At 37.6% G+C, this 72089-nt stretch overlaps 4 protein-coding genes across 5 annotated transcripts in view; 1 reads left to right on the forward strand and 3 right to left on the reverse strand.

The window, feature by feature from the left end:
- Positions 1-1426, forward strand: part of cxcr3.3 (chemokine (C-X-C motif) receptor 3, tandem duplicate 3) — a 6037-nt gene extending 4611 nt beyond the window's left edge. Inside the window, exon 3 of the mRNA XM_051132254.1 lies at positions 1-1426. This exon is cut by the window's left edge and continues 393 nt beyond it. Within this exon, the coding sequence (XP_050988211.1) occupies positions 1-375 (375 nt within the window). The 3' untranslated portion in view covers positions 376-1426.
- An 11001-nt stretch (positions 1427-12427) lies between these two features.
- On the reverse strand, positions 12428-17385 carry LOC127178902 (C-X-C chemokine receptor type 3-like). The gene is made up of 3 exons (XM_051132077.1): positions 17162-17385; positions 13909-14295; positions 12428-13610 (listed from the first exon to the last, which is right to left on the reverse strand). The coding sequence occupies exons 2-3, from the start codon at positions 14290-14292 to the stop codon at positions 12993-12995; spliced, it is 1002 nt and encodes a 333-aa protein (XP_050988034.1). The 5' UTR covers positions 14293-14295; positions 17162-17385; the 3' UTR covers positions 12428-12992.
- Positions 17386-25452: 8067 nt separating this feature from the next.
- LOC127178903 (C-X-C chemokine receptor type 3-like) lies at positions 25453-29711 on the reverse strand. The gene is made up of 3 exons (XM_051132078.1): positions 29402-29711; positions 26955-27314; positions 25453-26659 (listed from the first exon to the last, which is right to left on the reverse strand). Exons 2-3 carry the CDS (start codon positions 27312-27314, stop codon positions 26060-26062), a joined length of 960 nt encoding a protein of 319 aa, XP_050988035.1. The 5' UTR covers positions 29402-29711; the 3' UTR covers positions 25453-26059.
- A 9083-nt stretch (positions 29712-38794) lies between these two features.
- On the reverse strand, positions 38795-49915 carry LOC127178900 (C-X-C chemokine receptor type 3). 2 transcript variants are annotated; one of them, XM_051132076.1, is made up of 3 exons: positions 49874-49915; positions 41847-42236; positions 38795-40631 (listed from the first exon to the last, which is right to left on the reverse strand). In XM_051132076.1, the coding sequence occupies exons 2-3, from the start codon at positions 42222-42224 to the stop codon at positions 39906-39908; spliced, it is 1104 nt and encodes a 367-aa protein (XP_050988033.1). In that variant the 5' UTR covers positions 42225-42236; positions 49874-49915; the 3' UTR covers positions 38795-39905. The 2 variants fall into 2 exon arrangements, with proteins under 2 accessions (XP_050988033.1, XP_050988032.1); XM_051132075.1 differs by lacking the exon at positions 49874-49915 and adding an exon at positions 44488-44581.
- Between the last annotated feature and the right edge of the window lie 22174 nt (positions 49916-72089).

A 72089-nucleotide genomic window follows, 5' to 3' on the forward strand; every position in this document is an offset into this window, starting at 1 on the left:
CTGGTTTTCCTCATCTGTTGGACACCCTACAACATTACGTTCATGGTGAACACATTTCAGCCAACGGATAGCATGTCTTTAGCAGCGGCAGAAGACTGTGAAGGGAGGCAGTGGACAGCTATCAAAATAACGTCAGTTTTTGGGCTTCTCCATTGCGTTGTTAATCCTATTATTTACCTCTGTCTCTCCAAAGAGTTCAGGCGACGCGTACTGACTATGATAAAGTTTAGTGCTTGTAAAAGGGAGAGCAGTAAAGTTTCGCTTTGGGACTCCAGTGGAGTAAATGGTAATGGTTCAGTCCAAGAGGAACAAGGTTCACGTCAACCTATGAATGACATTAAACTAACAATACAAGTTCAGGATCATGATACGTGAAAGGTTGGATCATTAAACATTGACTGCTGGACGCCCTGTATTTTGTGTCTACTTTATTAAATGTGAGCATTGAGTAGATATCACTAGGTATAGAATAACACAGTAATGGGTGATGGAGAGTCCACCAAAGTTTTCTCTACATGTATTCTGGAAAAATTCTCTCATTATGGATGATAAAGGATGAAATGGAAAAAGACGGACATGAAACGAAAGAAGGACATGAATTGCTGGTCAACTCATTTGCACTTTAATTCTGTTTAATTGTATGTCAGATGATTAGTCTGGTGAATATTTACTTTTATCTGGCCAAAGGTTATATTTATTTATGCTGTGCTGTGTTTTGAAGTAATGTTCTGAAGCAATGTTTTTAGTAATGGACTGATATTATTTGCCAATATTTGGCCAGTTCTGTGCCCATTTGCTTGAGTAACACATGTCTTCATTACAACTCAATTACAAAATAACTGGCAATGGATAATAAACAACATTTTCTTCTAAATGTTTTTGTTTGTTTTTTGTCAGATTTAAGTTACTATTGTGTGAAATCTTTATTTCAGCATTTGAAATATTTGTATGTACTATGCACACTATTAGTCATGTTATTATTTTTTTAAATATTATTTTTAAAGAAGTATCTTCTGCTCACTTAGCCTGCATTTTTTTTATTCAAAGAACAGTAAAACCAGTACAAATTTCCAGTTATTTTTACTATTTAAAATCATGATTTTCTATTTGAGTATATTTAAAATGTAATGTATACCTGTGATTTCAAAGCTGAATTTTTAGCATAATTCGTCCAGTCACATGATCCTTCAGAAATCATTGTAATATTTTGATTTGCTGCTCAAAAACATTTATTGTGATGTTGAAAAACAGCTGAGTGTTTTTCTTTTCCCTCCAGGTTTCTTTGAATAGAAAATTTATCTGAAATGGAAATCTTTTGTTACGTTATAAATGTGTTTATCATCCCTTTGAATAATTTAAAGCATCTTTGCTAAAGAAAAGTATAAATTTCTATCATTTCTTTCGCAAAAAAAAAAAAAAAATTATACTGACTCCAAGCTTTTGAATAGTATAGTGTATAATGTTGCAAAAGCTTTTAGTTTCAGAAAAATGCTTGTTATAAAATAGACAGAGAAAAACTTTTACAATTTCTTTCAAAAGTCAGTGTAAAGAATCTTTTATAGAATTTTATGTACACTTTGTTTTATAAATTGTTTTAATTTTTTGTATTGTGTACTACTGTATCGCTTTTTTTTTTAAATGTATAATCTTTGTTTGCCATAAATTAGCCAATAAACCGAAAATCAAAATTCAGATAAATGGAAATGGATCTTGCTATTCATCAAAGGATCATGAAAAAAAATTACTCGATGATGATGATAATGATGATGATGATAATGTTTCTTGAACAACAAATCAGCATTGATTTCTGAAGGATCGTGTGACTGGAGTAATAATACTAAAAATTCAGCTTTGAAATCACAGGAATAAATAACTTTTTAAAATATATTTAAATAGAAAACAGTTCTTTTAAATAGTAAAAGAAAAAAAAGAAAAGTAAAAATGTACTGTTTTTGCTGTATGTTGGATATATACAGCAAAGTATATGTAATTACAATATATACCAAATTATGTGACAATTTGTCACTTTAAATACAATTACCCATTTTACAACCTTTTAAACCTCATCTGTGCTGCATTCATGTGGTAGAAATAGTTTTAATAAGCGTGTCAAAATGGTATCAGCAGAACTGCTGATTAATAAGATAGAATTCCCCATGACAGGAAGTCATGTTAGTTTCTTAACGGTTTCTTACATAGATTATGTTTAGATGTCTTTAGCTTAGTGGTTTCTGATAGGGTGTTTGTTACTTACGTAAGTGTTAAGAACCATCTAAAGGACCACAGTGCTATTTCATGTCCCACCCAAATTCTTTTTTTCACTTTGAAGCAGTTTTAGTAGAGTTTGTGTTCTACTAATTTTGAATATTAATGTTTATGAAGGAGACAATATATTGAAAATTACCTCATTTTTTTTTTTTTTCCATCAAATAATGATGAGAACATAACGATTTGACATTTGCGTAGTTTTCTGTGAGATGGGGTCATAAAGGATTCTTTTCCCATATTACGTAAACAATCATTCTTCTAAACCCTTTTGGGGGAAGTACTTTCTTCCTGTGCGATATTTATGCACTTTCTGCCAGGGTGAATTAGTAATTGGGAAAGACCGTTGTTGGGATTTTCAGACATACATTCTCTGGTGTTCTCATGAGTGGAATATCCCAGGAACAGAGAAGACCCCGTGAGAGAGAGGGAAAACAGGGCATTGTATATGCTCTAGTCTTTGTACTGTAATGCAGAGTAGCATCTTTTCGAAATACTTTGAGGATGTCATCATCCTGCACAACAGAAGGGCTTTTGTGCAGTACACAAAGTGAGAAAAAAAATGACCGTTAAGTTTTTTTTTTTTTTACATATGTAAATGGCCAGAGCTCATTTTAATACTTGTGATCCATTCCAGTGACTTAGCAAATAGACAGTCTATTTTGAATAGATTGCTTTCGTAGAAAGTTCTTTGTATTGTAATGTGCTCTGAGGTCATGAACACAAAAAACCACATGCCTGTGACACGCCTCAGTTCCTCTTGTGAAACACAACATGTGGTGAGCATTAATGTAAAGACAGCATGATTGCATTGTCATGCGCCAATAATCATCAGTATTCGTCTGGTATTTTCCATGAGTCACTATTACATAAATGAAAATAAACTAAATGAAAGTAGATGTAGATGTTTTTTTAGAATTTCAGCTGTATATTCACACCACTTTCAGTCTGAGGAAGCTGCATTTTTGTGTTCATTTCCTGTCATGTTGTGTGTTTGTGTTACTTATGACAGCTTTTTTTTTTTTTTGGTTTAAGTATGATAGTCAAGTAGATTTTTTCTAGCCAGTACTCTTTGTCCATGATCCACATCCAGTGTTATGAAATGTAGTGGTGTTCTTCTTTTTTTGGCTGGGCCAGTATCAAAAATGTAGTGTATGCTGAGAGAAACAGAATGGCTTATTTTATTCTTAGAGTATGTGTCAGCACAAACTTGTTTTGGCATGCCTCAGACTGGTTTGTCCACTTTTGAGAACTGGGTCGTGTAGGTTTGGGAGGAGCCTAATCATTTTTTCCTGCCAGGCATCATATATAAGCAGCGGGAGGGAGCAAGACAAGTTTGTTTACCATTATCAAGACGGAACGGGCAGGTGAACTCATGAAATGTGCGAAATATTTGTGCATTTTCTAATTCCAAAGATAACTAACACTCTTATTAACACTATGGGTATGTGTTCACATTCATTTACACTTGTCAGCTTCTCACTAGGTTTTAGTGAAAATTTAAAGTAAGCTGACAAACACAAATAATTTATAGGTGCATCTCAAAAAATTAGAATATCATGAAAAAGTTCATTTTTTGTTTGTTTGTTAATTCAAAAACTAAATTTTTCATATATTCTAGATTCATTACATGTGAAGTAAAACATTTCTAAAGTTTTTTTTGTTTTAATTTTGATGATTAGAGCTTACAGCTTATGAAAGTCAAAAATCCAGTATCTCTATTAAATGTCCATCCCTACAGTATAAATTCTGGGTATCTCTTGTTCCTTGAAACCACAATAATGGGGAAGACTGCTGACTTCGCAATGGTCCAGAAGACAGTCATTAACACCCTCCACGGAGAGGGTAAGTCACATAAGGTCATTGTTGAAAGAGGTGGCTGTTTACAGAGTGCTGTATCAAAGCATATTAAATGCTAATTTGACTGGAAGGAAGAAATTGGGTAGAAAAAGGTGCACAAGCAACAGGGATGACCACAAGCTTGAGAATACTGTCAAGCAAAGCCGATTCAAACACTTGGGAGAGATTCACAAGGAGTAGAATGAAGCTGGAGTTAGCGCATCAAGAATCACCACGCTCAGACGTCTTCAAAAAAAGGGCTACCAAGCCACTTCTGAAACAGAAACAACATCAGAAGCATCTCACCTGGGCTAAGGAGAAAATGAACTGGACTGTTGCTCAGTGGTCTAAAGTCCTCTTTTCAGATAAAAGTAAATTTTGCATTTCATGTTGAAATCATGGTCCCAGAGTCTGGAGGAAGACTGGAAAGGCACAGAAGCTGCTTGAAGTCCAGTGTGAAGTTTCTGAAGTCAGTGATGATTTGGGGTGCTGTGACATCTGCTGGTGTTGGTCCATTTTGTTATATCAAGTCCAAAGTCAATACAGCGGTCTACCAGGAGATTTTGGAGCACTTTATGCTTCCATCTGCTGAAAAGCTTTATGGAGATGCTGATTTGCTTTTCCAGCAGGACTTAAGCACATGCCCACAGTGCAAAAACCACTTCCAAGTGGTTTGCTGACCATGATATTACTAATTACTAATTTTTTGAGATGCGCCTGTATATGCATATAGTGAAGGCTCTATACTGTGTAATTAAATCTGTGAAAAATGGGCTTTGTGACATTGTGGCTCCTTTTTTTAATATCAAGGAATCTGAATCCTTGAAATGTCACTTTTATCTTTTTAATAAATGTTTAAAATAAAGTTATCACAAATCTCTTGCATTGTCACTGGGTAGCCTATGATGTGTGGATTTATATGAAAATGTATTTTAAAATGTTTAAGTAACATAAAATGTGAATGCACTGTAAAATACTTGACCTAAGTGACATCTTGTGGTTACTTGGGGTTTATTTTTCATGTGCAGCAGAACAGGCCTAAATGTGCACTTCACATTTTTTGGGAGTAGCCTATACACCTTATTTTTCCCGTGAGAGTGGGTGCAGCCATTTGTAATATTTTTTTTTTTTTTTGTGTGTCTGGCTTCTGGTCTCATTCCAAGCTTGTTTTGCTGCTTGGTATTGCAAATTGGTGTGTCTTATCATATTATTTTAATGTATTATCTTAATTATGAACACATTGATTTGTAGGGCAAACTGTTTTACCGTTTACTGCACTTCGATATTCTTCTCGTTATTTCCCTATGGTGGATTATGAACTGGATGTCTAACACATTACCAGAAAACAGCTTACTTCCGCATTGAAAAAATAAGGTGGATATATGCTTGACTGATATTGACTGATATATGCTTGAACCTCAATGGAGTCATGCATGACAGGCTGGCCACAATATCTTTTTCCCCCCTCATTTATTTCCTCGTTTTATTTAATCGTTCACATTTTAAATCAGCATTTCGTTTAACTGGTTCACTTGTTTTGGTAGTTAAACCGTGGGTACCTTGTAGCCTACTGATTTGTTTTCTCATTTTACTTTAGGTAAATCGAATCCAGGAAACAAGGTAACAAATTGTACAGGCGTTTTGAAAGGCAGGTGATCAAGTGAAAAATGAAACCCTCTCAAAATGATTTCTAAAAAATGTTTTATTAAATTAATTATAACAAAATGCTCGATTGCACCTGGAGGTCGACAGGATTACTAGAATTTTCTGTAATAGTAGAGTACTAGAGTGTTCAGAGTCAGGTCAATATACACAAGAAAACAAATAGCAACCAAAATCTTTTTCCAGAATATATTGAGTTTCTACACAAATACAAAGCACACAAATTCCCATTTCATAAAACATTCACAATGGTGGCTCGCAATGTCCAAAATAAAGGTGTGGCTATATGCAGTAGTCAACATCTGAAGTGGATCAAAAAAGTTAATCAAAGTTATCCTAAGACAAAAATTTTGTTTTGGTTTTAGGACAGCTTTGATGAAAGGTTTTGATCCACTTCAAATGTTGACTACTGTAGATGGGAAATGTCCAACAAATATGATGAAGGAAGTCACCTTAGAATTATATGATTCTATCTGATATGTTTGTAAAAAATTTAGTTATTCACATATTCTTATTCGGTAACAACTTATGTACATTATGTGATGTTTCTTTTGTAAGATGTGTACATTTTGGACCTTTTTTTTAGAAAACAAAAATGGTTCTATCTACAGAAATCTGGAATGCAAAAACTTTGAAGCTCAATATCTCAAAAGTGCTCAGAATGCAGATAGAACCTTATAATTCTAAGGTGACAATTTGGTAAATGAGAACAGCCAATAAGGTCTTATCTGTTGAAGGGTAGATTGATGAAATGATGAAATGAAATAGATGTCCCTGTAGGTGCAGGTCAGGAGTCTTTTGAAATAAGTCCTTGGGCAGTTGCAATACTGCACCCAAACTCCCAAGTTCTGCACTCCACATGATAGCATACGTTTGTAGGATAAACAAAATACTCTACAAAAGAAAACAACTCTTTAGCTTTCAAACAAACTCGCCAAACACACACAACCCACAAAACGTTCAAATAAGTGACTCTTCCCAAACATTAACCCTCACAAATTCTACAGAAAAACAAAAGATGAAAAGAAAAACAACAAACTCACGGTTGAACAGCAAAAGAAATGTTTCTCAAACCAGGACCCTATAGAGAACAGAAGCTGCCATGAGGACACTCAAAATGAAACTCCCTCTCTACTTCTCTTTTATTCAAAATGGTGATATGCTAATGGTGTCCCCTAGTGGTCAGGATGAACAAAGCACTAAAAGTTAAATACATTAAACCATGTAAGAAGCTATGACTGTTACAGTGGTGTGTTGAAAACAGCTGGAGCTAAACTCTGCAGGATGTTGTCCCTCCAGAACTAGGATGGGATGCAACTTAGAACTGGACACCCCTGCTACACTATTGTGTCCATATATTACTATTAAAATGAATAGCCTTGTGGGCAGTGTGCTGACATATGGTGCCGCCTCGAGTCGTGGCTGAAGTTGTAGGAGAAAATAAGATGGAGTTTTTCACCATACTCTACCTTTCTTAGCCGGAGTACACATATGATAAAACTTAGACGTGATTTGTAGTAGTGATGCAAAGTTCGGATCATTTTACTGACTCTGACCTTTGAGTCTCGTAAAGGTCCAATAAGATGAACAAACGACTCGAAAAACCTGAAGACTCGAAACAGGTGAACTAATTCCAGTGCAGAACTTAATAAGATGTTGCGCATGCGCGACTGAACAATTCACTGTGTCACTGTGAGTATAATTACTATTTTTCAAATGATTTTTCCAAGTTATTTTATGTTTATGCTGTTGGAAATAGATCTTTACTATCCCCAATCAGGCTTATTATTTTGCATTGTAGGTTCATTTTGATCACATAGCATGTGCTTTCTGCAAGTGTAATGTTTACTTTATTATTTTTTATATTATTCATGTCAGTGTGACGGCAGAAGTTTCTGAAATGTTTAATAGCTACTGTGTGCAAAACAATCCCGCAACCTTATCATGCCTTGTTATAAAGTGCAAACAAATAGTATTAGCTACTTTGATTAAAGGGGTCATATGATGCGATTTCAAGTTTTCCTTTGTCTTTGGAGTGTTACAAGCTGTTGATACATATATAAAGTCTGTAAAGTTGCAAAGATTAAAGTCTCAAACCCAAAGAGTTATTCTTTTTAAAAGTTGACTCAGCCACGCCTTCCTAAAACAGCTCATTCAAACCCACCCCTACACTCTAAAAAGTGCTGGGTTAAAAAATAACCCAACCTTAACCCAGCTATGGGACAGAACACGCGTTGGGTTGTTTTGACCCAAGTGCTGGGTTTAACCATTTGACCCAGAATGCTGGGTTGTTTATTTCACCCAACCAGTGGGTCAGGTTAACTGTGTTGCTGGGTTAAACATAACCTAAACATTGGGTTATTGCCTATTGCCTATTGGGTTATTATATTTACCAATAATAATAAATAATCACAAAAGAATGTAAAATTATTATAGCTTTTCTGTAATACAGTTAGAAAAACACAAAAAATGCAACTGTAAATATTAATTTAATGAGTTTTATTTTTTTTAAACAATTTTCAAATGGGTGCAGCTGTCACACATTTTATCCAACCATTACAGACACATAAAACAACAACTTCAGTAGATCAGTTAATTTAAAACACAAAACTGTGTAAACTAGGCACTGTAGATTCCCATTCTTTGTCAATATTGTAGCAGCAGAACACTCAAAAATTAATTATTGCCACATGAAAATCGTTCCAAAGATTGTGCTATTAAAACTAAGCCAAACAAAGTGTCCACCAGACAATACATACGACAATTTAAAACATGTTACAAGTGGCCAGAAAAAACTGTTGGCCTTAAAAAATTCACACATGAAGACTTGTCCATCAATATAATATACTGCAAGCCGGAGAAATTCCCTGGCAACGAGTCCGCTTCAGTGGCATGGCGCGAAATAACGGTGAAGGTCTGGGATGTCGTTGTCTCGTCCCCAAGACACAAATCCACCATGCTGGTCCCCACCTGTTAATTATACAACACTTAGTCTTGAAGACACTTAGGCCTGAAAAAAATGCTCATTTTAGAAGAAAATTTCAAACTGCACATTTTTAGTCTTTTACATCTGAACAGTTCATACAGTGGTGGCCTAAATGATTGGAGCACTAGTATTTTCACCAGCTAAAAATGGTTTTAAGTCAGTGATTTCTATTTTTTGCTGTAGTGTGTCAGTGTGAAAAAAATTTCAGTTTGCATTTCCAAAAATTCATTATATATATATATATATATATATAGAAAAAGTAAAACAAAAAATACAGGTTGTATGTCAGTGAATGGCTTCCAGAATTCTGTGGTTGTGGTTCTGTGGACCCTTCCTCCAGAATGGGCAGGACTTTGAAAGCACTCTCCCCGTTTAGCATCTAAACCATAAGAATAATACAGTGCAAACTGTGAAACTTATCTCATAATCAAAACAACACATTGAAATTTCTTCATTCCTTTAAATAATAAACAGAAAAATAAATAAAAATTATAATGGTATTAATGCAAATGAATCCCCACCCCCATTCAACTACTGCAGGTTAAGTTTAGGTATGGGGTGGGATTCAGGGATGTAGAATATGCACATGCAGAATAACGCATCAGTATGTGCTTTATAAGTACTAATTAACAGCCAATACACAAACTAATAAGCAACTAGTTAAGTCTTACTGTACCATTGCATTTACTAGTTGATGTGTCAAATCAGTAGCGTAGCCAGAAAAGAGACTCTGGGTGTGCATCAGAAAAACTGGGTGTGCCACATTTATCGTCAGATTGATGTGCAAAAACATCCGACTGGTATTACTAACATTACAGATTACATATTAAAATGACCAGAGATGCGGTTGTAGCCTATTTTTCTTGCGCGGCATGCGTCCCTACAACTCCCCCCTCACTGACAGAATTTCATGTGAAATGGTCAAATACAGCTGAATTTTGTTTCTATAGATTGACAAATTATAAGAAATACCTTACCTGAAGTCATGTCACCCAGCTCTTGATGCACCTTTCCATCTTGCTGAGCATAGGCAACAATTTGGTCTGCAATTGTAGCCCAGTCTTCAAAAAGTCTGCCTCTGGATGTAGCTTCCTGAAGTCTTGTGAAATCTGATAAAATTTGAAAAAAAAAAAAAAAAACAAATGTGGTTAAATAAGTTAAAGCTTTTAAATGTTAAATTGATTGTTTGATTTTATTGCCATACCAGTAACTATGGTTATTTTAATGAAAAGATCAAATTCTAAAACAAATCATGGGTATTGAATGTTATTGAATGATATAACTTACCTTCAAAGGTTTTAACCAAGGTATCAAGCTGCCTTTCCTTCAACTTCTCTATTTCAAAGCTGTCCATCTGCACCAGCAAGAATCTCACATATCTAGAATGAAATTTCAGATTTAGAAAATTAGAATTTCACAGAACTGTTTTTACAGTGACTTATTTTATATAGAAAGCAGGTTAATGCGTTTAGCTGCAGCGCAATCTTTTAAACACAGATCAGTTCTATTATGCTGATATCGCGAGAAAGATTCCCAAGCATTTTAATATCGCGAGATCTCGTAAACGTTTAAAAAAACGTTTTGTGCAGTAGTGCCAAATTAAAACAGTTTAATTGAATTGTTGTAAAACTTTGGCGATCTTCAGAGTTAGAACATAAATACTGTGTGCACTGGAGCGTTTGTTAAACACGTGATGACACGATTCTATATTATATGGTACTTGAAGGCAACCCAAGCTAGCATCTCACCACTGAACTGCATTTATCAGTCTCCAATCTGAAGGGCAGAACCTACACTGTTAAAAAAAAATCAGACGGCATACCCATTTAATTTTTATACTGGTCTCACTAAAATAGAGCATTCACTAAAATAGAGGAAGAGTAAAAGGACCTCATAAACAGTGGTGTCGTGGTGTCTGAAGAAGTGGGTATAGGTCCCAAATGCAAATACACGCTGAAAAGAATAACTTACTGACGTCTGGACGTGATTCTCCGCAGTCTCTGATTAAATCGGTCGGGTTTTCTCTGTATCAGCCTCCCCTGACATGCCCTCGCGTATGAACAGGGAGCATCTGGGTGGAGGAGTGGACGGAGGCGGGCGCGGGCGCGGGCGCATTTAGGCGCAATCATCAGATATATTTAAAAGAAGCCACGGTTCTAATGGCAGCACTGTCCTTACCGGGTGTTTTTAGGGAATATTTGCATTTACTCACGTGCGACTGAAATTGGCTATTCATGTGGTGGACTGTCACGATTTTGGCTAATAAAGGACACTGCTCGATGCGCAACAGAGGGGATTTAGAAGTGGGTACACGCAAAGCCAACTGATAAAGAAGTGGACATAAGCCGTGTACCTGCGTATACCCTGCACTACACCATAAACCACTAAAGTCATTAAAGTAAGGTGCATAGCGGAGCTAATGCAGCTACCTGAGGAAAAAAGAGCGCGAAAATGCACAACATAAAAATGACGGATCTACCGTTGGATTCGGCACGTCGCATACATCGACTTGAAAAAAAAATATGCCCTTAAAAGATCAATTTTAGTACGAAATGACATAATTCTGACAAAACATTACAAAGCCATACAGTATGCAGACAGTAACTGAACTTACCCCGTATTTCTAACATATGCCTGTTTTCATGAAGCGTTAAAAAGGACAGTACTGATAAAAAAAGGATGTGTACTGTATATAAATAAAACTTTGCACGTGCACACACACACAACTTTTTTATTTAACGATAAAGCGATTGTTGAGGCAAAAAAGTACCTCACTATAGGCTGCTACTTAACGTTTGTTAATCATTCACAGAATAAAATGCTAAATAACCCAATAAAATAACCCAAGCCGCGTGTTCAGTGGTGAAAGAACCACTAGAGTCCATTTGACCCAGCATGATCAACCCAACCGTGTGTTTACAGTACCTCAAACAACCCAGAATTTTGACCCATCACAATTAACCCAACAATGTGTTTACAAAAATAACCCAGCACTTTTTAGAGTGTACAAATCTCCATCACAGTGTGGGAAGATTTGCATAACACCGCCCAAATGGATACGCAAAGAAAGAAGGCATAACACTTATGCTGTAGTATTGCCGGCGCCATGTTGTAGAGATGCTGTGTGTTTCCTTGTGAAAGCAAAACTTTGTTACTTTGTTTGGCTGTCCAAATGAGTACACTAAACACAGAAAATACATCAAATAAGTCAAATGTGAAGACTGCAAGTGTGGGTATTTGGGTGGGTATTTACAGGCCGCCTGCAGGTCCAAATTCCATCACAGATACAAAATGATGTGAAAGGAAATAGAGACGTGTCACCCTTGTTTAATTATTTTACAGTCCATAACTGAGACGTGTAGATGCTGGCCAAGTCACTTGGTCTGGGAGCGCTAACTGACATAAGATGTTGAAGGAGGGGTTGTCAGACACATGCTTAATTGAGAATTGATGCAAGGACAAATTTTAATTAAAAACTAAAATATAAAATGTAAACATATCGTGCAATAAGGGCACTTATCTAGTCAGAGGCCTAAAGACAAAGGTCTTACTGTGCACTTATACTGTGTAACAAATTCATAAGTCATAGGCAGCATGTGTAAAATATGTGCAAGTGTAGCCTGTAGAAAATAAAGAACATTTCATATTACATTTGATTTTATTATCACACACATCACTCTGATCTTATACTGCAAAAAACTGACAATATGGTAATAATAATCATACACACAACTATCCTTTACAGCATTAATGAAGATACAGATTTGGCATTACAGCTACAGGTTTTATGCTAGTACTGAAAAAAGATACATGTAGGTTCAACAAAGTTATACATCAAAATATAAGACTACATAAGAACAATAACAAACACTTGGGTTCAGTATTAAATGACAATTCAAAATGTCTGAAAATGTTTTTACATCAAAATGAAATCTTTCAAAACACAACATCATCATAGAAAAAAATATTAATATTAAAAGACAATTAAAAACAGTAGGAAAATAAACATTTTACTAGACTACACAATAACTTCAAACTTCAATATGTAGCTGTTTTACAGATTATACGTTTGATTCACTGAACAAGTCACAGAAAGTCAATTTTGACAAAACAAAAATTTGACCAAAAAACCTGCTCTGACATAATGATGATGAAGATGTTAAAGTTTGCAAAAAAGATGACATCGGTATGATGGCATACGATATTTCAAAAAAGCAGATGTGTGTGAGGTGTCCACCAACTATAACCATACAGAGCTCTTCCGTAACACCAGGGCCACAAAAAGCATTGGGTTGACACAGCAGTGTAAGTAAGCCAATGTGGAAGTAACTGTGAGAGCTATATCTAATGTTGTGGTGCTTTTACAGGATGCTTGGTTACTGGGAATGAAGGCATTATTGGCTTTTTTGGTGTCAGCGATGAGGGTGATGTTATAGGGCGTCCAGTGGATGAAGAAGGCTACTACCAGTGCTACAATGACACGGATGGCCCTCTTTTTCTGCTTGCACTGAGAGCTGCGCCGCAGCTGCAGCAGGATGCAAGAGTAACATAACAGTATTATTAGTGCTGGAAGAATGAAACCTAAAATATGGTAGAGCCAACGAGAGACCAGACACCAAGAGTCAGACGGATAATATGGAACACATTCTATTTTATTTTGATGTCTGGAATTTTTATAGTCTGTAAGAAATATCCATTCAGGAATGGAGAGCAGAAGGCAGAGGAGCCAGACCATCAGGCACCAAAAGTGAGTCACCATGGGCTTTTTACGAGAATACATCTGCACTCCATGGACGATTGAAAGGTAGCGGTCAAGACTGATGCAGGACAGCATGAAAATGCCACAGTAGAAATTGATCTGATGGGAAAAGATGTGACAATGAGAGACTGCAAACCCAAAGTTGATTATTCACAGTGCAGGTACAAGTAACGGTCAGTCAAAGACAGCATTTATAGTATAATGTTTTTAACACAAAAATAATTTTCCATACATTAAAAAAAAATCTGTGTTTCAGTATATTCCTTCGATACCTTTAACTGAATATCTGTTCTGTATAATTTTGAAATTTATACAATGTAGTCACTGGAGATACACAAACAACTATAAAAAACCAACACAAGGCCTTAAAAAACTGACCCCATAGACTTTTTCCCACCTTGAACAGAGCTCCAATCAGTTTGCAGAGCACTGTGCTGAAGATCCACCCCTTCACTGCTTCTACAGCCCAGAAGGGCAGTGTTAGCAGCAGCAGAATGTCTGCTAAGCTCAGATGGAGGATGAGGATGTGGGTAGAATTCATTCTCTGCCTTTTCTTCCACAGTACCACTAGTACCAGCCCATTTCCCACCAACCCCACCACCAGCGCCAGCGAGTAAAGGACCGGAATAAAAATTGAATCAAAGTACATGCTAGACTCCTGATCACATACTATAAGTTCTCCACAACAGGATTCATCATAATTCTCACTGTAATTGTAACTGTAATCAGAAGAAAAGTTTAATTCTTCCATGGATATGGTGATCTTTGTCCTATTATTCATCTTCTGCAAAGAAACACACATTCAACATACATTCAGATTAGTATCTACTTCTATCATCCATCCATCATTCAATACACTATTTATTTATATATTTGTTTGTTTAGCTAGCTTCCTATACAAAACTTTCGTGAGCATTCATGAGTCTGAGTAATTTAGATGTTAGATGTTAAATGTTAAAGTGCTAATTTATGTGTGAGGCAGCATTTTCTGTGAATGTGGGGTTTAAAGTCCAAGTTATAATATCATATATATTATATATAATATAGCAATCAGCAGAAAAGTCAAATTCTTCCATACTGATGGTGATCTTTTTAATAACATTCATCTTCTGCAAAAAAAGGAACAAAATACATTGAATACTAGAAATCTAGTATCTGTTTATGTGTCATCCATTGTCAATACAGTGTTTTAATGCCATTAATCTGAGTGTTTTAAATGTGAGATCTTGCTAACTAGAGAAGTTTCTAACTTTCTGCAACTCCAACCCTAATCCCAACCAAGGCTGTCACTGAACTCTGCAGGATGGTAGATCTCCAGGGATAGGATTGGGCACCCCTTTAGTTTATCACTTTTTTTAGTTATTTGCTGTTTTGACCAGCAGGGGGCAATGGTGAAACATGGTGGCTATCATTAAAGGGTTATTTCTCCCAAAAAATGAAAATTAGCCCATTATTTGAGAGGGTGCTCACTGCAGAGCCAAATGGGAGGAGCTGGAGCTCTAGCTCCCCCTTGCTGGATGAAATGGGTGGAGGTAGACACCCCAGCCACACCGTAACTTTACCCCTTACCCTATCACTAAACATAACTCCACCTATTTAGTTCCACAAAGGTGGAGCTGGACATCCAGAAAGGGGGAGTTGGAGGTCATTTGGCTCTGCAGTGAGCACTTCTTGCATTATTTACTCACCATCCAGGCATCCTAGGTGTATATGACTTCCTTCTTTCAGATAAATGCAATCAGAGTTCTGTTAAAAATTATCTAGGCATTTCCAAGCTCTATTATGGCAATGGACAGGTGTTTCTCGTTATCAGTCCGAAACAAATCCAATAATCCATAAAAAAAGTGCCTCACAAATGTCCAGTTTAAACCAAACATGTCAAAACGATTGTTCATTCACTCCATCTGTCCTAAGTAAAGGCACATATATGTACTGTGTCCAGTGGAGACAAAATAGCGGCAGTGATTTTTATTCCTATTTGTTTTTGACGCAACACTCGCATTCAGCGTGATCAAAAGGCAGCTGTAGCCCTTAGTGGCTGAATGTCGGGGCCTATGATGATGTGTTGCTCAGGAGGCAGAGATTATACAATTGATTGGTGCTAGGTGATGTCACCTTGCTCCATTGGATCCAGAAGAAGCTGTTTTTGGAGTTTGATTAAATAAATGCTTTGTTTATAATGAGGAGGACATCTTAAGATATGAAACTTCCAGAATGTTCTAAAGGTACAAAAACCAGGCAAATTTGATTTCACGTCATCACCCTTTTAATTTAACTCCAACTGCATTTGCCTGAAAGAAGGAAGTCATATAAACCTAGGATGCCTGCACTGTAAAAAACGATTTGTTGAGTCAACTTAAAATAAGAAAATTTTAAGTTCAGTCAACTCAAAAAAAAAAGTTTATTCAACTTGAAATGTTAAATTATGCTAAGTGACAACTTAGATATTTGAGTTGAATCAACTTCAAATTTTAAGGTAGCTGGGTTACTTACCCATCTGTTAAGTTTAGCAAACACAAATATCTAAGTTGTTACTTAGTACAACTTAACATTTCAAGTTGACTAAACTTATTTTAGTTGACTGAACTTAAAATTTTAAGGCAGGGTAACAAATTATTTTAAGCTGACTCAACAAATTGTGTTTTTTATTTTTTACAGTGCGGATGGTAAGTAAATAATGGGCTAATTTTCATTTTTGGGTGAACTATTACTTTAAGCTCAAGTTAAAGGGATCATTCTGCCAAAAATTAAAATTCTGTCATCATTTACTCACCCTCATGTCTATTACTTTCTTACCTCTGTGGAACACAAAAGAAGACACTTCCCTTAAAATGAAAGTCAACATATCAATATGGTCAGTAGTTTGTTTTTGGTTTTGGTTTTTTGGGGTTTTTTGTTGTTGTTGTTGTTGTTGTTGTTGTTGTTGTTGTTGTTGTTGTACAGACAAAACAGTTTAAACATTCATCAAAATATCTTCTTTTGTGTTCTGATGCAGCCTTTCTGTTCTTAATAATTGTGTTTGATTAGGATTGGTAGATTTTCAGGAATAGGATTGGGCATCTCTAATTATGTACACGGCAGAATGTTGTATATTAATGCATGTATTAGCATTCATAGTTTTTTTTTTTTTTCAGGAAAATATTAATTTTTATTTGGGAGAAAATAACAGGATTTTACAAGTGCAGTTACAGGAACATTGGCACTAAATTAGGTTTTTTCATGTTCTGTGAATCACTCAAATGAAAAGATAAGAGATATAAGACACACACAAAGAGTCCACAAAGTACATTCATCACTGATATCTATCAGCCATAATGCAATTTTCTTTCATATCAGTGTTGAAGTTAAATCTCCTGTGACCTTCACATTTGTTGCTGAGGTATCAGTCTGTCGCCTTTCTATAAATAAAGTCAGTCTGTTTGTGCTGGAAACAGTACTTTTAAGTCTTAAAATCAGTCATCAATTGAAAATGAAGCTCCTTTGAAATTCTTTCAAATTTCATATCAGCCCAAGGGAAGCAAAATGCATATCATTTGTGTCTTGTCTAGCTGATGTGGATGTTAGTGTGAGGGTGCACCATTGAGGCACTGACCAAGTTAAGCAGAATGGAAGGTGGCTAAAGAGAGCAGTATTTGGCGGGTTGCACTTGCCTTTTAGACAGCTCAACAAAGCAGCCGGTCTTAAAAATGTGACATTCCAATTCCTGATCTCCAAGTTGCACCAGACAGCTTTCCCAGAAGCACCAAGTGAACTGGAAGACACAATTCCCACTTTGCACAGTAACCTTCTAACTCCTCAGAGTAGACTGTTTCCTGAGAACTGTGTTTACTGATGTGTGTTCTCCTCATATGCTTTGCCACTGTTAAATGGCTCACTGCTTCCATTTCTCAAATTGAAAGTAAAATAATATTGTCACATGAAATTTTCTGCACTGCTACACTTTCACTTCTTTTCTGAAAATGGAAGCTGTATTCTGGGAAATCCCATAATTTACAGGAAATAAGTTAACCCAACGGGAATAATAAATCAGCAGAAACAAGCAGGTGCACGTTCTGTTTGTGTGACATTGGACCCATGATGTCAACTCTCAGCACTTAATTTAGGTGGGTAGTAGTGATTTGCTGTGATTTTCCAGCAGATTTTTGATTATCACTCTCCGATCGACTCTGCAGCATTTTACACCTCTTCTTTTGCAATGTTTCTGAAGTAGCTTTTATGTTTTGCAGATACCTCAGTGGTCATTCATGGGATTGGAGTGGTAGTGCTGCAGAAGAGATGATCAGAGACTGATGAGAATGTACACTCAGTAATGCAATTGTTTATCTGTCGAGTTTTATGAAGTTTTACATTTCGTCCACTACAATTTTGACCCCAATGATCGCCCATGACCCATTGCAGTGCAGAATATTCAGTGACAGCTGTGAAGAACTGTGAAGAAGTATTTTCACTTTTGCAGGACCCATATGACTACAAGATGTTCTTTTTCTATTGCAGCGTAGTTATGTTTGGCCCATATTAAGGTTCCTTTTACACAGGCGATAACCTCTTTACATGCACACATTATTTAAACATGAAAATTAAAGGCACAATATGTGATTTGTTTTATTAAAATATCCAAAAAACACTAGAATAGTGTTATATATTTTGTTGACTTGTGTATTTACTCAGTGACTTTACTTACATTACTCAGAAATGTTTCCAAGAATGTTTAAATCCAGAGAAATAAGAATTTAAGTAGTGTAACTGTAACGGTGTGAGTGAGACGAGAGGCGAGCAGATCCATCTGCGAGCTTTTATTAATAGGACAAGACAAAAACATGGTCGAACAGGCAGGGTCAAACAGTAGCAAACAGGTATATTAAAGGCAAGATGTAGAGAATAATCCAAGAAACGAGCAAGAGTCCAGTAGGCAGGCGGCGAGACAGTCGAGACGAGATGGCCAGGTGAGGGAACTAAACACAGGGAACTAGGAACTCGGGAGCTAGGGAACTAGGGAACAAGGAAACTAGGAACGCTAACAATAATAATAACAACAACAACAATACTCCGTGAGATCCAGAGGGAAAGTCCGGGGCTTTTATAGCGCCGCTGATTGGTCACAGGTGCTGACCCAATTAGCGCGCTGGATGAAGGGGAATGAAGTCCAGGGTGTAGTGCAACAGTCTGAACGTAGTGACATGGTGAGAGCGACATCTGCTGGTGAGCGGACCGCAGGTCACTGACCAGATTCGTAACATAGCCCCCCCCCAAAGAGCGGCTTCCAGACGCTCCAACAGAACAACAGTCCAGGGGAGCGGTGGGGCGGGGGTGAGACAGGACGAGGGTTGGAGGACCAGGTCCATGTGGAGGACCCGGTGATTGAGGCAGGACCAGCAGAGCAGGAGCCCTCCAGGGCAGAGCAGGAACCTGCATCATGGACTGGGACCTGGGGAGAGCAGGGATAGAGGAGGCAGACAGAACGAGGAGAGAAGCAGAGAGTGCACAGGTTAATGCCGCCTCCCTAGGAGGTTCTGCAGCAGCCGCTGACACCTCAGGAGGCATTGGCGCAGCTTCTCTAACAGGAGCGGTCTCTGGAGCAGACTTGAGACCAGACGGGACCTCTGGAGCAGACTTGAGACCAGACGGGACCTCTGGAGCAGACTTGTGACCAGACGTGACCTCCGGGGCAGACTTGTGACCAGACGTGACCTCAGGAGCAGACTTGTGAACAGACGTGACCTCAGGAGCAGACTTGTGAACAGACGTGACCTCAGGAGCAGACTTGTGAACAGACGTGACCTCAGGAGCGGACTTGTGAACAGACGAGACCTTTGGAGTGTAGTGTGCGGCCCACATACTGAGAATGGTGACCGCCATCACACTGGCAGACATGACGTGACAAGGCTCTGGGAGGTCAGACGAGACGTGACTTGGCTCTGGGTGGTCGGACGAGACATGAGGAGGCTCTGGACAGACAGACGAGACATGACGGGGCTCTGGGAGGTCAGGCGGGATGTGACTTGGTTCTGAACAGACAGACGAGACATGACGAGGCACTGGGCGTTCTGACGAGACATGGCGAGGCTCTGGGCGGTCAGACGAGACATGGCGAGGCTCTGGGCGGTCAGATGGGACGTGACGTGACTCTGGTCCGTCCGGCGGGACGTGACGTGACTCTGGGCCGTCCGGCGGGACGTGACGTGACTCTGGGCCGTCAGGCGGGACGTGACGTGACTCTGGGCCGTCCGGCGGGACGTGACGTGACTCTGGGCCGTCCGGCGGGACGTGACGTGACTCTGGGCCGTCAGGCGGGACGTGACGTGACTCTGGGCCGTCAGGCGGGACGTGACGTGACTCTGGAACAGCAGCAATAACTTCACTTGGCTTATGAAGATCAGCTGTGGTTTGACTTGGTTCGTGGAGATTGGCTGTGACTTGACTTGGTTCGTGAAGACCGGCTGTGGCTTGGCCTGGCTTGTGAAGACCAGTAGTGAACTGACTTGACTCTTGGAGATCAGCAGTGACTTGACTTGGCTCGTGAAGATCAGTGGTGACTTGACCTGGCTCATGGAGGTCAGCGGTAACTTGACTTGACTCATGGAGATCAGCAGTGACTTGATCTGACACGTGAAGACCAGCGGTGACTTGACTTGGCTTGTGAAGATCAACAATGACTTTACTTGACTCAGGAACGACAGCTCTGACTTGGCTTGACTCAGGAACCACGGCTGTGACCTTGCTTGACTTAGGAACCACGGCTGTGACTTTGCTTGACTTAGGAAGAGCGGCCCTGACTTGACTTGACACAGGAAACACAGCTTTAACTTGACTTGCCTTAGGAAGAGCAGCTCTGACTTGACTTGACACAAGAAACACAGCTCTAACTTGACTTGACACAGGAACAACAGCCGTAGCTTGACTTGACTTGGAAACTTGACTTGACTCAGGAAACACAGCTGCAACTTGACTGGACTTGGAAACTTGACTCAGGAAACGCAGCTGTAACTTGACTGGACTCGGGAAACACAGCTGCAACTTGATTGGACTCAGGAAACACAGCTGCAACTTGACTCGGAAACTTGACTTGACTCAGGGAACGCAGCTGCAACTTGACTTGACTTGGAAACTTGACTTGACTCAGGGAACGCAGCTGCAACTTGACTTGACTTGGAAACTTGACTTGACTCAGGAAACGCAGCTGTAACTTGACTGGACTCGGGAAACACAGCTGCAACTTGACTGGTCTTGGAAACTTGACTTGACTCAGGAAATGCAGCTGTAACTTGACTGGACTCGGGAAACACTGCTGCAACTTGACTCGGAAACTTGACTTGACTCAGGGAACGCAGCTGCAACTTGACTTGACTTGGAAACTTGACTTGACTCATGAACGCACCTGCAACTTGACTTGACTTGGAAACTTGACTTGACTCAGGAAACGCAGCTGTAGCTTGACTAGACTCAGAAACTTGACTTGACTCGGGAAACACAGCTGCAACTTGACTGGACTTGGAAACTTGACTTGACTCAGGAAATCCAGCTGTAACTTGACTTGACTCTGGAAACGCTGCTTTAGCTTTGTTTGGCTCTGGGGTAGCAGCTGTGACGTGACGGAGCTCCGTTATCGCCGCCATTTTGTAAACGGGCTCCGCCGTCGCCGCCATCTTGTAAGCGCACCAGCGCGGCCGCCATCTTGCGAACGGGCACCGCTGTCGCCGCCATTGCATGAACACGCTCCGGCGCGGCCGCCATTTGACGAACGGGTTGCGCAGCCGGCATTACCGCGATGTCGCGCTCCTTATCCGCGACACCCACAGTAAACGATGAGCCCACAGTCATCAAAGCAAAGTCCATAAATTCCGCGAGTGATGAACGCGGACCCTCGCGTCTGAGTCTCGCCTTCAAAGGCTCATTTATGCCATCACAGAAAATCTCTATAACCATACAGTCCGGGAGGGTGGAATAATTAGCAATGGCCAAAAACTCACGGATGTATTGCTCAAGTGTGCGTGGTCCTTGTTTAATCCTGAATAGAATCCTGTCTGTGTCCATATCTGTTGACTGTCCGGGGGTGAAGCTGCTGGATCCTGTTGTGACGGAGTATTCTGTAACGGTGTGAGTGAGACAAGAGGCGAGCGGATCCATCTGCGAGCTTTTATTAATAGGACAAGACAAAACCATGGTCGAACAGGCAGGGTCAAACAGTAGCAAACAGGTATATCAAGGCAAGATGTAGAGAATAATCCAAGAAACGAGCAAGAGTCCAGTAGGCAGGCTGCGAGACAGTCGGACAAGATGGCCAGGCGAGGGAACTAAACACAGGGAACTAGGAACTCGGGAACTAGGGAACTAGGGAACAAGGAAACTAGGAACGCTAACAATAATAATAACAACAACAACAATACTCCGTGAGATCCAGAGGGAAAGTCCGGGGCTTTTATAGCGCCGCTGATTGGTCACAGGTGCTGACCCAATCAGCGCGCTGGATGACGGGAAATGTAGTCCAGGGTGTAGTGCAACAGTCTGAGCGTAGTGACATGGTGAGAGCGACATCTGGTGGTGAGCGGACCGCAGGTCACCGACCAGATTCGTAACAGTAACGGACCATGTCATTGCATCACCTGCCAATGACGTCAAACACCTTCGATTTTCAGTTTTATTTTGTAGAAAACATGGAAACATTAAAGACACTTTATTTTGTTATGCATTTTATTAAACAGGTGACAATCACACAGAGTAGCAACATCAAACAGTGCCTTTGTTTCATTGTTTGTTTTGAATATGTGCTCTCTAGTGGTGAAAATTACATATTGTGCCTTTAATGTGCAGCTACACTGTAAAAAAAACACCATTTGTTGAATCAACTTAAAATATTTTGTTACCTTGCAGCCTTAAAATTTTCAGTTCAGTCAACTCAAATTAAGTTTAGTCAACTTGAAATGTTAAGTTGTATTAAGTGAGTTGAACTATTTGAGAACTATTTGAGTTGACTAAACAAACAATTTGGTTTGTTAAAGGGGTCATCGGATGCCCATTTTCCACAAGTTGATATGATTCTTTAGGGTCTTAATGAAAAGTCTCTAATATACTTTGATTAAAAATTCTCAATAGTTTTGTAAAATAACACCGTTTTTACCTTATCAAAATGAGCTCAGCAAAAATCATCTCATTCTAAGGGGTTGTTCCTTTAAATGCAAATAAGCTCTGCTCACCCCGCCCCTCTCTTCTCTCTGTGGAATGACGATCTTGTTTACTTTAGCCGCATTTAGCCGCTAAACTTCCTAACTACCACATTATATGGAAAGGCGATCGCAAAGATTCATAAAAAAACGCTTATACTCACTTCTGCTGTAAGTGAAGCTGGATCATGAATGATTTGCGCAAACATAGACAGATATATGTAGATCAGGAGGCGCATTCCATTCACAAACAAACGTAATCTACTGCATCTTCAGCGGCTCAGATGTCGGGAGTAAATGACGACCACTATGTTCATTATTATGTCCAGCAACACAACACCTCAATCGCTCAATCAGAGACATTCTTGTCTAACATGAAAAAGTGAACTTAGCATCCAGTGACCCCTTTAAACTTAAACTTACCCAGCTGCCTTAAAATTTCAAGTTAAATAAACTCAAATATCTGAGTTGTCACTTAGTACAACTTAACATTTCAACTTGACTAAACTTTTTTGAGTCAACAGACTCGTAAGGCAGCCAGGTAACAAATTATTTTAAGTTGAATCAACACATTTTCCTGGTTAAATAAATGTTACTCATATACCTTAATCTATTTTGTGTTTTCGAAGTAACATTATTAATGTTTGGTTAATTAAAACCAAATACAAATCTTAAGTCATTTAGAGTTCAAAAAGAGGACAAACTTGATGAAAATGAAAGTGGAACTGAGTGCACTCAAAATTAAGGGGGCCAACACACCATGACAGCGGTTTGTGTATATCAGTCATTTATGCATGAACTGTTTGCTGAAGGGATGTCTGTCAATGGCGAGAATTTTTGGGGGGAGTTCTTCAGCCAGAGCGAAGTCAACTGCACTGCCATGTGTCATCATCCTGAACAAACGAAGGGCCTGTGTTTAGTACACAGAGTGAGAGAAAACTTTTCCGTTTTTTTCTTGCCTGTAAACTAAAGCATATTTTAATACACATGATCCACTTCAGTGACTTTATTTGTGCTTTTGACCATGTTATTGCTACAAGTTCTGATGCATACAAAATTAATTATGTCGACCCCCGCTCAAGTTCTTCTCCTGAAACAGAAAGTGCAGAGCATTAATGTGATTTTTAATTTGTGAAGTACAAGTACATTTTAGTACAATGTTTAGTGTTTGTCTATACTGATTTCTTTTTTACATTTAAACTTTGTCATGTCTTAGCATACCCATGTGGAGACCAAATCGGCTATCTTCGGGACCCAGCTAGATTTGTCCTCAGTTTCCATGAAAGAACTGATAGATATGCTGTTAGAGATTTTATATAAAGGTATGTGCTTTTCTAAATCACATACAATCAATAGAATTTGTCAATCAAAGTGTAGAAACATCTCAAAGATGATCCAGAGAAATGTGAAGCACCTGAATTAAATTTTAAGTGTCACATTAAAGAATTTGAATTGGCTAGTACATATTTTTTATTTTCTTTACTGTGGCACAACTTACACATAATTGTAATGTGTGGTTATGGGAGGAATGTGTAATAACAGAGTGCAGCGCCCTCTGCTGTGTAGGTGTAGACCAATCTGAGTGTCTATGATCTGCTAACATTTTGGTGCCAGATACCTCAGGACACCTTCAAGGGTTTTGTAGAATCCATGGCTTGGACTTAAAGGGGTCATCGGATGCCCATTTTACACAAGTTGATATGATTCTTTACGGTCTTAATGAAAAGTCTATAATATACTTTGGTTAAAAATTCTCAATGGTTGTGTAAAACAACACCCTTTTTACGTTGCCAAAATGAGCTCTGCAAAAATCATCCCATTCTGGTCAAGGCTGTTTTAAATGCAAATGAGCTCTGTTCGCCCCGCCCCTCTCTTCTCTCTGTGGAAAGACGAGCCTGTTTACTTTAGCCGCATTTAGCTGTGTTTAGCCGCTGAACTTGCTAACTAGCACTTTATTAGGAAAGGCGATCGCAAAGATTCATGAAAAAAAAAAACTTATACTCACTTCTGCTGTAAGTGAAGCTTTGTATTTGAAAAAGGGAATATTATTTTTTCAGATTAATTAAAAAACACTGCATGGATTTTTATCAGTATAGGGTAGATTTGTACATACACTGCCAACACACACTGATGTTCAAACAACATGTAAAAAGTGAACTTAGCAGCTTACTAGTGGTGACTATGTCAAGTTGATGTACATATGGCAGAAATGTATGGTAAAGATCAATTAATGACGTAATCAAGCAGACAAAGAACACTATAAATTAGTAGCAAAATTCTGTAGTGCTGTATGTTGTTTCAGGGTTGGCATCATCTGAAGTCCTCTGAGGGGTTGGCATCAATATGGCTGGCTTAAAAGAAACCCAAAAAAAAATAGGTTGTAAATTAAAAATCAGACACATAATTACTAGAGGCATCAGCAATAATCAAAAGGTAAACATTTATTATTAAGAAATAAAAAGCAAAACGTTTATTTATTCAGCTTATTAATAATTGTTCATTACTCAAACATATTAATAACTTTTCATTTAACTATTTTGGGTTTATTTTAAATAAGAAATAGTCATTTTTAAGCAACAGTTGAGTTAAATAAACTATCCAGAAGGCTGGGTTAAACATTTCAACAATCCATCCCCTGAGTCAAAACAACCCAGTCGCTGGGTTTGTCCATATTTCACCCAGCATTTTTTTAGAGTGTATGGTGGCTACGATATAAGAATTAATTCATACAATTTATGGATTCATGGCATTTTCCTTGTTCCTATTTTCCACATCAGTCTACACTCCATATACCATAATGACAAAGCACAAAACAAGTTTGTAACAACTTTGCAGTTTTATTAGAATTAAAACACTGAAATGATTCCGTTGCATAAGTATTTATACACTTGTCTGACTGGGACACTTAAAAATTTAGCTCAAGAGCATTCATTTTTGCTTGTAGATGTTACTACACTTCGAGTAGAGTTACAAATGACAAATTCATTGGAAAGGCACACACCTTTCAATAAAAGGTCTAATGGCTGAAAATTTATATCAGAGCGAAAACCAAACCCTGAGGTTAAAAGAACTGCCTGTAGAGCTCAGAGACAGGATTGTATCAAGCCACAGATCTGGGGAAGAGTTCAGAAAAAATCTGCTGCATTAAAGGTTCAGAGAACAATGTAGCTTCCATTGTCCATAATGGAAGATGTTTGGAACAATTAGGACTCTTCTTAGAATTGGCCTCCTTGCCAAACTGAGCAATTGACCAAGAAGGGCTTTGGCTAAACTGGTGACTAAGATGACATGCTGTCTAACTGTACATATATCAGTTTAATAGCATATGAAGTTTCAGAAAGCAGATGTATGTGAGGTGTTCACTGGCTATGACCATACAGAGCTCCTCCGTCACACCAGGCTCACATAAAGTAATGGGATAACACAGCAGTGCAAGTAGGCCAATGCGGAAGTAACTTTGAGAGCTATATCTAATGCTGTGCCTCGGATGTTTTCACAGGATGTTAGGTTAATAGGATTGATGGCCTGTTTTGTTTGTAGGGTGTCAACAATTAAGGTGACATTGTAGGGCATCCAATGGATGAAGAAGGCGATTACCAGTGCTATGGTGAAACAGATGGCCCCCTTTGTCTGCTTGCAATGGGAGACACGCCAAAACCGCAGCAAGATGCGAGAGTAACAGAACAACATTATTAGTCCTGGAATTATGAAACCAAAAATACGGTGGAGATGACGGTTGGCCAGACGCCAAGAAGCAGATGGATATTCTGGAACACATTCTGTTCTATCCTGACGTTGGAAGTCCTTGTAGATCTTAAGTGATATACAGTCAGGAATGGAGAGCAGAAGGCAGAAGAGCCAGACCATCAGGCAGCAACAGTGAAATACCATTTTTTTTTTATGAGAATACATCTGGACTCCATGGACGATGGACAGGTAGCAGTCAAGACTGATGCCGGACAGCATGAAAATGCCACCATAGAAATTGATCTGATGGAGAAAGATGTGACAGTAAGAGACTGCAAACCCAAATTTGATTCTTAAAGCAGTACTCACAGTACAGGTACAGTAAAGGTGAAGTTCGTTCAAAGGCAGCATTTTTAGTATAATGTTGTTTAACACAAAAATAATTTTACATATATTGAAAAAATCTTTTAGTATATTCCTTTAATACCTTCAACTGCATATCTATTCTATAGAATTTTGCAGTTTATTCGATGTAGTCACTGAAGATACAAAATCAACACAAGGCCATAAAAAACTGACCCCATAGACTTTTCCTTACCTTGAACAGAGCTCCAATCAGCTTGCAGAACACTGTGCCGAAGATCCACCCCTTCACTGCTTCTACAGCCCAGAAGGGCAGTGTTAGCAGCAGCAGAATGTCTGCTAAGCTCAGATGGAGGATTAGGATGTCGGTAGCATTCATGCTCTGCCTTTTCTTCCACAGTACCACCATAACCAGCCCATTTCCCACCAGCCCCACTATCAGTGCCAGAGAGTAAAGGACCGGAATAAAAATAGAATGGAAGTACATGCTAGACTCCTGATCACATACTGTAAGTTTGTCACAGTGTGATTCATAATTCTCACTATAGATCTTATTGTAATCAGCCATAGTGATCTTTGTATCAGCATTCATCATCTGCATAAAAAAGCAAGAACATGCATTGAGTACTAAAATAGTATCTATTTTTTCTATTTCATCCATTGTCAATACAGTGTTTTAATGCCATGAGTCTGAGTGTTTTAAAGGAGTAGTTCACTTCCAGAACAAAAATGTACAGATAATTTACTCAACCCCTTGTCATCCAAGATGTTAATGTCTTTCTTTCTTCAGTCGTAAAAGGTATAGAAATTGTAATTTCACTTCATAAGATTCTTCTTCCTCAGATGGGATAATTTAGATCCCTTTAAAGCGGCATTGAAACTGTGTTTTGGAAGTTTGAACTTGCGGGCACCATAGAAGTCCACTATAAGGAGAACAATTCTGAAAGTTTTCCTCAAGAAACATTTTCTTTACGACTGAAGAAAAAAAGACACAAACATCTTGGATGCCAAGGGAGTAAATTATCTGCTAATTTTTGTTCTGGAAGTGAACTTCGTCTTTAAAGGAGTTCGGCTGGGATCATTTAGAGTCTTTTGAAGCTGCATTTAAACTACATTTTGGAAGTTCAAAATCGGGGGCACAACTGAATTGTGATTCCATTATATGAAGAAAAATCCTGAAATGTGTTCCTCAAAAACCATAATTTCTTTACGACTGAAGACAGAAAGACATGAACATCTTGGATGACAAGGGGGTGAGTAAATTATTTGTAAATTGTTGTTTTGAATGTTGACTTCTCCTTTAAGTGTGAGGTCTTGCTAACTAGAGAAGTTGCTAACTTTTTGCCCTTATCCCAACCAGAGCTCTTAATGAATTCTATAGGATGGTAGGTCTCCTGGAACAGGACTGGGTACCACTCTAGTTTATCACTATTGCTTTTGCTAAAGTAACTTGTTTTGACCAGCAGGTGGCGAGTATCAAGGCTTCAAGCTCAAGTTAAAGCCTTGGTCTCAAACTCAATTTCTGGAGGGCCACAGCTCTGCACAGTTTATTTCCAACCCTTATCAAACACACCTGATTTAGCAAATCAAGGTCTTCAGGATTCATAGAAACTCCCAAGCAGGTGTGAGTTGAAGCTGGTTGGATCTAAACTCTACAGAGCTGCGGCCCTCCAGGAATTGAGTTTGAGACCTCTGAGTTAAAGGGATCATTCAGCCAAAAATTTTAATTTAATTGTCATCATTTACTCACCCTAATGTCATTCTATTACTTTCTTACTTCTGAGAAACACAAAAGAAGATAATCAGATTTTTTCCCCCATAAAATGAAAGTCAGCATATCAATATAGTCAATTGTTTTTTTTTTTTTTTTGTTTGTTTGTTTGTTTGTTTGTTTTTGTGATAATTACAGATAATTTTGATAATTTTGCAGGATCGGTAGATTTTCAGGATCAGGATTGGGCACCTCTGATTATGTGCATGGCGGAATGTTGTATATTATTGCATGTATTAGCATTCTTAGCCCTTTCAGGAATATATTTATTTCTGAGCAAAATACAGGATTTTATAAGGGCAGTTACAGCAACACTGGTACTAAATTGGGTGTTTTCATATTCTGTAAATCACTCGATTGAAAAGAAAATAGAAAAAGAAAAAAGCACTGGCTACGAAGTACATTCATCATTGATTTCAGTCATAATGAAATTCAGTTTTTAATCGCTAATGAAACCAAATTAAACCTTCTGTGACCTTCACATTTTTTGATGAGGTAGCAATCTGTCAACTTCCTGTAGCAGAAAAAAGTCAGTTTGTTTGTGATGAAAATGTACGGTACTTTTTACAACTTGATTCAAAATGATTCATCATAATCGAAAGAGAAGCTTCCTTTGAAATTCTTTCAAATCGCATATCAGCTCAAAGGCAAAAAATGTCAGTTTTTTAAAAATTATTTTATTTTAAAGTCATCTGTGTCATCTTAGTGTCCCACCCATAATCTTATTTTCACTTAATAAAGTAATTAAAAGCTTGCAATGGTGATGGCTGACATATTATCTTTTCTTCCTCTTTTTCTTCCTCCTCTTTCTTTTTAAATCAAAATTTGGAATAAAAAGCAGAAAACAATACAAAACATGTACACACCGAATAAGCTGTTAGGTGACTGCTGCACTCGTAGGCTGCACTTACATTTTCAGTAGCTCAACAAAGTGCTATTGATGCTCCAACACCAAACAGAATTCCCAGAAGCACCAAGTCAACTGGAAGATGCAATTCCTACTTTGCACGGTGACCTGTAATTTTGACTCAGTGATGTGTGTTCTCTTCATACGTGACTGACCTCATTTTTTACATCCGTTAATTGGCGGTTCAACAAAATGAAAGTAAAACAATATGGCAGTTTCCTGCACTGTTAGAATGGAAGCTGCATTCTGAGAAATGGCATAATGTATGGGGGGAAACCTAGTGGTAATAAGAAATAAGCAAAAACAGGTTGAAAATATAGCTGCAAGGAGCAATTAAGGATCCAAGCACAATCAGAGGTAAAATAAGGAGCTAAGCATGGCATGGAGCAGCAGACCAACTGCAACTTCTAGTAATATGATTAAATGACAGTTTTGACCAATAGGTGGCACTGTTATCAAATCAATGTGATGTGTTCTGTGTTAGGAGTTTGAAAAAGTAGGTTTTCAATGTAAATCAAAATGGCAGACAGAAAGTTTGGTTGACTATGGAATAATTGGTATCTATGTTGTCGGCATGACCCAAAGAATATTTAGAGACTATTTAGTTTCATTATAAAAGGTTAATGGAATCAAAAGTTAATTTTATTATTAATGGTTAAAGGGGTCATCGGATGCTAAGTTCACTTTTACATGTTGTTTGAACATTAATGTGTGTTGGCAGTGTATGTACAAATCTACCCTATAATGATAAAAATCCATGCAGTGGTTTTTAATGAATCTGTAAAAATAATATCCCCTTTTTCAAATCGAGCTGTTCTCAGATGCCTGTCGGTGTGCCGTCACATCGACAGAGGCCGCTTCCACAACAGTTGATTGACATGAGCTCTTACCTTAGACCAGCTGTCACAGTCCAGTAACTTTCCATGTTTTGATGCCAGAGCAGGGATGTAAGTTAGATAAAAATATCTCCGATTGAGCGATTGAGGTGTTGTGTTGCTGGACGTAATAATGAACATAGTGGTCGTCATTTACTCCTGACATCTGAGCCGCTGAAGATGCAGTTAGATTACGTTTGTTTGTGAATGGAATGCGCCTCCCGATCTACATATATCCATCTATGTTCGCGCGAATCATTCATGATCCAGCTTCACTTACAGCAGAAGTGAGTATAAGCATTTTTTTTATGAATCTTTGCGATCGCCTTTCCTTATAATGTGGTAGTTAGGAAGTTTAGCGGCTGAACGAGGCTAAATGCGGCTAATGTAAACAAGATTGTCTTTCCACAGAGAGAAGAGAGGGGTGGGGTGAGCAGAGCTCATTTGCATTTAAAGGAACAACCCCTTAGAATGAGATGATTTTTGCAGAGCTGATTTTGGCAAGGTAAAAAGGGTGTTGTTTTACAAAACCATTGAGAATTTTTAATCAAAGTATATTAGAGACTTTTCATTAAGACCCTAAAGAATCATATCAACTTGTGGAAAATGGGCATCCGATGACCCCTTTAATGAATGGTTTATCACTCTTGACCAATAGGTGGTGCTGTTACCAAATTGATGTGGCATGTTCAGTGTGAGGTGACAATGGCACACACAAAGTGTGGTATCAATATGTCAAAGTTTTGCAGAGATACAGCCCCAGGTGCTGTTTGGTATGATTCCAGCACATTTGTTGTGTTAAACAATAACTGTTTCATATATCTACACAACTTTTTAACAGCATGGTCTGAAGATGATCTGAGACAAACTTGAGACAAATCTGACCAATGTTCCAGGAGAAACTTGAAAAAGTAGGTTTTTTAACATGAATAAAAACGGCAGACAAGAAATCAGCTGACAATGGCAAAATTGATATCTATGTTCTTGGCATGACCCAAGGAATATATGAAGAGTTTAGATGCAAAACCAGCTAAAAGCCATCTCGGTCAAAAATGAGATAATGATACTGAGTGAATGCTCCTGACATATATTATACGTCCATCAAATACTTTTACTTCAAACTCGCTAAATTCCAGCCTCAGCCCAATCAGAAGCACCGGTACTTACATAGAAACCTATAGAAAGTAGCCATTTTAAAGAAATACGTCAGATGGATTTAGCTGGTTTTCCATCTGAACTCTTCATATAGAGATCACTTGACACTTTAAAATAGGCCAATTTAATAAAATGTTATTAGCATTTATTAAAATTTCTTCATAACTGTTGGCCACAATGTGGCCTTGCCCCCAACCTTTTTGAGAACTGTCAGAGCATGGTGCCAAACTTACAAACCGAGTTTTCGAAAACATCTAAACAGTGATATTTGGTCAAACTATACAGAAGTTATCATCAAAAATAGCCATTGTTCATATCTCCTGACCACTAGGTGGCACTGCGCCAAAACACTGCAGGTAGCCTCAGGTCATGGTTGTTATGACACACACCAAGTTTGGTCTCAATACGGCAAACCATTGAGGAGCTATAGCCTCACATCCATTTTCTGTATGTTCTTTGTCAAATTCATTCAAGCGTTATTTGAGAACGGTGTGACTAATAAACTTACTTTCCACAAGTTTTTGCCATCATGGTCTGAAGATGATCTCAGCCAAATTTGGTGAAAATCAGACAATCTGTCTAGGACAAGTTTGAAAAAGTAGGCTTTACAAATTATTAAAAAAATAGCGAAAAAACGGAACCTTACTTTTTTTTTTTTTTTTTTTTTTTTCGTTTTTCAATATTTCGATCTTCACCAATTTCACATTCCATCCGAGCGTCTTTCTTGGCCTGCACAGTTACCAAATCTGAATATACACTTTGGGGTGTTTTGGATGAACGAGTCAGGAAATGTTTTCCTCCACCGGCATCACACAGTGACCTGACCACTGTTCTGCGAGTGAAATGGCTCAAAATACTTTGGGCCACTCTGCAGAACTTGTCATTCCCAAGACAAAATGATGCTGTATTGGCCGCTAAAGGAAGCTTTAACCAGAGATCAAAATGAAATTAGTTGTTTTCGTTTTCAGTGAATCGCTTGACTAAAAAGAAAAGAGAAAATGAAAAAACACTGGTCCCAAAACACATTCATGCCCTATATCAGTCATAATGCAGTTCAGTTTCTCATCATTTATGATACCAAGTTAAATCACCTGTGACTTTCATATTTCTTGCTGAGGTAGCATTCCATCACCTTTTTTCAGTAGAAACAAAGTAAATCTGTTTGCACTGCAGTGTAATCTGTTTCTAAATCCTTTAAGGATGTAATCATCCTGAAAACCAGAAGGGCAGGTTAGTAGTATACAGGGTGAGAGAAAACTTTTAGCATTTTTTTTGTACTTGTCTGTAAACCACCAAAGCACATTTTAATACATGGGATCCACTCAAATGATTTTTAAATGTGCTTGATAGTGATATTTAAAGTTTTTGTGGTAAGGCTTCTTTGGCCATGTTATTTTTACAAGTACATCGAAATAATCACGTGTCTCACCCATCCCAGTTCCTCTTCTGAGAAATAGAAATAGAGTGTTTCTTGACATGTCTTAGGTTGGCTACACACTTAGAGATTTTAAGGCTGATTTTAAGCTCAATTTGCACTTGAAATTTGTCAAAAAAATCAGGCAGAGCATCCCCTAACTCAAATCATGTTTGATATATATGACTCATGATCGACCTGCCTCTGACGTGATACCTGCCAAAGAAAGAATGAGAAAACATCATTTACCAGATATTACGTGCTTCTATAGCTGAAACAAAAACACGCCAGAAAGAACATCGCCCGTATATTTTTTTCTATATTGTTTTTCACTGTACAACGGAACACGCACCATCTGACAACGTCAATTGTCCTCCATGTGTTTTTCTCAGAGTCTCAGAGAGATCTTGAGTCACTGTGAAATCTTTTCTATAATCAGCAAGTGTGTGGTGTCACGGTCTGATTACATCATGTAGTGTGCGCATTCAGAGGATTATAAGGCTAAAAAACGGTTTCAACTCTTCATGTCTGTGGCAAGAGCAGCTCAAAATCTTCCACAGCAAGGCACGGAAACACATCTGCTGACTTACAGTTTCTTTTGAGGGTGAAGGTTGGAAACTTTTAAAAGAACCTTTGTGAGGAGAATGTTAGGTGTAACAACACGGCTATGATGATGTCCTGTGGCACTGTTCTAGAAGAAGGGGCCCTGGTGACATGGCAGTATTACTCAGCAGCCTTCCTCAGACAAGGTGATCTTGTTTGGCCATTAGGATAACTGATTGCTGACAATCAGTCCCAACCTTGTCTGGTGGATCCACCTCTCCAGAGGCAAGTATCTGCCATGACGTCCAAGAATTGTTTGCATGATAAAAATGGCTCCAAAACACTGCCGGACAGAATCCTCCAGTAATCATCACTGATCTTCATTCGGTGCATGAGGAACTTAATCACATTGGTACAGGTGATTAAGTCATCTCTTTGTCCTGGCACAACTAGAACAGGCACTAAACATCTCTCACCCTTTTTAACTTTCAGCTCAATTTCATACATGCATTTTGGTTTGGTAACATTATTTCCTGTGTCAACTGTGTGGGCTTTGGCAACACATTCTCATAAACCATTCTGCTCTCTGCTGCTTCACTGAAAGTATGTGCCAGAGTACATGAGTACTCTGAGTCCAACATCCCTGCTGAAAAAAACAATAACACCATTTATTGGTTATAATGGGACTTGTATTGATTTTAATAGAAACTGTAATGGACCCTGTGGGTTTCTACTGGTAATTGGTCACCTTCTATTGGTGGCTTGTTAAAACCACTAAATCCTAATGGAATATGTTCCAAAACACACCACAGGAAACCATATTTAATTATTTTAATGGTTAAAAGTTGATGGTTTGTAATGTTTGTAATAGTATTTATAGTGGAAACCTTTAGAATTTCTGTGATGGTTTCTATTGTTGCTTTCAGCAGGAATTTCTATCATCTGAAATTTGTCATTCACATATACAGGTACATAAAACGACTCATCAAACACTTCAAGAGTTTGCATATTGTGTGCAATCAACTTTAACTTCAGCTGGAACTTGTGCACATGCACTTTCATACACTAATTTCTGCATTTTCGAGGTTTGCTCCACTCTACCCACATGTAGCATCTGGACCAATCAGACACACAGTTATTTGTTATATTTAACAAATAATCTTTAAAACCAGTTCTGTGGGCAACCCCGAAAGCAACTAACACCCCAAGAGAGCTCAGTTGGCAGGTTTTGGTTTTATTGCTCAAAGGAAACACACATAATGTCATAGAAATTGACTCTCCCTTATTCATTCACAGACAAACCTTTCTTTGGCCTCCCTATCATGCACATCCCCAGGTCATTTTGTATTATTACTGTTCTTGTATATCGTCCTTTGTATTGTATACAGTTTTATGCATGCGTTATGATAAATCACATTATAACCTCACCTATATCATGTTTGGTCTCTTTGAATTCGTCTTCTGATGATCTAAATGAGAGTGTATATTACATGTTGACACCTGTGCAACATATTAGTATTCTAAGAATCTTTAGTAGTTTTTGCATCAATACCCAATCGAATTACATATGCAAAATACCACACTCTGAGACAGAGTCGTAAACTTTCCCTCCAAAAGTGAAAGTCACCACTGTCTCTGTGATCTTCCAGAGGTGTGACTTCGATAGAAGATAAAGGTCTCACACCAGTGTAGGTAGACACGGTTGTAAAATGGCACTGATGGATTCCCCTAAAGTTTAACTGACTCCTTTTTGCATAGCTGCATTTTCTTGTTTCTCTAATGGCTTCATTGTCTTCCCCCATGTATGAGTGATTGTATGTGTGTTTGTTTAGATTAGCTATGTGCTAGTGCTTAGTTAATAACTTTTTGTGCACACATTACATGAGTTTTGATTCTGCCACTGCTTGTAAATGTAAATGTCTTTTTCACGATTCAGATTCAAGCTACATCCTCTAACGCTTTAGTACTGTAGGAAAGATATTTTCTGTGGCCAAGAAAATGTCATTTATTCTGAATGTTTGCTGGACGAACAGATTAGTTGATGGCAATTTCTGCTACATTTACTATTGGCAGCTGATATAAATAATTGTAATTAATTATAATTAATTGCAATAATCTATATACATTTCCCTTTTGAGCTAATTTGCTACACACTACCCACGCGTCCCATTTCCAAGTACAATTCCTTTTTATGTGACCAGGTTGGAAACAGGCAAGGTAGAGTCGTTGTCGTCAACAATGTGCTAAAGTTGAATGCTCATGAGAACGGCATACCTTAAGTGCTCTCATAGTGGGTTGGATTGGTTGAGGACACCAAATTTCCTCTTGACTATTCCGGAAAAGTGCATGATCAAGTGGACTGATAAGCATCTTCATGCAATTAATATCATTCTCTGGAAGAGACAAGTACTAGCATTAATATTATCCGAGAGCACAACAGGAAAACCACTAGTTGCAATCTCACCCTCAATATTTGGTGACTAGGTATGAGCTGTAGCATTTCTCACACCAACATTATGCTTGGATCTGACCGCCAGCTGTTCCCTTTGCTCTGTTTGATATCTGTCGAGATGATATCTGGTGTTTTCAAGCAGAAAATAACTGACAAAGTTGGGTTCGGGCAATGTTTGACTAACATCATGGCTGACTTGTTTTTCTTTTGCTATGATATGCATTTTCAACTGTCAGACATTTTATATACAGGAGTGCGCCTTTCCAAATCATGTGCATTTAATAGAATTCATCAATCAAAGTGTAGAAACATCTCAAAGAAGATCCAGAGAAATCTGAAGCACCTAAGCTAAAAGTGTCACATCAAATCTGAATTGGCTATATTGATATTTCCAGTTTCTCTTCATAATAAATTTAATTTGCAATAGTGATGGGTCGTTCTTGAACGATTTGTTCATTTTGAACAAATCTTTAATGTGACTTGGGATGAACAAGTTGTCTCGGGGAGTGATTCATTCAGTCGCGCATGCGCAACATCCTGTTAGGTTCTGTACTGGAATTGGTTAACCTGTTTGCGTGTGAATTAATCTTTTCTGTTTCTTATAGCATTATATTTTTTAGTCTTGTTTGTAGTGTGATCAATGTTTGTGTAAGAAGTAGATGTGTTAGGGAGGTAACATGTAATATTTTAATTATATTTTGCTAAAATGAATGAAATGACTCGAAAAAAGATTTGTTCATTTTGCTGAACAAGACTCAAAAGTCCAAACTTCCCATCACTAATTTGCAAAGGTATCACAAATCTGCTTTTTGTTTTGTCATTATGGGCTATGACGTGTAGATATATTTTAAAGGAGACCTATTAATTATTTTGAAAATGTCTATTTTTTTTAAAAAACATGCTGTTTTTGTTCGTCTTTTTAAATGCAAATGAGCTGCTGCTCCCGCCCCCTTTTCCAGAATAAGTATGTGCCTTTACAGCTCTGTTTGGTTTTGATTATCATGTCTTTCTCGCTGAAATCATGCATTTTAAAACCATATCAGTGATAAATGATAATACAGCTTTCTGAGTGCACACATCCAAAGCACGCAGACAGAAAGCAACTGTCACACGGCATGTAAGTACTAAACTAAGTTCTCTTTAATGTCTTATTGCACTTAAACTGTCAAATACACACAAGTTTATGTTGAAAACATATGAGTTACAAAATTGTATGAAACATAGTTATGTCTATGATGGTAAACAGCTGGAAAAGAAATTGCATGTTTATATTAGATCTGTGTGGCAGCAGCGTAATATACAGTAAATAAATCAATAAATCCACTACTCTCTTGTCTTCTCTGAGGCTGAGACTCTAAATAGTGTTTTGTGCTCATCTGTGCAGCCAAAGACAGAACAGTTAACATGCTTTGCTTCAGCTTTTGCAATGGCGTTAGAACTGGCACAGCATTGTCACTTGCGAAAATAAAATGCGTTGCCATGGGTGGAAACGTACATGTTAAAGGGACGGTAATATTAGATGCCGTTTCTGCGTCACGGGAGGAGCAGAATCTGAGCGACTCGTTTTTTCACATGCTTGCAGAGAAAGGCTTACCAAAACAAAGTTACTGGGTTGTTCTTTTTCACGTTTTATGGGTTGGTAGATGCACTTGGGAAGCTTTTATAGCACTAAACATGGAAAAAATCATATTTCCTTGATATGTCCCTTTAAAAGATTTTAGCTTTTTTTTAATACTTTTAAAGGCACTGTAAAACAGTTGATGTGATAGTAACATATTGGAGTTACTTTGGAATTCTGCTAATCATCTCCTAACAAGGCCACATTTTAAGGTCTAAGCAATCAGTTCTTGTAATCTGGTGATTTGAGCCAATTTGACAAAGAGCCAAATTGTTATAGCAAGGCAACTCGGTCAGAGTATCTCAGAAACAACAAGGCTTGTAGGTTGCTCATGTGTCAGCATTGGTAAAAATTGGCCAACAGTTTTCTGAAGAGGCACAAACCGACAACAGGGTGTTGGGTGCCCAAAGCTCAACAATGCACAAGACGACGAAGGCTATTCTGCCTGGTCCGAGCCAAGGCACAAGTCACACAGTAGGAAGAATGTGCATAGCCACAGACCAATCAGAGTATGATGATGATGGCCCCGTCCACCGTCGAAAGCACCTACCAGAGCATCAGAGCTGGACCTAGCAGCAGTGGAAGAAGGTTGCCTGTAGCTGCTGGGGAGCCCACAGCAATTTCAACTGGGCCATGGTTTTAAGAAGGCACACTAATTTGTTCCTTAATTTTAATTTAGTTATATTCGAGATCATGATTATCATATATAACCATATGCAGTGTTGGGGAAAGTTACTTTTAAAAGTAATGCATTACAATATTGAGTAGACCACAGAAGAAAAAAATGTCAAGTCTTCAGCAATAATAAAAAAAAGGAAAACAAATGTTATCTTCAGTGATTTGCCCCTTTGCTTATTAGTATGGTTAAATTGGATCATCGAAGGTCGGCAGCAAAGACATTGGTTAATAAAATGGGATTAAATGCATAAAAGATATTTGTATTATTTAACATATTTCATTATTGCAGGTTTGTGTCATATTCTGAGTTGAATTTCACTGTTTTTATTCATTTTGAGGAATACTGAATCTGTTTTTTGTGAGTGAGATGAATTATTGCATGCCCACATTTATTCTAGAACTAACATCTTACTCCTCTCATTTCTCTCAACATGGGGACAGTAAAGCTTTTAATCAATAAATGGGGGGGAAAGTAACTGCGTCACTTATTTGAAAAAAAGTAACTCGCCAATTAAAAAGTAATGTGATACTTTACCAGTTATTTGGAAAAAGTAATAATATTATGTAACTCATGTTACTTGTAATGCGTTAGCCCCAACACCATATGTATTCATGACCACATGTATTCACATATAATTTCATACATAAACTTTCTCTTCAAATATAATTTCTGTTCTATTTTATTATATGCCAGTTTACAGCATTAAAGAAGACTTCTTACATTGTAGCTACAGGTTTTATGCAGCGCAAAAATGAGACAGGGAGGTTGAATGACATTATACGTCAAAACATAAGAGCATATAAGAAGACAATAAGCACCAAAATTCACATTTGGCCAATCCTGCTTCAAATGACATGTCATAGGATGTTTTGAAAATGTATTTACAACAAAATTAGGAACACTTTAGACAGTGGTTCTCAATTCTGGTCCTGGGGTCCACTGCTCTGCACATTTTGCATGTCCCCCCTTTCATTAGCTCATTAGTTGAGTTCATGGATCTCTCTCCTAATGAGTTGATGATCTCAATCAGGTGTGTTAAATAAGGGAGACATGCAAAATGTGCAGAGCAGTGGACCCCCAGGACCAGGATTGAGAACCACTGCTTTAAACAATACATAAAAGAACAATGTATAATAGTAAATATTTGTGAAAAATCTGCCATTATAAAAAAACAAACTTTTTATCTGCTCTCTAAAATATGTGAGCTGTAACAAGTCAGTATGGTTAGGAACAGCTGAGAATCTAAAGTAGCTGCCACATGTGCAAAGACAAATATCTGAAAGTAAGATTAAACAAGACTATCATGCAGTCTGCATACTAAAAAGCACTGTCATGAGACTTAAGACCTGTTCACCCCAAGACAATAACTATAAAGATAACTGTGAAGATAAACATTAGTGTCCACACCAACTAACGATAAATTGTGTTTGTCATAAATGTGCACTACAGTTTTGTCATCTGCAGCTTTTAATGCCCAATCTCTTTAAAGTTGCTTGAATTCTGATTGGCTGTCAATGTTTTTTATCATTCATCAACTGGAAATCATTCTGAAATTGATTCCAATGATATTGTGAATATTATAGTTGAGGTGTGAACTTCTGTATTCTCATACAATTATAATGATTATTATTGTTATAGTTATCATCCTTGGTGTTAACAGCAGTGCTTGCATATTTATAGCCAAACTCTTCTGACTAATGGAGTTAAAAGCTGCATAAAAAGATGACATGCTGACTGATCTTGCATATATCAGTTTGATTGCATATGATATTTCAGAAAGCAGACGTGTGTGAGGTGTCCACTGAGTCTGACCATGCAGAGCTCCTCCGTGACATCAGACCCGCTGGGCCCTTCAGTGTGAAGCCCAGTGGTCTCAGCATGTCCAGCAGGTGCTGGCGAAATTTCACCCCCACGAAAGCGTAAAGGACTGGGTTGACACAGCAGTGTAAGTAGGCCAGTGTGGAAGTAGCCGTGAGAGCTACATCCAATGATGTGATATTTTCACAGGATGTTTGGTTACTGGGATTGAAGGTCCCATTTGTTTTTATGGTGTCAGCCATGAGGGTGATGTTGTAGGGCGTCCAGTGGATGAAGAAGGCTACTACCAGGGCTACGATGACACGGATGGCCCTCTTCTTCTGTTTGCACTGGGAGCCACGCCGCAGCCTCAGCAGGATGCAAGTGTAACAGAAAACCATTATTAGTGCTGGAAGAATAAAACCCAAAATGTGGTATAGCAGACGATGGGACAGACGCCAAGCATCAGACTGATGAAATGAAACACATTGTTTTTTATCCTGACGTCTGGACTCCTTGTAGTCCTTGAGTAATATCCAGTCAGGAATGGAGAGCAGAAGGCAGAAGAGCCAGACCATCAGGCAGCAACAGTGAATCACCATTGGCTTTTTACGAGAATACATCTGCACTGCATGAACAATGGACAGGTAGCGGTCAAGACTGATGCAGGACAGCATGAAAATGCCACAGTAGAAATTGATCTAATGGAGAAAAATGTGACAATGAGAGACTGCAAACTCAAAGTTGATTCTCAGGTAGACAGTGGCATATTACCGATGTTGTTTGAAAGTTTTATGAATTTCTTTCTTCTACAGAAGAAAACATAAGATGTTTTTTTGTGGAGAACAATCCTTTTAAAGGAGAAGTCCACTTCCAGAACAAAGATTTACAGATAATGTATTTACCCCCTTGTCATCCAAAATGTTCATGTCTTTCTGTCTTCAGTCATAAAGAAATTATTTTTTTTTGAGGAAAACATTGCAGCATTTTTCTCCATATAATGGACTGATATGGTGCCCTGATTTTGAACTTCCAAAATGCAGTTTAAATGTGGCTTCAAATGATCCCAAATGTGGTTGTAAACGATCCCAGGGAAGAAAGGTCTTATCTTGCGAAACGATCTGTTATTTTCATAAAAATAATACAATTTATATACTTTTTAATGTCAAATGCTTGTCTTGTCTTACTCTGCCTGAACTGTTTTGTTCCGCTTCATGACAATTAGAATATGTCGAAAAACTCCCATCTCATGTTCTCCCTCAACTTCAAAATCGTCCGCTGTTTTACCTTTTTAGTAAAGGGTGTTTTATCTTCTTTGCATGTTCACTTTGCAAAAACTGGGTCGGTAGTGATGTAGGATGATTTTGAAATGATTTTTGAAGTTGAGGGAGAAAATACGATTGGAGTTTTTTGACATACCCTAACTGTCTTGAGCCAGAGTACACAGGCAGAGCAAGACAAGACGAGTGTTTGAGATTAAAAAGTATTTAAATTGTTTTTTTAATGAAAATAACCAATCATTTCACTAGTTAAAGCCCTTGACCCTTCTTCATCGGCTTGGATCGTTTAAAACCGTATTTGGGATCGTCTGAAACCGTATTTAAACTGCATTTTGACACTCGGGGCACCATACCAGTCCATTATATGGAGAAAAATCCTAAAATGTTTTCCTCAAAAAAACTGAGGAAAGAAAGACATGAACATCTTGGATGGCAAGGGAGTGAGTATATTATTTGTTCACTTTTGTTCTGAAAGTGGACTTCTGCTTTAATTCTTTCTACACAATAGTTGTATGACATTTTTCATTAATGGAATCACTAAAGATATGCATGAAATAAAAAATGAAGAGCAGTGGAATTCATGCAAAAATCAACACAAGGCCATAAAGACTGCCATCTAAAAACTATTTTGCCCACCTGGAAGAGAGCTCCAGTCAGCTTGCAGAGCGCTGTGCCAAAGATCCACTCATTTGCTGCCTCTACAGCCCAGAAGGGCAGCGTTAGCAGCAGCAGAATGTCTGCTAAGCTCAGATGGAGGATGAAGATGTCGGTAACGTTCAAGCCCATCCTCTTCTTCCACAGTATTACCAGAACCAGCCCATTTCCCACCAGCCCCACCACCAGCGCCAGAGAGTAAAGGACCGGAATAAAAATGGAATCAAAGTACATGCTAGACTCCTGATCACACACAAGTCCACAACAGGACTCATCATAACCGTCACTGTAATTGTAATTGTAATCAGAAGAAAGGTTTAATTCTTCCACGTGTATGGTGATCTTTGCCTCAGCATTCATCTTCAACAGTGTCTACAAAAAAACACACATTCGACATACATTCAAATTAGTATCTATTTCTGTCATCCATCCATCATTCAATACACTATTTATTTATATATTTGTTTGTTTAGCTAGCTTCCTACACAAAAATGTCATGAGCGTTCATGAGTCTGAGTCATTTAGAGTTGTTAAATATCAATATGCTATTTTATGTGTGGGGCAGTATTTTCTATGAACGTGGGGCTTAAAGTCTGAGTTCTAATTCAGGCTTACGTTTACGCCGTCTAATTTATAGCTTACTTCTGAAATAGTTTTGCTGAAGTAACGTGTTTTGACCAAAAGGGGGCAATAATGAGATATGGTGGCAAGCATACAGGGTTCAGCTCAAGTTAAAGGGATAGTTCACTTAAAAATTTAAATTCTGTCACAATTTACTCACACCCTCAATTTTTCCATAAAATGAGTTTAGACATTAACAGACAAAACAGTCTAAATATTTGTCAAAATAACTTTGTCTGTGCAAAATTTCTTCATCATGTAAATAAATAAGCTTTCCACTGATGTATGTTTTTTTTTTAGGATAGAACAATACTTGGCCAAGATACAACTATTTGAATATCTGGAATCTGATGGTGCAAAAAATCTAAATATTGAGAAAATTGCCTTTAAAGTTGTCCAAATGAAGTTCTTAGCAATGCATATTATTAATCAATAATTAAGTTTTGATACACTGCCCTTCAAAAGTTTTGGAAAAGGCCTAGAAAAGTGGGGTTTTGGACAATATTGGCATGAATCCTTTTTAATTTGTGATAATTTTGCACTGATAAGGGACAACACAAACTACAAAAACATATTTTATTACATAAACAGTTTATACATAGAAAAAACATAAATTTTCAGTTCATCAAAATATGCAGCATTAGCAGCTATTACAGCTCTGCATAATCTGGGCCTAAATTCATTGTATTCTAAACTTAATTGGCAATCAATTGTTGAAGCTATTAAGGTGTGCTGACCTCAAAAATCTTTTAAAAACCTGGGCCAAGTTTAAACCAGTAACCAGGCATCACAGCTGGCAAAGGGGCATGTCTGACTTTGACATGTATATATTTCCGTTATTACGTAATCAAAATGAAAATTACTATTGCTGGTCTTCAATGATAATGTCAAGTTACTTTAATGTATTTGCACCAAAAAATAATAAGGATTTATGCTGATATCATCCAAAACCACACTTTGCCAGTGGTGTTTCCAAATTTTGGAGGGCAGTGTTTATTTACGGTAGAAAATTTACAAAATGTCTTCATGGAATATGATCTTTACTTAATATCCTAATGATTTTTGCAATAAAAGAAAAATAGTTCATTTTGTTCATATACCCATGCTACTTAAGAATGGTTTTGTGGTCCAGGGTCACATATTAGAATTCATTCATGTCCTGTTCAGAAATATACTGTATTCACATCTATTCTAGAGCAAAATTTTTGCGAGCGCCGAGCGCAGTTACAGCACCTTTGGCACTGTTATTTTTCTAAATCAGGTGTTTTCAAATTCTGTGAATGATTCAGTTAAACAGATAAGAAAATGTAAAACCACAGTGGCCACAGCAGAATCATCACTGATATTTATCAGTCATAATGCAATTCAGTTTCTCATTACTGATGAGACAAAGTTAAATCTCCTGTGAGCTTCATGTTTGCTGCTGAGGTGGCAGTTTGTCACCTTCCTAAATGGTCATTCCTGGTAAAAGTACCATTTCTTTAAAGATGAGAATGTGGTTAGTTTTGGATAGTGTTAGTTTACCTCTAGTGTCATGAACCCTACATTTATGGGAAACCATGGGTTTTACAATAAAACTCTGAATGTGTGTGACTGAAACCTGAAATCTGTGGAGGTGATATTTGTCACCCCTGGTATTTCCCCTCATAGTAGATATAAAGTCAGTCCGTTTGTGCTGGAAATATTTAACGTCATTTAACATCTAACTTAACTAAAGTCTTAAAACAAGTACCAAAATTGGAAGTGAAGCTCGTTCAAAACTCGTTCATATTGCATATTAGTATATGCGAAGCAAAAGCAAAAACGAAACATATAGGAATCCAATAATAAATATAATAAATAAATGATAAATTAGATGTAAATATTTTCAAATGTAAAATTATTACAAACATAAAACATTCTTTTGAGCAACGATACAAGGTGGATGTATGGATACATGACGGATGGAGATGTACAATAACTCCGGAAAAAAGGAAAATGTTTAAAAGGAAGAGAAACGTACCTGCCAGTAGTTGAGAGTTGCTGAAATGATTGGCACATAGAGAGTTACTCATTAATTAAAGGTCAAAGCATGCAGATGCGTAGAAGACAGGCAGACAGAAAAGGGAGGAGACAATGAAAGGGAGCTCCAGAGTTTGAAATAGGAAATAAGATAAAGATCAGTTGTCAGTCATTCATAATTCTTTTTCAGATGTTAATTTTGCTTTCTCAATGAAAGGTTGTGCCCTGGGAAATGCAGATGTATGATGTATGGTATGAGCTGACAAACAATCATTGTTTTGAAGTTAATTGTTCATCAGTTTTATGGATCCTCTTGTCAGCAAAACACTAAACAAACACAGAGATGCCAAGAAACTAACTCTAGCTCTATATGCTAACTTATAATATTCCAATTCAGTGTATTTGCAATTTACAAGTTTTTATTTCCAGCATTTTACTCAGAAAACCATAAAATCCAGTCAAATGTGTTATTTATAGCCTGTTATCTGTTTTTGTATTACAATTATTTCAAGTATGTCTTTATTTTCTGTCAGTGTGATTATGAAATTCTCCGTTGCTGATTTTGTAAAAGTATAGTGTTGCAAAGTAGAACTTTTTTCGCTCCGTTCATTCGTTTCATCCTTATGTCACAGATGTGCATACAGCGGGATGTTTTTTTCACACCTTTGCACCACGTCCTGTTCTTTAGTTTTCTCGTCATTCTCACTTGCACATACCACTGCTCACAAATATTCATGTGTACTTTTTGTTGACTGATTTTGGTTTTCTACCTTTACGTGCAGAGATTTTTTTTATTGTGTCAGGTAGAATCTGTTACTAGGCCAAGCGAAAGCTACAGATAAAAAAAAAAATTGAACAAGAATAGAGAAGAGAAATCTAGCTGAGTTAAAAAAAAAAAAGGGAACTGGGAGACAATAAGCATAAATCTAGAGTGTTGCTATAGCTAAAGATGGACCAGCAGATCAGATGCTCAGATCAACGACATTCTTAAACAGCCACTATAGTACGTCAAATACTCTTGAAGTTGCACCTGAGGTTAGGAAATGCCACCTCTCTATTTCTGTTTTACTTGCAAACCTCATGACCCTAGAAAACAGCCTCAGAGTTTAAAACACCAGCCCACACCAAACCAAAAATGTCTCATTGGACTTAAAGAAAATTGTAACACTATAGTACCATAGTCAACCTTTTTCATAGGGTTTCCATAACTTTACCCAAAATTTAAAAAAATAAATGAACAATAAAAAAAAAAGAATTCTGTCATCCTTTAATCTTCATTTGATCATTTCATCATCACTATAAAATGTTCCTAAAAGTAACTCTTCTGCTTGTGTGCTAAATACCAAACCTTCAGAAGCCATATGATATCTCTGTATTTAAAAAAGCACCATAATTCAGTCATAGCAGACAGGCCAGTCTGCACAGGAGCTTCACTCACCTTGGTCCCTCATCATATACAACTACTTAGTATGTCATTCAATTCAGCTCCAGAGATCATGCTTTTTGACTGCTTGGTATCAGAAATCCACTTTTTATTTAGAAACTAATAAGCAGTATTGCACTGTGGCTGTGGTCTTCACAACCAGTGAAATAAAATAAGGTTTAAATAATTTCATTTTTTTAACATGAGACTTCATTGTGCTAAAACGTTTTTTTAAACATCACTACTTTTTTTTCTAAACCATTTAGCACAATGAAGTTCTTGACTGAAAATTTATTTTAAAAAAATCAAATCAATCATTACGTATTTTTTTATCAATTCAACGTTTTTAGTCACGTGACTGGCATGGAAACATAAGGCATCTTTACACAGCAAAGGCGACACAGAAACCAAATCTGAAATGGTATAAAACCACGAAAATGTGCATTTACACAGACCTTTTAATGTTGTTCTGAAACGGTTTCATTTACACTGAATCAAAACAGCATTGCATCGCCTTTGGACTGAGGTGGGTCAGACCTGGCCTTTGTTTTTTATTTTGTACTGTTCTCTGAGGTCCACTTCTAATGTTAGCAAGGAAAAAAGTTATAAACTGATTTACATTTTAATGAGTGAAATAAGTATATGATTCTCCATCAGTCAGCAAGATTTCTGGCTCCCAGGTGTCTTTTATACAGGTAACAAGCTGAGAGTGCTCCTAATCTCAGCTTGTTACCTGTATAAAAGACACCTGTCTACAGAAGCAATCAATCAGATTTCAGACTCTCCACCATGCCCAAGACCAAAGAGCTGTCCAAAGGTGTCAGGGACAAGATTGTTGACCTACGCAAGGCTGGAATAGGCTACAAGACCATGGCCTAACAGCTTTGTGAGAAGATGACAACAGGTGGTGTGATTATTTGCAAATGGAAGAAACACAAAATAATTATCAGTTTCCCTCGGCCTGGGGCTCCAGTTTCAATGATCATGAGAACAGTGAGGAATCAGCCCAGAACTACACGGGAGGATCTTGTCAATGATCTCAAGGCAGCTGGGACCATAGTCACCAAGAAAACAATTGGTAACATACTATGCCGTAAAGGACTGAAATCCTGCAGCGTCCGCAAGGTCCCCCTGCTAAAAAAAGTACATATACAGGCAAATTGTAAGTCTGAATGATTCAGAGGAGAAGTGGGTGAAAGTGTTGTGGTCAGATGAGACCAAAATCGAGCTCTTTGTCATCAACACAACTTGCCATGTTTGGAGGAGGAGGAATGCTGCCTATGACCACAAGAACACCATCCCCACCGTCAAACATGGAGGTGGAAACATTATGCTTTGGGGGTGTTTTTCTGCTAAGGGGACAGGACAACTGCACCACATCAAAGGGATGATGGACGGGGCCATGTGCAGTCAAATCTTGGGTGAGAACCTCCTTCCCTCATTAAAAATGGGTTGTGGATTCATGTATTCATGTATTCCAACATGACAATGACCCAAAACACACGGCCAAGGCAACAAAGGAGTGTCTCAAGAACACAGTAAAAAACAATTTGTTGAGTCAACTTAAAATAATTTGTAACCTGGCTGCCTTAATTTTAAGTTCAGTCAACTCAAAAAAAGTTTATTCAGCTTGAAATGTTAAATTATACTAAGTGACAACTTAGATATTTGAGTTGAATCAACTTCAAATTTTAAGGCAGCTGGGTTACTTACCCATCTGTTAAGTTTAGCAAACACAAATATCTAAGTTGTTACTTAGTACAACTTAACATTTCAAGTTGAATAAACTTATTTTAGTTGACTGAACTTAAAATTTTAAGGCAGCAGGGTAACAAATTATTTTAAGCTGACTCAAAGGTTCTGGAGTAGCGTAGCCATTTTCCCATAGAAAATCTGAGTTGGAGAGGATCTGCAAAGAAGAGCAGGACAAAATCCCTCCTGAGATGTGTACAAACCTGGTGGCCAACTACAAGAAACGTCTGACCTCTGTGATTACCAACAAGGGTTTTGCCACCAAGTACTAAGTCTTGTTTTGTGAAAGACTGAAATACTTATTTCACTCATTAAAATGCAAATCAATTTATAACTTTTTTTTAAATGCGTTTTTCTGTTTTGTTTTTTTGTTGTTGTTGTTGTTGTTATTCTGTTTCTCATTGTTCAAATAAACCTACCATTAAAATTATAGACTGATCATTTCTTTGTCTTTCAGTTTAAATCTTTTTAAAAGTCCCGTGCTGAATTGTGGCTTATTTGTAAACAAATCTGCAGTAAAATTAAGTATACAATGGACTGAGTTCTTACTGACATGGTCTGGATATCATTAAAAACAAAGTTCAAAAAAAAAAAAAAAAGAAAGAAAGAAAGGATTTGTATTTTGCATAAATGCTGTTCTTTTTAACATTGTATTCATCAAAGAATCCTAAAAAAACATATGACAGGTTCCAAACTAAATATTAAGCAGCACAACATAAACAATAAATCAGCATATGATTTCTGAATGATTGACACTAAAGAAAAAAAATAAAATAAAAAAAAGTAAAGTTCATCCACTTTTTCCTAACATTGGGATCAGAAGGAAGGCAATCCAAAGACTTGTATTTTTATTGTGTGCTTTCTGTTTAAACCTGCGTTTGCCTCTCTGGTAAACACTATGTGCCAATCTGTGGGTGGGGCTAAACAGGCAGCGATATCGATCTTCTTCTGTGGAGAGAATTTTGGTTTCTCAGTTCACGACCTCTTTAACCTTTATTGTGAATTTTGTTTATAGTGGTTTTCTAAAGCCAACTTTTACTGTGCAATTTAATGTGTTCTGGGGCATGTATGCTTGCCTGCATATAGTACACATCATCAATAAGGTGTATACCGAATTTGGTCTAATATTACTGTCTTGGAACATTAGCACTTACTGCTACCCACACATACACATACACACACACACACAAAATGTTTCTTCAGTGGTATGGGGTGGTTAAGGTGTTATATAGCACTGCCATACAAAGAACCTGTTAAGCCCCTGTATAGTTTGTTAAAGGTTCTCTACCTTTCTCTTAGTTAAGTTATGAAAAGGATTACAAAAAATACAGTGTATTTCCAGAAAATAATGTAGTTCTCAAGCTTTTTGCCCCTAAGGAAATCTTCCAGGGTCCTGACATGAGACCTTTTGACCTCAGAAAAGAATAAAAGTGATTTCATAGTAATTTCCCATTCACAGCAAACATATGGGAGTGGAGTAACACATCTAAAATCTACAAAGCACCATTTGACAAAGGTGCTATATAGCACTTAAAGTGATTCCCCTATGATTACAAGCCAGTGAACCACATTCAGCACTGTTTAGCACCATACATTTTATACTGTAGTAAAAAAGTAGTAAAAAAAAAAAAAAAAAAAGACAATCAGTGGATGAAAACTTAAATCCCCTTTAAGTGGGCTTTCCTGCAAGCACGTGTAGTCACATGAAAACTATGAATACAGGAAGTATATGCAACATGCCTTCAGTTAACTGACACTGCCCTTCTCAGAGCTAAAAAAAAAAAAAAAAGATTTACATGTTATATATTTTATTCCTCATGAATAACTTCAGACCATTACATCAAAACAAACATTACTTCATGATATCAGTTACTCCTTTTAATCAGAAACAGAAATAACAAACTTATTTGAGTATTTTACTTTTCATTTATTAGGCTACAGTGCTACCAATGCAGTATATTTAAAAAGCTTTATTTTACTGCGTAACTTTTGATCAGACTAAATTTTACAAGTAAAAAAAAAAAGGAGTTTTGGTTTGGTTTTGAGACAATTGATTTGAATTTAAACATCGTTCAGTTTCACAATTTTGGCTACAAAATGAATAAACTTCAACTTGCAGTATTACAAAATAAAAAGAAACATCAAATCAAGAACAATATTTGAGAAAACTGCAAAAATAAGAATAAATAATGTTTGACAGGACATCACTTACCACGGCATATCACTGAGAGCTGCTGAAATGATTGACTTATTGGTGATTACTCATAAATACCTAAAGGTCATATAACGCAGACGTGTGGAAGACACACAGAGTAGGAGGAGACAGCAGCGTTTAAAAGAGGAAATATGATAACGATTAGTTGTCAGTCATTCACAATTCTATTTTAAATGCTTAGCTATGCAAGGCTCTTGTCTAGCAAAAACTTGACAGATACTGAGAAATTGTAACTGTAGCTGCTAATTTATAATATTTCTGTCCGGTGTATTTGCAGTGTACAATTTTTTAGAACGCCACTGGACCAGTGAACATTATTTGCCCCCTGGGATTGATTTTCATGGGCATTTTTTCAGTTTTTCATAAATGCTGAGAGAATGCAGTCAGTGAGTGCCTCTGATTGGCCATTGCATTTACCAGCTCAACAGAAATGTGAGTGAATGGTTGTAATTCTTAGCACTGCAAAAAACAACACACAAAAGGAAATCTGATGCAACATATGCAGATCTAAATGCAATGCAGCGAAATGATGATTTTCCTTCATTTTAATCACAACAGCCTTAATATATTTAGTTTAATTGTGCAGGGGCATTTTTTGCCCCATTGTCTTGAATTTGTGGTGTATTTTTGTTCATTTTGGTAGCATTTTTGCCACAAGCCCCCATTAATTTCTGACCCTGCACTGGACTATTCAAAGGCAAAGCTTATTGTGGTTAAACCAGTGGTAACCACATTCCTGGATGCAAATTGTACATGTCTCCTTACAATGAATTTGGTTACATTTACTTCTAATGGATATAAAAACACAGACATTTGTGCTTGACATAAGCTTGTAGCTTATAAACAACTTTGCCATTGGACTGCATTTTGGCCCTTTGCATCATCAAGCCAATAAACCAAATTAAATGGCAAACAAGTATTCTCGACACAGCATAACAGTATTTGTGTTTACCAGCACTAACAAACCTCTGAGCGATCATTGGCACTTATCCAAACTCTTGCAGTAGCAACATTTGAGTAAATGAACCTGCAGTCAAGGGAAGTCTGACCTAGTTCGCTACCTGAAGCTTCTCTGAATTTTATTTCTTTCTTTTTTAATGCAATTCAAAAACTTAGGGTAGATGTTGTACTATTATATATGCATTAGTCTTTGCACTGCATTAAAAAAAACAACATTAAAAGCATTCCAAAATAGGTAATATACACATTAGCTTAGTGGTTTAAAATCATGTGCTAAAGTAAACTGGTTCAAACCTCAGAGAGGGTGAATCATGACCTTTCGGATTATTCGTTTTCCATTGTGCCCTTAAGCAACCCATTTAGCCTGGTGACTGCAGAGGTATTAGTCCTTTTATGTAATAAGCATAAAATGCTTGTAATTATAACTTTTGAAAATAGCAGTCATTATTAAACAAATAATAGCATATTAGTAGCTGCCATCTATTTGGCATGGTGTCATTGTAGGTAGTGTCTCTGTGTGTGTGTGTGTGTGTGTGTGTGTGTGTGTGTACTTGTTTTTGCTACATTGTGGGGACCAAATGTCCCAACAAGAATAGTAAAACCTGAAATTTTCAACATTGTGGGGACCGGCCTGCCGTAAAAATTATTAAAAATAGTAAATGATGTTTTTTGTAAGGGGTAGGTTTAGGTTTAGGGTTGGGTTAGGGGAAAGACAATATCGTTTTGTCAGCATAAAAACTATAGAAGTCTATGGAAAGTCCCCACAATTCACAAAAACAAATGTGTGTGCCTGGTATTCCCTACATTATGGGGACCAAATGTACTATCCCCACAAGGATAGTAATACCAGTTATTTTTTACCTTGTGGGGAAATTTTTGGCTCCCATTGGGTAAACAGCTTATAAATCATACTAAATGCAGTGCTAAATCTGAAAATGCATAAAGTTTTGAATGAGGGTAGTTTTAGGGTAAAAGGATAGAAAATACAGTTTGTGCAGTATGCAGTATATGAATCATTACGTCTATAGAATGACCCAATTACTCATGGAAACCGGTGTGAGTGTGTGTTTGTGTCAGACGCTGAACTGTAAAAATCTCTCTAGAGTTTGTTTTATTAAGAATAAGAACAGAGAAACAGAAAAACTTAAACCCCTATATATAACTCAGGGTCACTCTGATTCTTTTTTTATTCACAAAAACTTGACTTTTCTTTCTTTTTCTTGTTCTTCTTCTTTTTTTTTGGCACAAGGAGCACATCATCTGAGACTTTTTGATTACTGACTACACTGTAAAAAAAACAATTTGTTGAGTCAACTTAAAATAATTTCTTACCTGGCTGCCTTAAAATTTTAAGTTCAGTCAAATCAAAAAAAGTTTACTCAGCTTGAAATGTTAAATTATACTAAGTGAAAACTTAGATATTTGAGTTGATTCAACTTAAAATTTTAAGGCAGCTGGGTTACTTACCCATCTGTTTAGTTTAGCAAACACAAATATCTAAGTTGTTACTTTGTACAACTTAACATTTCAAGTTGACTAAACTTATTTGAATTGACTCAACTTAAAATTTTAAGGCAGCAGGGTAGCAAATTATTTTAAGCTGACTCAACAAATTGTGTTTTTTATTTTTGTATAAACTTAACTAAGCAAACTACACTTGTCATGAGCAAGTATGGGCTGGCCAACCAGGTCCCTAATGAACTGAAGAGTAAGAAAATGCTAGAATCATTCCAAAATGAAAACAGAACTATAATAATCTCAGTCTAAGTTTTGAAAATCATTAGAAATTGAAGTTAGATTAAGCACAGAGCTACACTCTAAGAAATGCTGGGTTATTTTTTTTTTTTTAACCCAAATGCTGGGTTCAGCCCGTTCGGTCATTTTATTGGGTTATTTTAAATTTTTTACCCAGATGCTGGGTTATTTTTTCAACCCAAATGCTGGGTTCAACTTGTTGGGTCATATTATTGGGTTATTTTTAGTATTTTTTACCAAGGTGCTGGGTAGTTTTTCAGTAACTAAGTTGCTGGGTCATTTTTAACGTTGGGTTATTTTTTTTTCTACCCAACTGCTGAGTTAAACCTGTCTCTGACAAAACAACCCAGCTGCTGAGTTACAGATAGAGCGCACAGGCTTTCTGAGTCCTCTACAAGAGAGAGTGGTTCTCAGCGCCGCCGATTTGGTGCACTTCTTCAGCAAAATAAAGGTTTGTATACATTTTATTTCATTTGTAAAGTCTTTACTGCGCTGTAAATTTTATTATTTTATGCAACACAACATAAGGACGAGATGTCAGTCAACTGCGTCAGCAGAGGTTGTTTCGTTGGATAGAAACGCCTTTTGCCTTGCATAAAATAAATGGATTTTATTCGTTATCGTACTGAGTTTAATTTAGTTTGATACTAACATATGTTCTCTAATGTCAGTACTGTTTGTTTATGGGAGTCAGTCACGGCATATTTCAGCTACGAGTAAAATGCGAGGCCACGGTCTGAAGTTCGCAGTTACCCCGGCAAACAGCAGCCCTTCACCGGCTTAGATTTTAGCGACACACCGGCATGAGAATTAGCCGTTAAAAAGCGATTATAGAGAAGGATTAAATACACTAAATTAAAAAAAAAAAACTTTTACATGTTACATTTTTATGTCTAAAATGCTTGTTAAATTAGTTTACATGTATGTAATATCGTAAAGTATGCTGTATTTTTAACCCAGCATTTTTTAGAGTGTAACGTTAGAATCAAACTGAAACTGAATTCTAAAAATGAAGTGAACTTTACAGAAGCACAAATAAAACAGTACACACAGTGTACCATCACCCACTCCATTGTATTTATTTCTTGGGTCAATGGGTAGTCCTTACGATTATATTTAGCTTTTTTTGCTCTTTAAATAAATGTATCTTGTTTTAAAGACAATAAGGATGTTGTTACTGGAATTATGTATTTGCAGTGTATATAATCTTTGCAGCTCAGGTCTGTTGTTTTGCATCTTACTTGTTCTACAAGTGTCCACAATATTTCATGTCAGTATAGGTTGTTGAAACAACTGGGAATATGTAAAACAAAATAATACTGAGTGCAGGTGTTGTTGCCATGGTCTTGTTTTGAGGAACTGAGACTTTAAAGACATTAAATAACTTTCATGACACTGCACTACTGTAATAACAAGACTCTCATGCCATTGTCGCTCTTGTGTATCAGTATTTTTATGATTATACCATGTAAAAATTACACGTTTTTTTTTTTTTTTTTTTAGTAGTAGGCAGCACAAGCAAGAGGTTCGCGCTACAACAGGGCCACTGAAAACTGAAGACTGTGATTTTCTTTCTCAAATTAGGGAAGTGGAAACTGAGGCATTTGCTGAGGCTAAGGGAAAAATGCTGTTTATTTATTTGCTGTAGGAGATGGGTTTGGTTGTTAAGTATTTTATTCCATTTATCTGAATCACAGCGGACTGCTTTTGACTGTTGTCAGGAAAAGCAATTTCAAACAAACTTTTAAAAACACTTGCAATGACACTGTTATATTGATTAAATAGCCCCTCGCTTCCTAGATCTACACAATGAGAAAAAGACGCCACCGCATTACCACGTTCTCACATTCATTGTAAGAGAAGAGATGGAGGAAGTGTGGTATTGAGTATGACCACACTACAAACTTTTTCTTCATATTCTGACCAGTACTTTAAACCTCTTTCAAGTGATGTGTGTATTGTGCTTGTAAAGACTGTTACTGTGACAAAATTACATCAGTAAAAAATACTTGTGCTCGATTCTCCATACTTGCTACACCTGTGGTTTCCTGTGCTGTGAAATAAAAAAAAAACCCTGCAGACAGGAAATATCACTCTTCTTCTTAAGCCCCTGTCCCTCAAAGCATAGTGTGTTAACTCTTGAACTTCCGAATACTTTGCTTATTTAATTTAATTATTATTATTACTGTTGTCTTACTGAAGAACAACTACTCCAACTCATCCAAACAAGGCTATTCAGCATCTTAACTGAGTACCCTGATATGAAGGCCAGAATTACTCAGATGTGTTGCTTGTAAACATGTTAACAAAAGTTTACCATCTCAGTAGCATTTCAAGAATAATTTTGCTTATATAATGTATAGGGCTGAAGAAAATTTAAAGACTTTGAGAATCATAGGTGAGATATCAAGCACTACACACAAATATTTTTTATATACATATTTTTTTTTTACCTTTGATATAGTCAAACCCAGTATTCTGTGGTCTCCCACCAGTGTTTCACATTGATATTTTCACTCAAAAAAAAAATATTTCACTCAAAATGAAAAAAAAAGCCCAATTCTGTAGAAGGAAAAAAGTTACATGGGTTTGGAACAGCATGATTATGAATACATGATGAAAAAAATGACTAAGAGAATTTATGTCGGGAAGAAGTGTGTTATCTATTTAAAAAGCTTCTGCATTGATTTCTTTCACCTATTTTAATGACAAACTTTGCTGATTTATTAACTTGTAAATGCATTGTGTGGTACTTTTCGTTAATACTTGTTTTGAGTAGTTGTATTAATATTATTAATTCAATACAACTAAAATTGTATTGAATTAATAATTTAAATTGAATTAATACAACTGAATTGTGTTTTAATCTCATCTGAAATATGTGAGGCTGTAGTTTCTAAAACCTCAGAAATGAAATTAGTTTTATTAGCTGCCATCTAGTGGTAAAAATCAAGAATTAATCTCTATAATTATTATCCTGTAAAATTATTAAATGGTGTTACGTCCGTCCCCAGTCTAGGGGTATTAGGAACGTTAAACAAGATAAAATAATTTGAGAGACAAGGAAGTCTTTCAATCTCCAATCAACCAAGACACTTAATCTGCTAAAGTAAAGCTTTAGGCTTTTAAGAAAGAAACAAAGAGGAAACAGAAGTAGTCGTATAGTCTCAGGAGGCTCGCAAAATCCACGTACATCTGTTTGACTGTTCTTGAATGCAAACTAAATTTTTGTCGGTAAGCCTCGTGTGCATGTAAGACTGTGGACTTCAACATGACGTAGTCAAGAGACTGTTCTAATGGTAAATGGTTCCAATAGTTCTAAAGGCAGAGCAAACCCCTTGTGCCTTACCAGTAAGACTGCACTGCAATAATAAATCCCACACACTACATGCACGAAAGCTACAAAATAAGCAAACTTCCTCTGTCAAAGTCATCAAAGTTTATTTGCATCAAAGTCAGATTTAGAGAAGCTATGATCAAAGTCATCAGAGATGTTTATACCACAAACAGCCGAAGGTGTAGAAAAAGAGGAGGGTTTAGAACAAGACATTAGCACAGGCTTTGTGTCTAGTTGCTGAGCCTCCAGGTCTAATCTGTGCAATTTTATATCTTGGTCCTTCTCAGCTTCATCAACAAGGAGTCCAATTATCTGAGCCTCACATTCTTTTTTTATCTCGAGGTTTAATTTTTTTAAGTCTTAACATTAACGAAGGATCACTTGGGTCCCCAATGTTGGAAAAAAAAAAAACTCTTTGGCTACAGTCTTAAAAGGAGAAGTCCACTTCCAGAACAAAAAATTACTCACCCCCCTTGTCATCCAAGATGTTCATGTTTTTCTTTCTTCAGTCGTAAAGAAATTATGTTTTTTTGAGGAAAACATTTCAGGATTTTTCTCCATATAATGGACTGATATGGTGCCCCGAGTTTGAACTTCCAAAATGCAGCTTCAAACGATCCCAAATGCGGTTGTAAACAATCCCAGCTGAGAAAAAAGGGTCTTATCTAGCCAAACAATCGTTATTTTCATTAAAAAAATACAATTTAAATACTCTTTAATCTCAAACGCTCATCTTGTCTTGCTCTCCCTAAACTCCTGTGGATTCTGGTTCAAGACAGTTAGGGTATGTCAAAAAACTCCAATCGCATTTTCTCCCTTAATCATTTCAAAATCATCAACCTACATCGCTGCAGAAGTACCGACCCATTCTTTGCAAAGTGAACATGCAAAGATCATCAAACAACCTTAACAAAAGAGATAAAACAGCGATATAGGATGATTTTGAAGTTGAGGGAGAACATGAGAGTTTTTTTGACATACCCTAACTGAAAAAAAGTTCAGGCAGAGTAAGACAAGGCGAGCATTTGACATTAAAAAGAATATAAATTGTATTATTTTTATGAAAATAACAGATCGTTTCGCTAAGACATTTCTTCCTCATCTGGGATCGTTTACAACCGATCCCAGCTGATTAAACAGAATTTTAAACTGAATATTGGAAGTTCAAACTCGGGGCACCATATCAGTCCATTATATGGAGAAAAATGCTGAAATGTTTCCCTCAAAAAACATAATTTCTTTACGAGTGTCAAAAGAAAGACATGAACATCTTGGATGGCAAGGGGGTGAGTACATTATCTGTAAATTTTTGTTCTGGAAGTGGACTTCTCTTTTAACTGTAGCCACAGGTTGTTCCTCTACACCGCCCTCTGTAGGTACAGTATCCCAGCTTCCACAAGCTTTCCAAACAAGTCCTCTTTAATGATTTGCTTTGCGGACTCTTTTGAAACATCAAACTTAAAGAAGTCTGCAGTCAGAAGGAGATTTCTCTTTCTACAACTATTAAAAACCTCAGTGGAAGGAGAAAGGGTAAATGATATTAAATCAAATTCCATTTCATCCTTCCACCAGGCATCCCTCCTTATCCAAAATCAAAAACAGTCAAAAAGCTATTGAAAATAAGAGAGAAAAGTACTTACCAAATATCAAGACTTCTAATCACAATAATTTACACTTCACAGTTCCTTATCCCGGACGAGCCCCCAGTCGTTACATGCATCCCCACAGAACCTGATTTTACCAAGTACGACATGTTCCTGGATCAACATCTTTGTTGACCCTGGAACAACATTGTGATTAACCAATCAGATTTGAAAAAACAGTTTATAGTTTTTGTGAAGTTTAGGCTTAAAATCAGTGTTTGGTGCTTGTACATCAGTGTCATTCATCTATCATTTCCTCCGATTTTAGGGATTACACATGGGTAAGGTTAGGTTTAGGTGTATGGATGTGGTTAAGATTAAATTTTTGGATTAAAATGTTGTTCCAGGGTCAGCAAAATATGTTGACCCAGGAACACATCTAACTCAGCAAAATCAGGACGTGCGTCCGTCCCCAGTCTTGGGGTATTAGGAACGACAAACAAGGTTAAATAATTTGAAAAAGACAAGAAGGTCTTCCAATCTCCAGCCCCAGCATTATAACCAAGAAACTTAATCTGGTAAAGTAACTTTAAAGTACAGGCTTTTATTTTAAGTAAGAAACAAAGAGGAAACAGAAGTAGTCATATAGTCTCAGGAGGGGGTTAAGCCAAAACAACAAACAAAACATTCAACTCTCTCTATGATTAAGAAAAATCTTACTTACCTGCTTAGAAGAAACAAATAAATCAACAGGGAACTTCCCTCTCTCCCTTACTGTCTATGCACATCTTATTATTTGTTTGTTCTTCCCAAATTGCTCAAGAGCAAAACAGATACAAAAAAGCATTCATAAAATAAAGAGATTAAGTAAGCACAAGTAAATGAAAATACCAGCATAATGTAAGGATGCACTTTGGGTAATTGTATAAAATGTACAGATATATTCACTGTGCCTTGTTCACAATAGTAACATATAATAACAACATATTTCTTTGTTTTAGTTTCTTTAGTATATTTAGTTTTCTTCAAATATATACAAAGTATATCATGTTATATACACCAAAAGAGATACAGAATAGTGTTTGTTACATGTAACATACCTTGTGATCAAGTGTATAAAGTGGCTATGAGAGTATTTGACACAATAATATAGAAATTCCAGCATCATCTGCACAATGAAGACATGGGAGGATTTGTTCATCAATTGTACATTAATGTGATTATAAAAATGAAAAGCATTTAGGATCCATCTTGTAGAATCCCTTTGGTTTGAAGAAACAGATTTTTTTTAAAAAAAACATGATTTTAAGGATTGGACACTTAAAAATGTATGCGCGTGTAACTACAATAAACAGCACCTGAGGATACAACTGGAGAAGTGGATGAGTGGAACAAGTGGAACACTTCTATTTCCACTTTGAGGTCTGAGGAAACTGGATCCTGATGTCCAAATGTCAGATTCACACTTTGGCCTTCTTATACTCAGGATTCTGCAGAAGAGAAAACTAACAGAATTTTTTTTTCGGATTAAAAGTTTTTCGGAAAAAAAGCAAGAAAAGTCTCAGAAACATAATTTCAGTTTCAAGCTAAAATTTTGTAAATAATGCACAGTGATGCTTTATTTTTCCAATATTGTTTCCATTTGATTAAAGCTACAAATTACTTATTTAAAGGAAAACTGTGTACAAATATTCCATTAGAAAGAAAAAAACGAAACTGTTGCCCACTCTAATATTTTTTTATTTGTTCACATGAACTGTCTAAACAAAACTACAGTATTATGGAAGTGCTGTCACACTACTGACTTGTAATATTCTGTGAGGCAGTGAAATACGGAGGCAGAGGGTTGCAATTTAAGTCTCATTATTTTACAGATGCCGTACACTGCAACAGGAGCTGGACCTGGCTAGGATAACAACACCACAACTTTTCTGAACTACATAAGAACGCCCTCTAGTGGTCACACTCCCTAATGACATAGGGGTGCGCGGGGCACAAACTAAGGCGGGGTTAATTGTAACACACGTGTTTTAAATATTTCCACACACGCTAGCATAACCAAATTTACGGTGTTTAGTACTTGCCATGTCAACACTATACAGAGAAAACAGTGCGCCAAAATTCAAAAGCCTTTTGATGATATCGCTGAATATTTATTTTACCATAGTAAAAGTACATTTCTGGCAGAAGTAAAATTTTCTTCTCAGTTTTTAGTATTCATTTAAAATGAGACAAATCTGCTATTATTTTAATGTTTATATTCCAGTCGCACTGATGGGGAAAGTTGTAACACCGCGTTGCAATCTGCCAATCAAGGACCAGCATAAACCAGCAAAGGACCAGTATAAACCAGCATCAAAACACACCTAATGACAAAATGACAGCCAGACTCTCCTTGTCCATTGTTTCGTTCTTTAACAACCTGTGTAAGGGTGCCAGCACTGTGGACAGACTGGCAGAAACTTACGATAATATTTCAACAAGCCTAGATAAGACTTCAGTTCACTCACCATCTGCGGACGGCTTCTTGAATTTCTTGCCACTTTTCTGCCACTGGCTGCACACCTGCGGAACTGATTAGGTGGCCGAGGAATATCGTATCCTCTCCCAGGAACTCACATTTGCTCATTTTTAGTCCTAATCCACTTGTTTTTAGTGTCATCAGAACGTCCTCCAGATTCCTCAGATGCTCCTCGTCATTTGCCCGGGTGACTAATATGTCATCCAGGTACACTGCAACGTGCCTCGTGTTTTGGAGATTTCTCTCCATGCCATGACTCGATGCCACCCCAAAAGTGAGTCTGCAGTACGTGCACGGCCCCTTTTGTGTGTTAACAGTGACATATTTCTTGGCACTTTCATCCAGCCTAATTTGCTGATATGCATGGCTCATATCCAGTTTGGAAAATTTCTGGCCTCCAGCTAACAAAGCAAACAAATCTTCCACTTTTGGTATGGGATATTATTCCACACTGGATGCTCTGTTTACTGTGAGTTTGTAATCTCCACAAATCCAAATACAGCCATCTGGTTTCTTTACAGGCACTATGGGAGCTGCCCACTCTGCAAACTGGTTCAATGATTTTCTCCTCAACCAGTCTCTGGAGCTCAGCTTCCACCACCGGCTTGACGGTTCATCTGGGATTGACATGAATTTTAGCTGTGGTGCCTTTGAGCTGCCCCAGCTCTTCTTTAAACACCTGTGTGTGTCTGTTTAGCACATCTGCTAAATTTCATGTTGGCACTGCACTTGATTCACCACCTGTGGCAACAGGCCCTCGCCCCAACAAGTTAGGCCCCTCTCCATCTACCACGACCATTGTCATTTCTTTTCTTACATTTTGGATTTCCACTGTGGCTGTGGCTTGACCCAGCACTTCCATCTTTTCCATCTCCCCTGTATAGGTCTTTAGTTTCACACTGCAAGTTCTCCATTCTGGCATGTCTGTTTTCTTCCACAACTTAGAATATTGCTCTCTGCTGATAATTGTCACTCCACAACCTGTGTGGACTTCAAAATCCACTTCCATTCCATTTACACTAATTTTCTGCATGATAGGGGCAACTTTTGGCTGGACTTGGGATACACTGGATATTGTGTTAATATCACTGGTGTCCTCCCTCTCACTACTTTCCTCCTCTCTAACAAAATAAGTCCTCCTGCCTTTCTCTTTTTTCTCTCCTTTCTGTCTTTTGAATAGAGTCTTTTGGCACCCCGCAGCAGCTTGTTTTGCCCTGCATGCTCGTTTTATTTGTCCACTCTTTCCACATTTATGGCTGAGCTCATTCAGAAACTTCTATTCCTCTGGTGCATGTTGTCCTTTGCATCTGAAACACACTGTGTCTTTTTGTCGTCCTTTTATGCACTGCTGTTGGTCCTTTAAATGATCTCTGCATTCGGTCATCATTCACTCCACAGAGAAGTCTGTCCTGCAGCATTTGTAGAAGTGTGGTCTCTTACTGGCAGTGCTTTGCTAACTTTTTTAATTCTGTCAAATAATCAGCAACAGTCTAGCCTTTCTAATCTTTCTGTGTACGTGAGTTAAACTTAAACCTTTGCACGATTTCACTTGGTTTAGGATTGGAATGAGTCTTTAGAACAGTCACCAGCTCATCATAGGTTTTGTCTCCTGGCTTTGCGGGGCAGAGTGAGCCTCTTAATAAACTATATGTGGATGCCCCAACTCCACTTAACAGCATCGTTTTCTTTTTATCAGCTCCCTCAATTCAATTAGCTTGAAAAAAATATTCAAACATTTTGATATATTCATCCATATCTGTGATGCACTATCAAAAGGACTCACCGTCCCCACCAGCGTCTTGATAATCATTTTGTCTTGATAATCGGGGATTTACTCTCCTTGTGAGCGGTCTATTTACTCTTCAGCAGCAGTATTCATCCAGCACTCGTCAATTATTTCCTCCGACACGCGAATCCTTAATTCCTCGTTGCCAGTTATGTGGGTTAATATTCTGTGAGGCAGTACAATACGGAGGCAGAGGGATGCAATTTCAGTCTCTTTATTTTACAGATGCCATACATCGCAACACGAGCTGGACCCGGCTAGAACAGCAACACTTTATGAACTCTGAGTGGTAAACTCTCTGTTACATTAGAATGCCCTCTAGTGGTCACACTCCCTAATGAAATAATACTTAAAGGGGTCATGGGATGCTAAGTTCACTTTTACATGTTGTTTGAACATTAATGTGTGTTGGCAGTGTATGTACAAATCCACCATATAATTTTAATTAATATGTGAAAATAATATCCCCTTTTTCAAATCGAGCCGTTCTCAGATGCCTGTCGTTGTGGCGTCACACCCACAGAGGCCGCTCCTACAATAGTTGATTGACATGAGCGTCTTACCTCAGATCAGCTGTAACAGTCCAACCTCCATGTTTTGATGCCGGAGCAGGAATGTAAGTTAGACAAGAATATCCCCGATTGAGCGATTGAGGTGTTGTGTTGCTGGATGTAATAATGAATATAGTGGTCGTCATTTACTCCCGACATCTGAGCCGCTGAAGATGCAGTAGATTATGTTTGTTTGTGAAGGGAATGGCCTCCTGATCTACATATATCCGTCTATGTTCGCGCAAATTTTTCATGATCCAGCTTCACTTACAGCAGAAGTGAGTATAAAGGGTTTTTTTTAGGAATCTTTGCGATCGCCTTTCCTAATAACTTGCTAGTTAGCAAGTTTAGCGGCTAAACGCGCTAAATGCGGCTAAAGTAAACAATAGGCCTATTTCACAACGTGACGTCCGCGAGCCGGAAGTAGGGTAAACTCTTTTCCGGTACAAGCGCTGCCAGAGCGGCAGAGACTAATAATAGTCAATCTTGTAGCGTGTATATATATAGATATATATCAGTGGCGATTTCTTTAAGACTGCAATGTCACAAAATGTCACAAAATTAATGGTCAAATTATGTACTATTGTATTAACATTTTATTGACTAAAAATGCGTTAGAAAACGTTCATCTCAAAGACGAGTTCGTTCAGAATCAGTTAGATATAGCAGGTCGGCTGACTTGATTTTCTTCTCATACATTCCCGTAGCGTCACAGTGCATTTCCCCGTTGAAGCCCAGCGTCCATTGACTTCAATGGGGCTGCTTTGAACGTTTTTTCAGTGCTTTGAAACTAGACGGTCATTGGATAAACGCTGCGATTATGTCCCGCCCACGGACGCTCAGCGTCTCTGGGGGTGAATGAGGAGCAAATGAGGAGTGGGCTGGCCTGGACTCCGAGCTTCTGCGTGATGATTGGAGGGTCTGTCGAAAGATTGCATCTCCTTTTGACTGACAGCGATTTTGTACTATAAGGAATCGCTGAAGCTATTCGCGCTCAGTCCCATCGTGGATTTCTCAAGTTCAGTCGAAATAAAACTGCTGCAACCTATTTCTTTATATTTGCTTGGCGAAATTGCTTGATTTTCATCATACATTTCACACAATTATACACCACATTCCTTGTTTCACTTTTACAGAGTTTAATATTTTTTTTAGATCGTTCATTCATTCATTCATGTTAATATTTAATGTAGTAATCAATATATATATATAGATTACTACATTAAATATTAACATGGAGGATGACTATAAATTAATATATATATATATATATATAGTAATCTTGAAAAATTTTAACATAACATAATGAAACCTTATATTTCTATTAAAATACTTTAGAAATAAATAAATAAATAAATCTCCATAATAACCTTATTTAAATTGCAAAATATTTATACTATATAGTAGCATCTGACTAAAAGAAAAAATACATCATATTTTGCATAATAAAACTAAAGCTTTTTTTTTTACGATTGTTTGCATTGTGACTTACTTATGACAATAAGGCACATTCTTGTGAATAAATAAATAGACAATTTTACGATGTAGGCCGAAAATGAGCTTCCCCTATTTGACAGACCAGTAGCCGCCACTGATATATATATATATATATATATATACACACATATATATATATATACATATATAAGGTTGCGCTAGACTTTAACATTGTCCGTCATTCTAATGGACAGGGTCGTAAAAAATTCCGTCATAATTTATTATTACCCGTCAGTTTAATTTTCATATTTTAATTATTATAATGGATTAAATTGCTTTTATTTTTGTTCACATTCATTTTTAATCATGAACTTACATGACCACAGCGCAGTGTTTAAAAACAACAAAATACGCTAGGTAAACGCTGAGTAAAAAAAATAAAAAAATAAAAAAATAAAAATAACGATTTCTCCATTTTAATAGATTAACATTTTCTGGTATAAGCGATTCTTATCCCAATCGATCTTTTGTTCTGTGCTGTTTTCAAATGATGAATGAACAGTACACAGTGGCCTTCCTTCCAGTAAATAGCATTAGGCTAGGCTTTGTGTTGTTTGATAGGAAACAAAATCTCACATTTCAAATTCTGTCCATTTCATTAGGAAATTCAAGCAGTAAATACCGTTTTGGCGCTGTTTAATGTGGCGTGATATATCGTTGTAGCTTCTGTGTACTTGCCTGTGCGGAATCAAATGCATGTACGTACGTATGTATGTCTGTATATATATATATATATATATATATATATATATATATATATATATATATATATATATATATTTACACTGCATATATCCTAACTGCACCCACTAAACATTGGACGTCAGATAGACGTGCAGATCATGTCTATATTGGGTCCGTCGGTCCATGACCAATTATGGACATCTATTCGACGTCCAAACTAGGTCCACTATTTGGACGTCTATCCATTACCCAACTTGGACGTCATTTTGACGTTCAACATTTGACCTAATCTGGTTTATTTTTTTTGGACGTCATTTGGACGTCTATGGCAGTTGTGATATACACATTGGACGTCGGATAGACGTGCAGATCATGTCTATATTGGGTCCGTCGGTCCGACCAATTCTGAACATCTATTCGACGTCCAAACTAGGTCCACTATTTGGACGTCTATCCATTACCCAACTTGGACGTCATTTTGACGTTCAACATTTGATCTGGGTTTTTTTGGACGTCATTTGGACGTCTATGGCAGTTGCAGTAAATGTGTTTTACAAAATAGAGCCTATCAACATGATTATATATATGAATACAGATTATTTATAAACAAACAAGATTTATTATCTGTATTACTATTTATTTATTTGGTAGCCCATATGTTTTTTTTTTTGTTTGTTTTTTTACATTTTCCTGTTTTCCTTTAACAGTTTTTATTTTATTTAAAGTAGCCTATAATCAAGTTATTTATTTATTTTATTTTATATTGTATTATATATATATATATATATATATATATATATATATATATATATATATATATAAATTATATTTATATGAATTTATATATTTTATATTAAAAAAAAATCATGGTAGCCTAGCCTATCCACCTTATTCCTATCTTAAAAAGAACCAACAGCTGCAAAAAAGTCAAGGACAGACAGCTCTCTATCAAGCTAGGCAACAATATAAGTTCTTTGATCAAGGAGGATTTCAACCAGGCAAAAACCAGTCAGCATCACTCTGATTGGCTGAAACGAGCACATCATCATAAACGCCACTCTGATTGGCCGAGGCAAGACGAGGCATTTGGAGGCTTGGCGCGAGTCAGAGCCGTAGTGTTCTGGACGGCACAGGTCTGCAGATCACTGGTGAACCCGTTTCCTAGAAATTGAAGCTAAGTTCGGTCAGCATTTATTTCAATGGCCATGTGTACGTATAGTCTTTGGCGTTATTGTCTTACAATAAAGCTGCGAATGGTCAAGGGTCACAGCACGCATTTTTTCGTCTTACATTAGCTTGTTACTTGTGCTAGCTACGGGGTTTACAGATAATGCAAGGTTGGTTGATGTTACCGTCTCTTAGTCACTTTAATCGTTCATGAAATTAACATTATACGTTTTATTGTAAACAGCAGGTGATAAGCATACAAAGGTGTAATGCATTTCCAGTTCAAACTGCTGAGCCAAACAAAGGTACAGGAAAATGAATACATGATACAGAAAACATGTCATCCACCCACTTGAAACATAGGACTACATAGAAGTTGTATAAAAATGACGTGTTAAGTCAAAATTTTATGTTGAAAAGATGTCCACAAACGACCACTTTTGGACTATAAATAGCCCTTACATGGAGGTCCCACCGACGTCAACATTAGACGTGCGGTAGACGTCGAAAAAAGACGTCGTCTGGCGTTACAAAACAGCCCCATCAATGGATGGAAATTGGACGTCCAAAAATGACATGGAAAAGACGTCACTACGACGTCACATTGCGCAGTGGGCAGATGGTGCTCTTACTGCTAGAATTGATACATTGATTTGATACGATTTACATTGAGACTAGTGATGCTTCAATTGATCGGCCACCGATCATGATCGGCCGATATTGGCTAAAAATAGCTTGATCGGCGAACCCCAAAAGCACCCATCAAAAAAGCCGATCACTTGACGTAAATTACTCGCGCAACTTTTTCACACGTGCATGCACGGCGCACAGGTAAACAACAGCAGAGCGGAGCTTACCAGTGGCAACATGCGTTCTCCCGTCTGGAAGTTTTTCAAAGTGTCCGATAGAGATGTAAAGTTAGCCGTTTGCAATGTATGTCATGATGAAATCCCTCGAGGTGGAAGCAAGCAACGGCATTTTAACACCACTAACATGATTAGGCATCTTAGAACACACCATACAACTGAATATGCCGAGTATGAGAAACTAAACCAGCCGAAGCCAACAACATCCCCATCCCTCAACCAGCCGACTGTGAGTGATGCATTTAAACGACGTGAACCATACAGCAGGGATAGTACGAGGTGGAAAGACATCACGTTCAGAATTATGGATTTCATTTGCCTCGACGAACAACCTCTATCCGTTGTGGAGGATAAAGGGTTCCGTCGCCTGCTAAGCTGCCTTGATCCACGATACGACCCCCCAGGCAGGAAATACCTAACTGATGTGTGTTTCCCCAGGCTGTACCAAACAGTGAACACAAACATTGACAGGCTTCTGAAGGACAGTGTATATATTAGCTTCACAAGCGATATATGGAGTGCAGATGCCTGTCCAATGTCCCTGCTAAGCTTAACAGCACACTTTATTGACTCAAACTTCGAAAGACACAACATTGTGCTACACTGTCAGGATTTCACAGGGTCACATTCTGCGGAGGCTTTGGTGAACGCATTTAGCGGCATGTTTCAGTCACGGGGGATCCAAAGAGAAAAAATCCACGCAATTTTAAGACAACGCCAAAAACATGCAGAAAGCAATGAGAGACGCAGATTTCCCTGGCCTGCCGTGTGTGGCACACACTCTCCAGCTTGCTGTGCATGAGGGGGTATTATCCCAGCGAAGTATTTTGGATATCACAGCTTCAGGGAGATGCATCGTTGGGCACTTTAAGCATTCTCCGTTGGCATATACCCGGCTGGAAAATGTTCAAAAGCAACTCGGCCAGCCGATTAAAAACTCCGCCAGGATGTGTCCACTCGATGGAACAGTACATTGTACATGTTCCAAAGTCTGTTAGAACAGAAACTGGCGCTTGCAGCCTATGCTGCAGAACACGAATTGCCATGCACGTTCACAATTCACCAGTGGAAATTGATCGAAAATATGGTCTCCATCCTCGCCCCGTTTGAAGAGCTCACACAACAGATCAGCTCATCAACTGCGTCCGCTGCGGATGTGATTCCGTGTATAAGAGCTCTCACCCGACTCTTGGAGAAGACGGTGGAGTCTGACCATGGTGTGAAAATATCAAAAACAGTACTACTGGAAGCTGTCAGAAGACGATTCGCTGACATTGATACACAGAAGCTATATGCAATTGCGACGATGCTAGATCCAAGGTAAGAGAAACTTATTATCATTACTCTTTCCCTGTCTTTCAATCTTTGGCCAACTATCTCTTTGTTTTAAATAGATAATTAGGCTTTTCTTATTTTTATCATTATTATTATCACTTTTAAATTAATTCATAAAAACAACATTGATAATTCGGTGATATCATGGCAGCTGTCTAACATAACACACATACCTTGATAATCAAATATAAATTGCTCCAAAAAGTTTTTATAATCCCTGTCCAATTTTGATTGCCTCACATCTCCCTGAAAACTATCAACAAAACGGACAACATCTGCTATTCTTATTGTTGGTAAATTTGTTAATGATTGGGAGAAAACAAGTTTGCGTTTGCACTCTCACTGACAATGAATGAATGAATGACGATCGTGACGGGCGGCGGCGCAACCGGAAGTTCCGCTACCCTACTTCCGTTGTCGGCCGCCATATTGGCTGCATCCGAAAACCTTCAGCTTCGAAGGCTGCGAAGGCAGCTCTAAAAACAGTTTCGGACAGACTTCAGAGGCAGCAGAACAGGATGCCGTTGCTAGGTTACCTAACCATTAAGTTGTAGAATTTGTAGAAAAACGAACTTATACAGTTATATATAAATGCTTTAATAATACTTAAAGACCTCAATGTCATTACCCACCGAAGGTCTGTGCGTCGGAGAAGACGACTGAGAATGGCAGCTACTTTTTGCTTAAATAAATAAAAGCACTGATGCAAGTAATATTGCAGAACAGGTCATTGTTATTCGTGGCTGTTTCATTATTGGTAGTATATTGTAAATATTATTCTTATTCACTACTCATTTGAACCCTTTTAACATTTTATTAAATACTGTTATTACAAACAATATTATTTATTATGCTTTTTACACTATTGGGTCATTCCAGCTGGAATCATCAAATTTTGGAAAAGTTCCCCACCTGACCTCCTCAGATTTGTCTGAAAAAAAATCTATGTGATGAGTAATATGCCCAGTAGATCATATACAAAATTTCAGATCTCTATTGTGCATACTTTTTTTACAAAAAATCTGTAAAAAAGTTTGTTTTTTACCCCGTTTTGGCATCACAGTCTGAGTGACCGAAATATCACAGTCAGACTGAAATATCTCCAGAACTAGTTGTGCCAGGTCCATGAAATTTTCTGGGCTAAGAGTCCTAGTCCAGAACTGCATGAATTACAACTCACAGCATTGTTACTGAATTTACACCTGAATGCTGGCCCTCTACTTTTCTTTGAAACTATTACTTTAAGGGTTTTCAGATGTCCATAGAAACCTCAATTTTCAATGTATAAGCATCAAACTTGGTAAATGGTCTGATATGTACCATGTCTTTCACATCCTTTGACATCAGACAATAGAGTCTGATGGATGTTGAGATATTAAGGTCCAAAAATGGAAAAAAACTGATTTACACCAATGTTCAGAGCAATATTTCCCATGAATGACACTAGGTGTGAACATAAAACTTGTTTTTTTGAAAGAGCATATTGTTATTGATAAAATATAAAAAAATTGGGATGGGGTTTTGCCTCATTTTTCTGTAATGATTTTTTAATGAGTTTCGTCACTGATCCTATTGTTCACTTTTGCTATTCAACTTGGTATGGGCATTTCAACAGAATTTATTAATGTTCCACTTATACAAAAAATACAAAATACAAAAAACGTACTTCCAGACATGAGTCACTTTAATAATGTATACCACCAACACAAATAAATGTGTGACATAACAGTTACTGAAAGTTGTTCATGAAAGTGTCTGAATCCACAGTTTCATTTTCTTTTATGACATAGCATCGTCCAGTGGAAGTAACTGGCACATCAATTTTCATTATGATGTGCTGGAGAGGCACCCAACAGACATCTTCCCTTTTTGGCCAAAAGTAGCCTCTAGCTGGGCCATGGGGATGCAAAAAAAGCACTTGAATGTCTTGCTCTGTGTTAGAGACGTCTCTGATGATACCAACCCACCATTGTCGGTCATACACACAAGTAACATATTGTCCTGGGGCCATATCTGTGATGTGAAGGCCTTGTTCAACTGGGTCAACCTCAAAGTTGACATGGAATCCTGGTGTTCCTGATACTCGACTGACCTCAGAATTGATCATTGTTGACTGATTGACTGATTGATTGACTGATACTAGATCTCATACCACCTGAATATTATTATTTCTAATCAATATTGCCCTGCTTTCTCAATGAAAATGGATGTATTATTCACTGGATTGGGTGGAACATCAAGATTAGGTACTTATGTTGCATTCCATTGAATGTCGGTAGTCGGTGAATCCGAGTTAGTTCTCCCGATGTCCGTCGTAAATGCATTCCATTGTAACAGTTGGCAAAAATATGGATGCCTATGGATAATTCCAACTGACTCGGTCTGCACTGAACTGGCCCGAGTGTGTGTTTCGGACCCCCAACTTAAGTGGCCATTCCATTGCACTTTCCCGAGGTGGAGGTCGGATTTCCCCGAGTCCCGAGCACAATGGAATGCTGCATTATAGCATTAATTTAGGCATATGAGTTCAAAATAGCTGGTACTACAGTAGTTGTGAATGTCACACAACAATGATTTTTTAAAACATTATTACAGAAAAATGAGGCAAAACCCCATCTCAATTTTTTTTATATTTTATCAATAAGAACATGCTCTTTCAAAAAAAAAAGTTTCATGTTCACACCTGGTGTCATTCATGGGAAATATTGCTCTGAACATTGGTGTAAATGAGTTTTTTTCAATTTTTGGACCTTAATATCTCAACATCCATAAGACTCTATTATCTGATGTCAAAGGATGTGAAAGACATGGTACATATCAGACCATTTACCAAGTTTGATGCTTATACATTGAAGATTGAGGTTTCTATGGACATCTGAAAACCCTTAAAGTAATAGTTTCAAAGAAAAGTAGAGGGCCAGCATTCAGGTGTAAATTCAGTAACAATGCTGTGAGTTGTAATTCATGCAGTTCTGGACTAAGACTCTTAGCCCAGAAAATTTCATGGACCTGGCACAAATACAGGGGTTGGACAATGAAACTGAAACACTGGCCAATATAGTGTTTGAGGTTTCATGGCTATATTTATGCAGCCTGGTGGCCAGTCTTTACTGATCGCACATTCCACCAATAAGAGCAGAGTGTGAAGGTTGACTTTGTGCACCCAATAGCTCAAACATTGTATCCTGAAGGTGGTGCCGTGTATTAGGATGATAATGCACCAATACACACAGCAAGACTGGTGACGAGTGATTTGATGAACATGAAAGTAAAGTTAAACATCTCCCATGGCCTGCACAGTCACCAGATCTGAATATTATTGAGCCACTTTGGGGTGTTTTGGAGGAGCGAGTCAGGAAATGTTTTCATACACCAACATCACATAGTGACCTGGCCACTGTTCTGCAAAAGGAATGGCTCAAAATCCTTCTGGCTACTGTGCAGGACTTGTATTTGTCATTCCCAAGATGAAATAATGCTGTATTGGCTGCAAAAGGAGGCCAAACGGCATACTAATTGTGGTCTAAACCCAGGTGTTTCAGTTTCACTGTCCAACCCCTGTAGTTCTGGAGATATTTCAGTCTGAACATGGTCACTCAGACAGTGATGCCAAAACGGGGGTAAAAAACAAACTTTTTTACAGATTTTTTGTGAAAAAAGTACGCACAGTAGAGATCTGAAATTTTGTATATGATCTATTGGGCATATTACCCATCACATAGATTTTTTTCAGACAAATCTGAGGGGGTCAGGTGGGGACCATTTGATGATTCCAGCTGGAATGACCCTATTACGATTCATAAAGAATATCATGGTCAAGATCTCATCTATTATATAAAGTAACAAGTCTAATTTCATCAGAATATCTTTATTCATATAGCCTATATGATGCACACGCACAGGATTGTGGGAAATCGAAGGCAGCGAAGGATACATCTATGCTGCCTTCAAAATTCCATCAGAAGAAGGTGCCTCCGGAGACAGGAAGTGAAGCAGAATTAGAATTTGGACGTGCCTTGATGCCTTCCTGCCTTGGAATGCTGCCTCCGAAGGCAGCATTTTAGAGCTTTCGGACGCAGCCATTGTGAAATAGGCCTATCTCTCCGAGCAGCTGGTCTCTCCACAGAGAGAAGAGAGTATTGTTACTTCCACTACAGTCAAAAGCCTGGGT

The sequence above is a fragment of the Labeo rohita genome, chromosome 16 (genome assembly GCF_022985175.1).
Source record: "Labeo rohita strain BAU-BD-2019 chromosome 16, IGBB_LRoh.1.0, whole genome shotgun sequence".
Taxonomy (NCBI): domain Eukaryota; kingdom Metazoa; phylum Chordata; class Actinopteri; order Cypriniformes; family Cyprinidae; genus Labeo; species Labeo rohita.

Coding starts and splice junctions, on each gene's coding strand:
- LOC127178902 (XM_051132077.1), bottom strand. CDS start 14,292: ATGAATAATAGGACAAAGATCACCATATCCATGGAAGAATTAAACTTT. Junction 13,611..13,908: donor TGATTGGAGCTCTGTTCAAG/GTGGGAAAAAGT, acceptor TTTTCCCATCAG/ATCAATTTCTACTGTGGCAT.
- LOC127178903 (XM_051132078.1), bottom strand. CDS start 27,314: ATGATGAATGCTGATACAAAGATCACTATGGCTGATTACAATAAGATC. Junction 26,660..26,954: donor TGATTGGAGCTCTGTTCAAG/GTAAGGAAAAGT, acceptor TTTCTCCATCAG/ATCAATTTCTATGGTGGCAT.
- LOC127178900 (XM_051132076.1), bottom strand. CDS start 42,224: ATGAATGCTGAGGCAAAGATCACCATACACGTGGAAGAATTAAACCTT. Junction 40,632..41,846: donor TGACTGGAGCTCTCTTCCAG/GTGGGCAAAATA, acceptor TTTCTCCATTAG/ATCAATTTCTACTGTGGCAT.